General features: G+C 42.5%; 5 protein-coding genes and 1 pseudogene across 7 annotated transcripts in view; 5 read left to right on the top strand and 1 right to left on the bottom strand.

Moving 5' to 3' along the window:
- LOC135706257 (carbonic anhydrase 1-like) overlaps window positions 1–942 on the top strand; it is a gene marked incomplete at its 5' end in the record, with an annotated part of 9,576 nt that extends 8,634 nt beyond the window's left edge. Inside the window, one exon of the mRNA XM_065227827.1 lies at window positions 1–942. This exon is cut by the window's left edge and continues 115 nt beyond it. Within this exon, the coding sequence (XP_065083899.1) occupies window positions 1–538 (538 nt within the window).
- A 15,322-nt stretch (window positions 943–16,264) lies between these two features.
- On the top strand, window positions 16,265–17,574 carry LOC135706266 (putative carbonic anhydrase 3). The gene is made up of 2 exons (XM_065227833.1): window positions 16,265–16,786; window positions 16,849–17,574. The coding sequence occupies exons 1-2, from the start codon at window positions 16,510–16,512 to the stop codon at window positions 17,514–17,516; spliced, it is 945 nt and encodes a 314-aa protein (XP_065083905.1). The 5' UTR covers window positions 16,265–16,509; the 3' UTR covers window positions 17,517–17,574.
- A 13,672-nt stretch (window positions 17,575–31,246) lies between these two features.
- LOC135706252 (small lysine-rich protein 1-like) lies at window positions 31,247–31,716 on the top strand. Its single transcript, XM_065227824.1, has 3 exons — window positions 31,247–31,337; window positions 31,374–31,558; window positions 31,621–31,716. Exons 1-3 carry the CDS (start codon window positions 31,247–31,249, stop codon window positions 31,687–31,689), a joined length of 345 nt encoding a protein of 114 aa, XP_065083896.1. The 3' UTR covers window positions 31,690–31,716.
- Window positions 31,717–32,245: 529 nt separating this feature from the next.
- Hsc70-2 (Heat shock protein 70 cognate 2) lies at window positions 32,246–55,786 on the top strand. Of its 3 annotated transcripts, none has more exons than XM_065227797.1 (4): window positions 32,246–32,274; window positions 32,880–33,069; window positions 53,819–54,214; window positions 54,277–55,786. In XM_065227797.1, exons 2-4 carry the CDS (start codon window positions 32,896–32,898, stop codon window positions 55,618–55,620), a joined length of 1,914 nt encoding a protein of 637 aa, XP_065083869.1. In that variant the 5' UTR covers window positions 32,246–32,274; window positions 32,880–32,895; the 3' UTR covers window positions 55,621–55,786. The 3 variants fall into 3 exon arrangements, with proteins under 3 accessions (XP_065083869.1, XP_065083868.1, XP_065083870.1); XM_065227796.1 differs by having other exon boundaries at window positions 32,262–32,348; XM_065227798.1 differs by having other exon boundaries at window positions 32,274–32,295.
- A 190-nt stretch (window positions 55,787–55,976) lies between these two features.
- On the top strand, window positions 55,977–58,317 carry LOC135706267 (uncharacterized). The gene is made up of 4 exons (XM_065227834.1): window positions 55,977–56,194; window positions 56,324–56,457; window positions 57,278–57,401; window positions 57,464–58,317. The coding sequence occupies exons 1-4, from the start codon at window positions 56,042–56,044 to the stop codon at window positions 58,259–58,261; spliced, it is 1,209 nt and encodes a 402-aa protein (XP_065083906.1). The 5' UTR covers window positions 55,977–56,041; the 3' UTR covers window positions 58,262–58,317.
- Window positions 58,265–59,429, bottom strand: LOC135706268 (3-hydroxyacyl-CoA dehydrogenase type-2-like; annotated as a pseudogene).
- Window positions 59,430–71,683: the final 12,254 nt, after the last annotated feature.

Here is a 71,683-nt window from a genome sequence, read left to right on the forward strand (position 1 = left end):
CCGCTACGGTCTCGAGCTTCACCTGGTTCACCATGACTCCCGGTACGCTAGCCTCACCGAAGCCGCCGCCGTCAAGAATGCAGTATCCGTCATCGGAGTTCTGTTCCACGTATCCAACCAGGACAACACCCACCTGGACGTACTGCTGGAAACCTCGAACGACATCCGGGATGCCGCCGGGAAGAGCGCACCCCTCAAAGGTAAGCTATCTCCCCATAATCTGCTTCCCAAAAACCGCACGTCCTACTTCCGGTACGAGGGATCCCTCACCACGCCAACCTGCGCCGAGTCCGTCATCTGGACCGTGTTCACCGAAAGCCTCCCCGTCTCGTTGGATCAGGTCGAGCTGTTCAAAACTATCCACGACCCGACCGGACACGAACTGGTCATCAACTACCGCTCGCTGCAGCCACTGAACGCCCGCGCTCTGGTCTACACTACCGAAATTGATTACTCGGGAAGCGGTTCTGCCCAGATGCTTCCGGTTACGCTGGTCACCCTGCTCGGTACAGCAATTGCCGCTCTGCTCGCCATGTAAGCAGTCATAAATCATACAAATATGGAACGAAATTGAGTAGGAACCCAACATACGTGAATTAGTCTGTGAATTAGAGGTGCTTCATCAGTGGAACCAACAATTGTTGCCAATTTAGGGAACGGAAGTCCGAGGAAGGAGTTTGTGATAGTCTGTGTTCGGTAGCATAGCTACGAGGAGAATGGGAAAAGCATTTCGACTGTGTGCTTGTTCGCTGTAAACTAGATTTGGTTTTGTGACATTAGCTTTAAGCAACTCAAATCATAGTCCCAAGGATAATAGTTTTTAAGAGTAGAAGATGTAATGAAGATTATAATATATTATTATAATTATTCATAGGAATTTTAACTAGCACTAGCAGTTGTACGAAATGTCGAACAATAAAAGTTTACTTTAGTTGAATGTAATTTTGTATTTTCTTGATAAATCCGAAACGTTGAAAACAATAAATCCCGCTGAAGTTTCTCCAAATATTTTTTTTAGAACGTTGCTTATCATACACGCATACACATACAGTTATTATGACATGTTATAACTCTGTAGTCTGAACTTACTAATAGATTCGAACCAAGCTAATGAAAGACAAATAAAGCAACTGAAATGCATGCCCATCAAAAATCAGACAATGATAAATCTGGCAGAATGATGCCAAGTACACGGCAAATGAGAACAACCCAAATTTGAGTTTACCGGTATTCCCTTTTTGGACCCAAATATTCGTAGAAGTGGAGCATGGTTTGTTTGAAGCCGGAATCTTCTTCCATATACGAACTTGTGGAACTTCGTTAATGCAAACACGATTGCCAGACTTTCGCGATCGGGCAGAGAATAGCGTTGTTCTGCTGCAGTGAGTGCCCGACACGCGTGCTGAATGACCTTGATCTTGCCGTCGGGGAACTTATGGCTAATGGTTGCCCCAACTCCAAACGACGATGCGTCGGCGGACACTATTATTTCCAGCTTCGGATCATAATGCGGATAAACGGATAACGTAGAGTCCTTATGTTTGCGACAAACTTCCCATAGTAATTTATAGCGCCAAGGAATGAGCGAACTCCGGTGATGTCTTTTGGCGGAGGCATGTTTTTGATAGCTGTAATCTTGGTTGGATCCGGACGGAGGCCATGCCGATCCAATAGATGACCCAGGTACCGGATCTGAGGTTTCGCAAAAGAGCACTTTTCCGGACGTATGGTGAAACCGTACTCCTGAATCCGCTGTAGAACTGCGTGCCGATTCTGTTGGTGCTCCTCAGCATCCTTGCCCGATGATGACATCGTCTAGGTAACCAGAAGTTCCCGGAAGTCCCGACAACATGGTATTTATTAGCTGCTGAAACGCACCAGGTGCAGCTTTAACTCCGGGTGGCAACCTGTTGTATTGATACTGGCCCCAGTGTATGTTAATGGTAAGCATATTGCGGCAGCTTTCATCCACTTCCATCTGTAAGAAGGCATCCGACAGGTCAATTTGGCTGAATACCGTACCGTGAATGTCCTGCGGTAGTGAAAGCGGATACTGGTGAGATTGAAGCCGCTCGTTGAGCCCAGTGGAGTAATCTCCACAAATACGGATGCTACCATTTGCCTTCCTGACTACTACTATTGGGGCCGCCCACTCGGAGTAGTCCACCGGAGAGATAATGTTCAAACGTTTCAAACGGTCGAGTTCCTCATCCACCGTGGATAGCATGGCATAGGATACCGGCCTACGAGGACGAAAAATAGGCCGACATGGCTCTTGGAGCACTAGCTTGATTTTGGTTTTCGTACACAACCCTAATGTGCTACTGAACAGTTTTGAATATGCTTTCTGCAGGGAACTGTTGTCGACCGGCACTCCACTGACGTGATTGCAAAAGTTGTCCATCGGTAACGGCCAAAGGTTGAACTTATCGATGAAATCGATACCGAGTAGGTTCAGTGGACGATTTGAGACGAAAATGCGACCCTGATGAGCCGAACCGATGATCGATACTTCACAGGCACACTCGTACTGCAGGTCAAGCTGTTCGCCAGATGCTGATTTGGCGATTTGCGTTGACGGAACCACTGCTGGTTGCCCTATTTGCTTCCATACTTCCTTGGACACAATGGTGATATCCGACGCAGTATCCAATTGTAGACGCACTGGAACACCGTTGATTTCCACCTGCACAAACCGTCGCTTGCTCTGGACGTTGCCAACTGAAAGAGCGATGGTTTTAGTGGAAAACTTACCGCTGCGTTGTTTGACAGGTTTGGATGAACGTTTCGTACTTGAGCAGTAGCCTTCCTTGTGGCCAAACTGCTTATATTCGGCGCATCGGTGGTTCTTAAAACTGCAGAAATGCATCGCACCGCAGTTCCAGCACGGTGTTGCTGGACCGTTCTTCGCCTCTTCCGGTATTTTCGAAACTTTCCGGTGCTCCATCGACCGCTTCCGGAATTTATTCTGATGCTGTGGACCTCTTTGGATTGCTTGCACCTGTCCAGATGGGCCTTCGATCATCGCTGCGTCGCTCTTCAAATTGATTAACCGCTGACATTCCTCTATCAACGCCTCCAGGGTGACGTCATTGCTGTCCTCTATCTTCGTCAGCAACCTGGTACGTACTTCGGCGTCGCACTCGCCCTTCAAGCCGCACACGTACATTAAACATTTGAATTGTTGGCGAGATGGACCGTCACACGGTCTAAGCCAGGGAAAAGAGGAGCAGCAAAAAGAAAAAAACATTTGAATTGTTGTTCGGACATCTTCGGCAACTCAAATTCCACACACATTTTGTTCACCCGACACGCAAAAGAGACATAATCTTCAGTTGAGGCTTTGGTAATGGTGAGCGTACAGTAGCGTTTTTTTTTTACCATTGATTCCGTGGTCCCGAACAGCGATTTAAGCTTCTGGATCGTGATGGCGAACGTGAAATCTTTCGGGGTACTAGGCAGGATATAACTCACAAACCTGTAATGCTCGTTTGTTCCCAGCCGACGAAGAAGCAACCTGACTTTTGCACCATCATTGAGTCTATGCGCATCCTTGGCGAAAAGATCATCATGTCCCGCGTACCAAGCAGCAAAAGTGCAGTGGCTCTCAGGATCAAACTGGAACTCTTTGATATTGCCAGCTAATGAATCTAGAATAGCTTCCGGATTTGGTGGAACACTGACGTTGATTGAAGACAATGCATTTCGAAACGCGTTCTCCTGTTGCTGCAGAAATCCCTGCTGCTGATGGGTAGATTCGCGGTGTTGCTGAAGGAGCTGGTTTGTAACTGCCTGCTGCTGTTGGAGTTGTTGCAGAATGTGGACAATGATGACGTCCGCTGACACAGCTTGGGGCACAGGCTGTGGAGGCTGCTGCTGATACTGTGGATGTCCATTTTGATGTTGTTGTCCGTCCATTGTGCTGAAGGTGTGCCTCCTTTTGTTCGGTGGCAGAGGCGTGGTGTACTTTCGACAAGGCGGTGTTATCGTAATTAATTAAACTACTATACGTTACGATCTAATAAAACTATTCGTCTATTTCACGACACTTTAAAAGAGAGATTGTTCTTCATTCTAACGAGACAATTAATTACAGACTGGTACTCTACAATGACACACAAGTGACGTCCATCCAAGTGACAGCCGACGCTGCCAACGGTGAGCCCTGTGGTAATTCCTGGTTAGGGTTTCTTGTGTCCCCAACAGTTTACTAATAATCACAGAAAGTGCAGGAACTCAATGATGACTAAATTTGCCTAATGCATTTCTGTGGAAGCCCTCAAGAAAAATCTATCGGAAAATGAGGAAAATTGACGAAAATTTTACTCAGTCTAGGAGTAGTACCAATAGAATGAGTGAATCTAATCCTTACTTTTCTCATATTCAAAACAAACAAACAAAACTTGGAAAAACCTCGAAAAACATGAGGCAAAGTTATCCATCCCTGAGTTCCTGCACGTTATGTGATTTATGAGTAAACTAAACTTAAATTTCGGTCGTTCTAATTCACCGTGTATAAGTGTTTCTATTCTCAGTCCATTTAGATTCTTACGTGTACGCACTTAGTTTTGTGTGCTAAATATTGCTAATTTTAACCGAGATTTTCACACAGGAGTTCACGATCTGAGTGAATTAATCAGTCTCGGTAAAAAATCGCTGAATCTCAGCAAGCAACGCTGAATCTCAGCAGGTCATTTTTGCTGAGATCTCAATTGAAATGAAGAAAATTGACATAATCACGCCCTTTAACAAATTGCTGTCATAAATTGGAGGATTTTCTAATGGGTTCTTAAATTTCAAAAAAATATATCGGTTTGCGTTTTCTGAGCACAACGATATTTTTTTTTTGGGACCCATGGACTTTCATCTCGATTCTTAAATCAAGATTTAAAGCAAAATAATAACATTACTGTTTGACACTAAGCTAACAAATTGACAGCTCGCTCCCATACAAAGTCCCAACGAGGGGCGCTAGGATGGTCATTTTTGCTAATGTAGTCGCTCTTATTTAAAATAGTTGCAGTGCACCAAAATCGATGAACTTTTGGACTTCGATTCTATTTTGAATGCAGATTGCGAATAAGCATTTACCCGAAGACTACAAATCAAGAAGACTGGCAACTTTGTCAAAAATCAGGAGACAGTAACGGCAACGCCTCTTCTGAGCAAAAGTGGAACCTGTGTATGATGATGTGTGTTTATTAACGAGTGCATTCACACACATAGGTAGAAATAAATAGCTGGCAATGATGGTGGGACCTTCCTCGATCATTAATTTGCTATCTCAGAATTATCTTCCACTTTTACTAAGCCCTTTAGTGATGCATTTATGGGCATTCGTATGGTGCATTAGTAAAATGCATGCCCGTTCCGCACGGCTTTGGCACCTGGCCACAGCGGGGGAGTTAAGTTGTGATGCTCGGCAAACTTGGCACAAGACTCGCTGATCATTTGAATGTCACTGGCCAATCCGACAATGTTGTTATCATTCTCTGGATGGGGTCGGTCGATTCCAAGAATTGTTAAAGCTTACAGAGGATCACTATCCGGTGGTTTCATGTTCTGACAACATTGGAATTGTAGTCCTTCAACCTTTCATTTTCATTTTCTCCAACATTAGATCCTGCTACGCCTTCCATTGGATCGTGATGTCGGTACCGGATCTTTCTTCTTTTCGAATCCTTGAATTTTCAGCAGCTTCCGAACGACAGTAGTTCACTCAATGGTGGTGGAAGCTTCCAATTCCTTGTTATTGATTGCTTCCAACAGGCAAAATGAACAATATTTCGGTTCCTCGTTGACAAGTAAAGGTTATTTTCGCTAGGTATCGATCCGAGTTTCAATCCTATACTTGATCCACCATGACAAGTTTTTCGGTTTGGAGTTGGAAAACCACCGGGTTGCTGGGATTAGGATACAAATTGCCGTGAAAATTTGTAGAGCAAAACAAAAACAACAACGAGTACCGTGCTATGATTATTCGTTTCGGTGACATTAGGTCACACACACAGTCACTGTTAATGAGCTGTTTCACTAACACTTGTGCTTCAAAGTTCCACCTTTGATTGACAGAGGCGCTATTATCAGTGACGTTTGACATTTGTATGGGAGAAGGGAACAGTTGCCAGTCTTCTTGATTTGTAGTCATCGATTTACCTCAATACCCTTAAAGAACCCAATTGCTTCCGAAGGTTAAAACCAAAAGTCCAGGGCATTTACACATAAAGCTATAAATTATAATCGCTACACAATTTGAAATTTTTGTCATATTCGGTAATGTTTTACCGAACATTCAACAGCTGAACGTTCGGTAAACAAAATGACTACCGAAATTTCAAAACTACCGAACGGTTCGTATTAGCCACGACTTATTATCAGGTATACCGGAAATTCTAGGTTTTCCAAATCGTCCAGGACATCAGTTGATTTGTTCTACTAGATCAATCAAGACTGGAATAATGTCTGTAGTATCGAAATATGTCCATACATATTCATAGTGACTATATGGATCATGCACGACCAATTTCCAAGCATTCCAGATGTTCTACGTTTCCCAAATTTGATCTACTAGATCAACCAAGACTAGAATAATGTCTGTGGTAACGAAATACTTCCAAACAGATTCACAGTGACTATGTGGATCATACATGACCTATTACCATGCATACCAGATGTTCTAGGTTTTCCAAATAGTCCTGGAGATCAGTTGATTTATTCTACTAGATCAACCATGACTGGGATAATGTCTGTAGCATCAAAATATGTCAAAACAGTTTTATAGTCCCCATGTGTATAATGCGTGATCTATTTCCAAGAATACCGGATGTTCTAGGTTCTCCAAATCGTCCTGCAGTTCAGATGATTTGTTTTACTAGATCAACAAAGACTGGGATAATATCTGAAGTATCGAAACATAGATTTAGAAATCCTAGAATATCTGGCATACACGGAAATAGGCTGGACATATTTCGATACTACATATATTGAATTAGTCTTGTGTGATATAGTAGAACAAATAATCTGATCTCCAGAGTGATTTCAGAACCTATTACGTCTTGTATACATAGCAATAGGTCGGTCATGATCCTCATATCTGTTATTACAGCCTTGGATAATCTAGTAGAACAAATCAACTGAACTCCAGGACGATTCCGAGAACCTAGAATATCCGGCATGCATGGCAATTAGTCGCATATGTACGATTCGTTTATGATTTGACAACGAAGAATTTCCGTGTAAATCCGACATGACCAACAAGTGTAACTCGTGAAACTCTGTTAGTTTCCCGATTATTTGTGGGGTGTTTGGTTTGAATCAGTAAAAAATTGAGAAATGTAGATCCAAACAAAATTTATGACAGCAGAAGGACGCAAAGGTTTACATGAATTGCGAGTGATTGGGAATAGGCTGTGCGTGTGTACGGACGTGACGCTCGATTTCTTCGTTGTTTTTTATAAATCTATTCGACTGCTGATCTGTCGAATGTCATCCGTGGATAGCTCAAGAACCAATTTCTCGCTCCTGAATCGCCACTAAAATCGAATTTCAAGAATGGTCAATCAACGAACGTTGAAATTTTATCAGAAGTGAAGTAGGTGTATATCAAATAAATTCTAAAAGAGTCTGGATGAGTTCATGTTGATCCCCGTAACCGTCTACGGCTGGTACTATTACGTCAAGAAGAAGGATGATTTGAGGACAGTATATGAAAACACTACGAGGCAGCTTGTTGCAGTTCTACTTGATCCCTTCCGTAAGATCTTCCCTTTTTATCAATTTATCATCTTCATATCCATTTGTGTTTAAGGTACCGTCAAACGGGGTCACTTGCAACACTTTTCAGGTTTCTCTCTTCACAACTTTTCAAAAACAAGTTTTTTTTTTGTTCTAGTACTATGCGATAGTTTTAATGAGTGTTCATACTCGTTGCAAAAAATATTGCATTTTGTAATTTACTAGAAAATATCAAAACTATGGGTGTTGCAAGTCACTCCTCCTGCGGGGTAATTGCCCAGTAGTTTTAAATGGACCTGAACTGGGGACAATTGGCCGGATTTAGGGATTTCGAAAAAAAAAACCTGGACTCCGTTGTCATTGTACCATTGTTGTACTTTCCGGCTGTAGTGAAAACTCGCAAGATCCGGCCAAAATTTCACTGGACCATCATGTGATTGGATGAACGGCAGAATTCACTTCTAAAGATATTCGCTTGTGTAAACCTCTGAGTTCACCATCTTCCCAGTGACGAAACCGAATTTATCCGCAAAAACAAATTTTAATCTGCCAGGCAGGAACACCTCCTCGAACCTTCGCCTTCTAAAATGTTGGTCCTGGAAGCTGTCCGAAGCCGGCTTTTACATAGGTTTTGTCATCCATAAGTATGTACCCACCCGACTTGGTCAGCAGGTTGTCATACAGCTTTCGAGCACGGGTTCTAGCTGCGGTATTCTGCTTTTCGAGTTACTGGCCTACTGGAGTGGTATGCCTGTCGGTCGCTGCACTGTACTACGGGTGGCATCATACTTTTTACACTTACTTGCTTCTGATGGACCTCACAACCTTTCCAAGGAGCTGGCGGTTGGCAGTTCCCCTCCGGCGTTTACTTTGAGGCTTCCGATTCATTGTTAAGGTTTCCCTGTAGGTTATGAGCACGCGCCATACGGTGTTTTTAGGAAAATTCAACACTTTAGCCAGCTTCGACGCGGACCATGATGGATTTTCCGATTATTTTTTTACGATCCACTTGCATGGTGACTGTCTGCAAAACAAGAACGTTTTATGAACTGAAAAATACACTGTTTTTGTTATTGTTGTTGTCAACAAATAGGCGCCAAAAATGTCCACTAGGAGCGCAGTATTAGGCAAAATAGCAGCCAAGCTTAAAGCAGCATACTTAGCCTCACACGATGATAATGCAATGGTTTGTTGGTTTCGGCTCGCCCAGGACACGGTATTACCAAAAACCTTGAATACTCACGGATTTTCGATCAACAGCATTCGATGCTCAGCGTATCCAATCGTCAGCGTATCCAATCAAAGGTTCGACATCATTGAAACGCTTGTAGTGAAGCTTCAGATTCTTCGTACCCTTCAAATACCTGACAACTCTCTTCAGTGCTTGCCAGTGAATTTCGCCAGGTTGACTTTGGAAGCGCCCTAAGTATCCAACATCGTATCATATACAAGGAATCAAAAATATCTCCAAATGAAAAAATGACAAGCGATCAACGAACCGAATAATAACGCTATGTCAGAAGTTGAAAGCAATAATGATATAATCTTCTTTGTACTTTTTCATGACAAGCAGCTCGTGCGACACAACTCATTCGGGGCGGTAGAAGGAAACGAGCAAATTGTTGGCAAGCTGCTTCACGAAGTAAAACCGAAGATGATACACGTGTGTTAATGGGAATTTTTTTGTTATGTCTTTTCCCGATTCATATCAAGCTATGTCCTCATCCGTGTATATTGCAACAAAGCAGGCAAGCAATATATCATTATCCTTCTACCACTCGGATCGAGCTTTGTTACAGAGCGAGTTTGTCATGGTAGTCGTAGCAACCGTTTTGTCTGTATCGTTGGTTGCTTTAAGTGTTTGGATTCGCTGATCATATATCAGGTTAAACACACACCATTGTGTACATAAGGCTTCGCAGAAATTCACAGATAACAGTAATCTGAGTTTGTACATGGAGAATACAGCCTTTTCCATCGGTGTCTTGACGTGGTTGAAGTCCTGCATTCCGAACTTTTCCAAAACACGATCCACGGCAACTTTTTGATTGACAGTGCCGCAGTCTGTCATCTGCATGTTTCTTCGATAGAGAAAGTTTGATTTGCTTCGCTTGATCCAGCCGACCGTAACGATGAACATAGATGATGATGTATATCCCCCCTCTATCGTCAATCCTGGTGTACAGACAGTAGTCATGACGAGAACGAGTGAAGCCGAAATTCAGGAGAATATCATTCAGTTTGATATTGCAACAACGGGGGCTAGCTTGAGTCCATATAGAGATCTCTCCAGCTTGCAAACACAATTTGATGGTGCGGTTACTCCTTCAGGTATGACCAAGCAAATGTCTTCTTCTAATTCACCTTAGAGGAATGCAGTCTTCACATCTAGTTAGTGTACAATCATCTTTCGATGGACTTCCACAGCTAGAACTGACCGTATGGTCACAAAACTTTGCAACGTGGGAATAGGTTTCACCGAAATTGACTCCGGTATTCTGCAGGAAACCCTTGGCAACCAAACGACCCTTGTATCGCACCTTGTTCATCTTGCTTGATTCGGAACACCCATTTCGACTTTATAGGAACCACACCAGTGGGATGATCTACCAGTCACCATACACGTCTGCTAGTGACTTCAGTTCTTCTTCGATTGCCCTCTTTCAAAGGTTTTCATCAGTACGTCCAGCAATGTCCTTGCTCGGCCTCATCTCGTAACATCGGAGGTTATCATTTCGAGGTTTGAACCACGGTCTATTTGCGAACGGAGTGTTTCGAATTCGTCTGCTTGATCATGCATTGCTTCGTTCAGAGACAATTGTTCAGAAGGTCTCGCTTCTTCATTTTCGTCTTGAGCTTGACAATCAAACGGATTAACAAACGGAGGAGATTCGTCGCAAGCTGCAATGGCTAATAGAAAACTGTTTTCGTCAAATTTAACATCTCTAGCCAGAAGTAACTCCTTCTTTTCTCCGTTCCACAAACGGTAGGCGTTCGGTGAATATCCAACCAAACGAATGCTTTGTAGTCAAACATACGTAGTTTGCTCAAATCTGGTTTGTGATCAGTCCACAACACTGCAGAGGTTCTGACACCCCATTTTGCTGTGGCGTGTACACGCTGCAGTTGGTTCGATCTGAATTCCCTTGAAAACGTAGAATTGTCACTGGTCTTTGGAGCAGTACTCCCGTCCTTGGTCAACGGTCCGCCTTGATATTGAATGGCCCTGTGCCATCACTTCGTATTCTCGAAATTTTTGGAAAACCTCGGACTTATTTTTGAGATGATATACCACTACGAAGTGCGTACAGGATACTTCAATATCTTGAGTTCAGCAAACAACGCTCGAACAACATCCACTTTCAGGTTTCGTTCTGCAAGATTTTCCAGGGCATTAACGAGGGGATCCAACGACTCGGAAAGAGTCACAAAGAGCTGAGATATGACATCATTTTCTTCTAACTTCGCTCCGGCCAACTTTAGTTGTCGTACCAAGTCGTCGTAAGTCTCATTGGCGAACCTTAAACCACAGACAAACAGACATAACTCTTAGAAGAAAATTCTTCAAAAAATATCGTCAAGCGTATTTTGAATGCGCACTACCACAACCTATCATCCACATTCCCAAGCATTGTTTTGCAACCGGAGCATCCCTCGTTCATGCAATTTTTTCACTAGTTGCATTTCCCTCGTTCTGTGTTGAATAAAAACAAAACAGATGGAAGTCAGCGATGTCGGTTCTACTAAATTTTCCGTAGATCTATAGAATTGATTGAATTCTGCAGAAATAAGGATCCGTAGGAAAAATTCACAGAAGCTAAAACTTTTTTTTTAGGGATTTCTTTTGTTTGTTCAGTGGCTTATTCTTTTGCTGGAAACAAGTTTTTAAACGAGGTAATGCATCACTAATTAGTGCCCTTTCTACCACTGCTCATCACTTTAATGCGTGTACAGCAAAAAAAATTAATATGTATCAATCAATGAAATTCATGGTGAAGTATTGAACATCAATAACTGATAAAAGGAGCAAAAGTTGATAGAATATTACAGCCATCAACATGATTTGTTCTCGAATTCTGTGTTAATAGTACAGCGTAATATTAGGAACGGAATGACTAATGTGCAGCACTTTTGATGTAATATTCAGCAACTTTTTTTTCTGTATTCGTCAGATGTGGTATGTGTCTCCAGTGGGATGCCTTGACCACTTATCATTTTCAAGAGCTGACATCTACTAACTAGACGTGAAAAAGAACTGGCATCACTGATAAGTTCGAAATTTGGTGGCTTGCTCAATGCTTCAGTGGCGCCACCATGATAAATGCAAGCACATTCCCAACTAAAACATTATTTGCGATTAATGTGATTGTGAGTGTTATGTCTGTTTGTCTGTGCTTAAACCATCTTCAGCTTCGCAAGTTGCTTCCTGACCAGAGTTTGAGATGAAACGGACTTCTTCGCGTATAAGGTTTCTAAGCTTCTCCAAATCTCCTTCGATGTTTCCTTGTCTGTCCTTCCCCTGGAACTTCGTCAATTCAGCTGCTACCGCCGGTGGATCCTCATTGATAGCATCAAGCAGATGTACAGACTTCATCTTTACCCTAAATCGCCGATTGTCTTATTCGGTGTCCGAGATCAGTGATATCCTGCGGACCGATTCCTTGCGCGAGTCGTGCATAACCTCTTGATATTTGTAGAATGATAATGCAGGGTTTAACGGATATAACAACTATATTCAACTAGCTTGATGGAGAGTTTTCGTTTTTAATACACTACACCGGTGTAGTGTAAGCAGCAATAAGCACGAGTCATTGACAGCTCATCATCATTTGTTTGTAAACAAAGGTGCAACCGATAGCTACACCCTGATTTTTTTCGGTGTACGGCGGTGTACCACCGGTGTAGCTACAATAGTTTGTTTATTTAGGAAAACTTCGGTTGCTACGTTGGTCAGTCGCTTACTGGGATACCGATTATTCCAACAATATGCTTATTTGTGACTCTGAGTTGCAGACGGCTATGCCATGAATGCCGCTGCTTTTCGAGAGTTTTCTGGGCTACGTGGTGTGAAAATCCGCCGATATTAATTGGGCAAATCACCCACGACGCAGCTAATAAATGTTCAACTTACCCGTGCAGCAGCTTGAATCCAAATGACCTTTCACCAACTGTCAGGAAAAGTTCAACTTACCCGTGCAGCAGCTTGAATCCAAATGACCTTTCACCAATTGTCAGGAAAAGTGTATGAAAAGTCATGACCTACCTAGTTATTATCCATCTCATATGTGGCTTCCGGTGAAAGTAGATACTGGTTGGCTGTGTGCAGTGAGCTTGGTCCCTCCTGAATCTGAAACTGCAGGATACGGGTATCGACGCTTGTCATATCTTCGGCCCGTTACTGGTCCATGGCGTGTTTCAGTTGATTGATGTCCGTTGCACTTTGATGGCAGCTTGGCCAGCAATGGCAAAGAAAGTGTTGAAGCCGGAATTGGATTCCACTATGTTAGTTAAGCAAAAGTCCTGCAGTTCTCCCGTTGATTGGGCGTGCGTTCTACAGTAGAACCAACAATTAATACGAAACTAACGATTTTAAATTGGCTCACTACTTGACTAGCCTATTGGTCCCAAGCAAATCGATTACGTACCCCATTCTAGTCAAAATTCTAGTACTACACTATGTTTGTTTTGATTCGCTATGAAAGTTTGACAGATAAAATGAGGGGTTAGTGGATTTTCCTATGTTTCGATGGGTGAATCGATTAGCTTGGGAACGAAGATAGTACCAGAGTTGAGCCAAAAAGTTGAGCACGTTTCTTCGGGACCTACAAGTCTTAGAGTTGCTTCTATGGTAGAACTCGGTCGAGGTGGAATCACCGATTTCGACGAATTGGAGCGCACTTTCCGGTTAGATTTCTCCAGGGATCATCGTGACCTATAAAGGGAGATTTCGGCTTTTTCCAGATCGACATCGCTGGCATTACAAACAAGAACTCTTAAGTGTTCGTTATACTGTTTCTTCTGTTGAGCACATTCCATTCTTCTGTTCCAGTCCCATAGCATCAACTTCGTCGGGTAAAATCTTTACGCCACATATTGCCAGTTCCAGGTTGAGTCCTTTATCGCCCATAAAACTAAATCGCTGACACATCGGTACCCAGAGGATCTCCCTAATTGAAGGAATTAACTGAATTAGCTGCCGATGTTTGCCAACCAAAATAAACTATCAAAATCTGAACCATTGCTACGCACATAACGAATATTTCACCAATAATCAGACTTGGTATAATTTTGGAGAAAATTTTCAATGTATAAATATTACTTAATTTAAAAAAAAATAGAATGAACGTTAACCTTTCTTTGTACAGTAATATTTTTGAGTGTACTAATACTAGCTACTAGCTAATAGAGATTTTCACGTCCGGTTGCATCTCCTAGGAAATCCGAGGAAAATACATAACTGTCAAGCTCATTTTGAAATATCTTATTTCATACATTTTTTAAGGTTAGCTAGACGAAAATAATAAACAACTTTACACGGAGATGCACCCGCTAATGTGCATGCGTTAAACGCCACTAATCCCTATAACCCCAGAGACGATGTTATATAAGAGACGCGCGGAGAGAATAAAAGTAAATCTGGTTGCACGGCCAACTAATTTCTTTTTCTAGAAGGTTTGGCAACCCGCAATTTTGTGTTTACTTCAAGTGACTTTTAATTTGAGTGACTGTCGTCTGCTTCAGTATCCCGGCAAAATGAATACTTTTTTAACTCGGTATTGGTAGTACATATCGCTATTCAATGGAAGTATTTGAAGACTCAATTTTTGACAACTCTGAGTGAAACTAAATAAACCACCATACAAATATACGCACTGTAGAATGTTGCACAAAATTATTCAATCTGCAATTGTAGCTTCCTATCATGTATGAGTGAAATCTCTTTTGAAAATTTACTATCTTGAAAAATTACACCGGAATCGCCTTGATCTTTGTTGCAGAGCCTGTGTAGGTAGATGTATTTTGTTGTGCTGGAGCAAATATTTAGTGAGAACATAACGAGAATACAGCTGGTGAATAACAATATTCCCTGTCTAATTTCACTTTTCATACGCAAACTTAATTATAATTATTTAAATCTCAACAGTTAACTCGCCTTAATAAAGACAACCAACCTTAAAAATTAAATTCAACCCCAATCTCAATACTTCCCATGCTTTTCTTCGTGAAGCGCTCGTGTTTATTTACATTGCTCGATAGGAACCGCGTTTGACGGTTCGATTGGAACTTTTGGCTTCAGTCTTCACGCGTCACTCATTTAACATCGTCTCTGTATAACCAAATATTCAAGAACCGTGGACCCCCGGTAATCTGACCGTTTTTAATCTGAACTCATTTTAGTGTGAACCCCGCTAATCTGCACGCCGTGCCAACTAAAAATTGCTCAAACGTCATTTAGCACATGGAATGGAGTAAAGTGAAATGGAACGATTCGAAAAGAAATGTAGAATCAAAACAAAGCTGCAAATAACATTACCAGAAACTCACTTTTCTGATGCTCATAGGGTTACTAGAAGTTCAAATTAAAAATGAACCCCGTTAATATTCATCAGATTAACGGGGTCCACGGTATTGAAGAAAAATCTTAACAACACTCTCTAACAAGGAAAAATCCCCAAGGCTTGGTAGCTGTCATAATGAAAGTTATGAATTTGATTGTTAGTATAAACCTTGAATCGACCTTATTTTCATCTAAAAAAAAACAACATGATTTCCATATTGTCATGAAAGCATCAGCAAATCTCAATAGGATGACGTCCGTGCAAAATTCTTTTGTCGGTAAAAATTGCGCTGCTTTCGCGCGATAATGTCAACAATTATCTTGACTTACGGCAATCCAATGCCAAACGGATAAACATCAAGATCGAAAAAAAAACAAATCAAATGACTGACTGACGTCGTTTAACTCGAATCAGCTCGATTTCAAACCACGGCAACAATACTGGAGCGTGATACACATTGATTCAATTACTGCCCTCCAAGTATTCCTCTGATATTAGTAATAAAACAATCTTATCGAAATTCCAACGAAAATTTTCCTTCTCTACACAAGTCCTCAAACTGTAATTTATCATCAATGTGAACAGCTCTCGTCATAATTACGTGTTGCAAATAAGGGAACTCTTCCACTTCATTCAAACATGTGTCAACACCGACGTATGCTAATCAATCACAGACACTCGCTATTCGATGTTCAACTCAAGAAGGTCGAAATTATCTCACCGAGTACGAGAAAAAAAAAACAGTACATTCCTCAATTTAAGGGTAGGATTCCCATCAATTATGAGTGAACTGTGAGAAGTGGCACCATCGCGATTTTCTAGAAGTATTTCGACGGAAAACGCGCATTTATAAGTTCTGATGTGACACTCAGGATTCTAGCCAATCAGTTTCTACGGTTTGAGAGTGGTTATTGCAATAGGTTCGACAAGCAGTTAATCGTGTCCCTCTTGTGTAGAGCTTAGTCATACGACTTCATAAAAGCCCGTTCCCGTGTCCCCAGAAGTAGGTACTCCGGTGCGCTTATCTTTGACATCTGTAATCCCTCAACACGGTCACTTTAATTATGATGGATTACTGGTCGAACCTGCGTCAATAAAAATCAAAGACCCAATACGGGTTTAGCTTCAATCGCGAATTGGCACCTGAACTTAGTAGGACATAAATTCTTGGATCGATCGGAACAAGCTGCTCCCTAGTGGACGATAATGATTGATTATGATCGGTAGTAATGTAAACGCAAATGTATTGCTAGTTTTGCTTGGACTGGCGCTAGTCAGGTGTGGGGCTGATACATGGCATTACCCCAAACCGGGCCCGGACGGAACCGTTGGACAGCCGGAACACTGGGGAGGTAACTGCGATACAGGTCGTCGTCAGTCTCCAATAGATGTGAACTACAAGGCAGCCGTTAAGGGTGTCTACCCGAAGTTCGTGTTCGTCAACTACGACCAACCGATGCTAAATGCTTCGTTAGTCAACAATGGTCATACAAGTGAGTTTCACGGTGGGTGAATTGTGAAAAAAAGAACCAGTTCAAAACGTTGCTCGTTTCAGTTCAAGTGAACGTCAATGATGTGTCAGCTTCCGTGTACGGAGGCGGTCTCCGCAGCAAGTACATCCTGGAGCAGTTCCACTTCCACTGGAGTTCGGAACACACGGTGGTCGATCAACGCTACGCACTGGAAGTACACATGGTGCATCGCAATTCCAAATACAGCACATTAGCTGAAGCATCCGCCGAGAAGGCAGGAATCGCCGTGCTAGCCGTGTTGTTTCACGTAGATGAGCAGCCAAACGAAGCGATCAAAACCATCCTGGACGTCACCGCTTCGGTTAAGGATAAGGTCGACGATTATGTGCGCCTGACTGGAAACATCCTCCTGGACAACTTCCTACCAAAGGACCGAACCGAATATTTCCGCTACGAAGGATCGCTTACCACTCCGTTATGCGCCGAAGCGGTCGTGTGGACGGTTTTTCCCGAATCCCTTCCAGTCTCGCTGGCCCAGCTGGAGGAGTTTAAAACCATACGGGATGGGGAAAACGAGGCACTTGTTGTCAACTACCGACCGGTGCAACCGTTGAATGCCCGCGTCCTGATTTGGGTTGCCGATACGGAGCGCACCGTCGACAGCGGTACGGTTCGGGTAAGCTCCATTCATGCACTCACAGCTATCAGCAGCCTGCTGCTGTCAATTGTGATAGGTTATTTTAGGTTGTAGATCGGGACGCTAGGGTTCCTTAAAATAGAGACTGATAAACTGATTGGTTAAGATAAAGATATTCGAAACAGCGTGTTATTTACTTTCATCCGATACCATAGGTTCGCCACGCTTCTCCTGCTGCCGCCATCACAACCGACATGTGAACGTTGGCCGACGGGGCAATTAAGTCATAAACGGCACCAAAGTGTATCGATAGGGGCCTCACATCGTCGTTGACCGTTTGAGGTGGGTTGTAAAGTGGTAGTGATTGCATGCACGCAGTTATGATGACTGTCAGTTTAAGGTAAATTCCACAAGATTTTGAAGACGATGCACAGTTTGTGACGCACTGTCTGCAGTCGATTACCGAATGAGGGAAGTACCTACCTAGTCTACCCATCTTCTGTTTTGAAATTGTGACAGACTCTTATCTTTGGATTATATACGACGAAAGTTTCCAATAACCGGCGCTGATTATAGCAAGTCAGGTAGCTATCAGCTAAATCCTTAATCCTATTATTAGAGCAAAACCTTCTCTTTATGATTGATATGGCAATTGAAAACAATTAAAACGAGTGGCCACTTAATCTCGCACCGATACATGTGATGGATGAATTTTCAGTTTTGGTGCGTTGCAGAAAGTTTCTTCGAGCCAGCTGATAATTCATCCATAATAACAATAGGATCTTGCATTGAATGTTGACGAAGACAACATATCTAAAAGGTTGGCAACTCTACCATTTTCTCATACGACCGGTATAAGACAGGCGCAATTGGGTCATCTGCCGCTCAAAGTAAAATGCTCGCTTTCATCTTTGCTCGAGCTCAGCGCTACTGTATCTGCCGCTTGGATTCTGGCATGTTCTTGATATGTTGTCTTCAATGTTGGCTAAGTTTGGAAATGCAAAGTGCACGTCTCTACTGTTGTGGATTCCTTTGTTAGAAGAAAGATAAGCATAGTGCAGAAAACGTGTTGCTGGAGGGTAAACATCGAGCCTCCTAATCAGAGCTACTGTAGGTCGTTTACATGGTTTTGTCTACAGTTTACAACCTTAGTGCCACTGACCATTGTTGTGGAGCACGTAAAAGAATTATATACCAACAGATAGCAGTGTATAGCGAGGTGTACAGAACGAGTTCATTAATCCAACATTCTCATAAAAAAACCCCATGGCATATGAGCAACAAAAGTTAAATTTAAAATATCATTGAAGAACATTGGGGGGTTGGGTTCTGAACTCATATACCTCTCAGCTAGCCAGCGTTCGCTGATCGTCTTTCCACTAAGACTACAGGCTCTGTCAGTATTTGTATTATAGTCACTCACTCTAGTCTTCAATGCTGGATCACCCGGAGGTTTTTCCGGTTTCGGTAGCAATAGCAATTTCTGTATCTTTCATCTGTGACCTTCATCTAGACCTTTCTGCATCACCTCCCTGAAAAGGTCCGCGAACGCCTGGATCGCTATTTTCAAAGCCACGTTGGAAATTCCATTCGAACCGGGTGCTTTCTTCACCTTCAATCCTTTCGCCACTGCTACGATTTCCTCATTCTTCTTCTTCCTCGCATTTCAAGCTTATCGCTTATTGCGTGCTCTCAACTTAGTGTTCTATAGATGCACTTCTACAGTTATTAATTGAGAGCTTTCGATGACTCTACCATTGTTGCATTAGTATAATTGTGTGGCAAGCAGTGCTGATAAAAATCATTTCTTCTACACTCAACTTCCTCAACATAGCTGAAAATGAAGACAACCTTAACAGATAGACCAACTACTTGCATGAATCTGAATTTTGACATAACCAAAGAGCCTAAATTCTCTTGATCAAGGCAACCTGTGGCTGGATGTTCATTATCGCCTTTGTTGTTGTCAATATTAATATTCATAGTCATCTTGATGGGGATGATTTTGAGGATCAAATGCAAAATGATTATTTTCATTTTACACCAACATAGCGCTGAAGGACGCGTCGTGTAAGTTTTTACACACAAGCCGATGACCAATTATTGCCTCATGCTGAATTGATGGTAAAATCCCGGTTTTAGGTTTTGGAGTCAACAATATTCAAAATATTCATTTTGCCCAATATGAATTTGATTATTTTGCTTTTGAGGATCATTTCTGATTTTGACAATTTTGGGTTGGATAATCAAGCAGTGGAGAATATCAACAAACGCGTATTCGTTGATGTATAATGAACTCATTTGTTCATTTCGCTCGTACCAACTGAGCTAAGGGAGGCCCCCAACGATTTCCTTATTGGAGACGGGAACAGTCGTTCAATATCAGGGTTGCTTCAACTCAGATGTTTTTGGGAATTATGAAATCATGAAATAGTATAATCATAGAGGTAACTCTAAGACCAGAAGGTCCCGAAGAAACGAGCTCAACTTTTTGGCTCAGCTCTGGTACTATCTTCGGTCCCAAGCTAATCGATTCACCCCTCGAAACATAGGAAAATCCACTAACCCCTCGTTTTATCTGTCAAACTTTCATAGCGAATCAAAACAAACATTGTGTAGTAGTAGAATTTCGACTAGAATGGGGTAAGTTAATCGTTTGCTTGGGACCAATAGGCTAGTCAAGTAGTGAGCCAATTTAAAATCGATAGTTTCGTATTGATTGTTGGTATAATGCCCATTAGTACTTGTAAGTTACAAGAAGAGGTCATGAAGTATATGTTTGACGCATAAAATCTGTCAATATTGCTTCCAGTGCGTCACAATCAGCGATTTTACGACTCGTAAGCGCTCACTAAGAGTGAACGCTCACGAATCATAAGATCGCCGATTGTGACGCCCTGGAAGCGAAATTGACAGATTTTATGTGTCTTACACATACTTTACACCCTCTTCCTGTTACTTAAAAGTACAACATACCATTATAACATCTACTGATTGCACAATTCCAAAAAACATCTTTTTATAGCTAGTGAGTGGAAGCAACCCTGCTCAATATTAACCTTTGACTTGTTTGGGCACATTTCAAAGGGTGTCGTTGAGCCAACGATTGGCCACGGAGAGCTCCGATAAAATAAACCTTATCGAAAGCCTTCGTATTCTAATTTCACTCGCTTGTTCTCGTTCTTCACATTGTCACGGGTGCCCATTGACCTATGGATGTACCCCTCGCACACTCTCTACGAGGGGTAGTCTTCAGACAGCACAGTGGCCACCAATTGATGAAAATCTGGGTATAACTAGTTTGGAGTGAATTGTTTACATGTGCAAAATTTCATAACAATCGGTTCAGTGGTTATTGAGATGTCATCGAAACAAGAAAAAAATCGAGAATTTTGCGCGCCGTCATGGAAAATCCGACTGTGACCATGAGATGGATCGGAAGACAACTGGGAATCACCCATACAACCATAGACCAGAAGGTCCCGAAGAAACAAGCTCAACTTTTTGGCTCAGCTCTGGTACTATCTTCGGTCCCAAGCTAATCGATTCACCCCTCGAAAGATAGGAAAATTCACTAACCCCTCATTTTATCTGTCATAGCGAATCAAAATATATAAAATTTCATAGCGAATCAAAACAAACATAGTGTAGTACCAACAATCAATACGAAACTAACGATTTTAAATTGGCTCACCTTGCCTATTGGTCCCAAGCAAACGATTAACGTACCCCATTCTAGTCGAAATTCTAGTACTACGCAATGTTTGTTTTGATTCGCTATGAAAGTTTGATAGATAAAATGAGGGGTTATTGGTTTTTCCTATGTTTCGAGGGGTGAATCGATTAGCTTGGGACCGAAGAGAGTACCAGAGCTGAGCCAAAAAGTTGAGCACGTTATTTCGGGACCTTCTAGTCTTAGAGTTACCTCTATGGTAGTACTGGAATTTATACTATGATGGGGTACGTTAGTCGATTTGCTTGGGACCAATAGGCTAGTCAAGTAGTGAGCCAATTTAAAATCGTTAGTTTCGTCTTGATTGTTGATACAACTGTGTCTCGGGTGGTAAAATCGTTTAAAGAGTCCCAGATGACCGAGCGGCGGGCTGGAAGTGGAAGAAAATTGAGGACAACTGATCCTATGAAGGCCCGGAAGGTATTGGATTATTTCAAGCGTAATCCGAACCTTTCGATTCGCGACGCGACTCTGAAGGCAAAGTGTTCCGCCTGGTTCGTTCAGCAAACCATGAAACGAGCTGGGCTTCGTGTATTCAAGGTCCGGAAGGCACCGAACCGGCGTGATCAACAAAACACGGCGACCAAATCCCGCGCAAGGAAGCTGTATCGAGAGTGGTTAACGAAACCGATGTGTGTGGTTATGGATGACGAAACCTACATCAAGTCAGACGCAAATCAAATACCGGGGCTGGAGTTCTACGTTCCCAAATCACGGTTTGATGTTCCGGAAGACATAAGGAAGAAGAAAGTGGACAAATTCGCCAAAACATACTTGCCCTGGCAGGTCATATGCCAATGCGGTAAACTGAGTAAACCGTACATCACAATGGGTACCATCAACAGCGAAATTTACCGCACCGAGTGCCTCCAGAAGCGTATGTTGCCCTTCCTGCAGTCCCACGGAGGCGAGACATTATTTTGGCCGGACCTGGCATCATGCCATTACGCGCGATCGACATTGGATTGGTACAGAGACAATAACGTTGTTTTTGTACCAAAAACCGCCAACCCCCCAAATTCACCAGAGATTCGTTCGGTGGAAAGATTTTGGGCCATAATAATAAGGCCCAAGCTCGAAAATCGTCCAAGGTGTTTAAGAACGAGCTGGAGTTGAAGAAAGAATGGATGAAAGTGACCAAAAAGGTTTGCTCCACCATTGCACAAAATGTAATGAGGGGTGTTAAGGGAAAGGTGCGGGCTTTCAGTGATGGAAAGGAAATTGAATAAAGTAATTATGCCGAAACATAATCCATATGTATTAGTTCATTCCCTGAAAGTTTCAAGAAAATCCGACTTAAAATAAATTTTTGGCGAACACTTTTGTCTGGTGCATTTTTTTTCGAGTACAGGCCTTATGTATACAGATTTTTATCATAATTTTGATACAAATATCTGTATATATGTACATATTACAGAATTCAAGCTGAACATTGCATTAGGTCGTAAGTAGCATTGATCGATTCTCTTCGTCGACTTTCTCTTTCGTTTATAACTTGAACCAGCGAATCCAAACACATAAAGCAACCAACGATACAGACAAAACGGTTACTACGACTACCATGACAAACTCGCTCTATAACATAGCTCGATCAGAGTGGTAAAAGGATAATGATATATTGCTTGCCTGCTTTGTTGCAATATACACGGATGAGGACATAGCTTGATATGAATCGAGAAAAGACGTAACAAAAAAAATCCCATGAACACACGTGTATCATCTTCGGCTCTACTTCGTGAAGCAGTTTGCCAACAATTTTCTCGTTTCCTTCTACCGCCCCGAGTGAGTTTTGTCGCTTGTCATGAAAAAGAACGAAGAAGATTATATCATTATTGCTTTGCACTTCTGACATAGCGTTATTATTCGGTTCGTTGATCGCTTGTCATTTTGTCATTTGGAGATATTTTTGAATCCTTGACTTGCACACAACCATTTCTTGATCTATTTGATGTATGAGATGCTACATAAAAGCTTCTTTTATCGATCTGTGAACTGAAAATAAAAAGGAAATGTCTTTACATGGCCGTGAGGATGCAAAGAGAGAGTCGACGAAGAGAATCTTTCAATGTTACTTAGGACCTAATGCAATGTTCAGCTTGTTTTTTTTTCAATATACAGATTTTTTCAAATAAGCGGAATATATTTATGGGAAGAACCCGGCAGACACGCACAAACGGATGGAATCGGAATTCGGATTGAAATCAACACGGTACGGACATAACTTGTTCTAATACGTTTGTTTATTCTGATTGTACTTTTGCGAATGCCACAAAAAGTTGAACGAGGGAAAGGTAATAGCAAAATACACTGTAAAGTGAAACAAGGAACTTTTTACTCTAATATATGCAATCAAGCAGTGTTGCTAGTTTCTCAACACTCCTCCCCAACACTGGCTTCCTAATCCTCAAGACCACTCAATCGTCGAAGCTGTTCAACTCGAAGACGTGCAACCGGCTTGGTAAGCAGATCATCTAAAGGGTGATACGGTAAAAATTTGGTCAATATCAACTTGACGTATTTCTTTCAATTTTGCATTTAAAAAACCTGAACACCCCTCATTTTGAAGGTGTGTATGTGTAGAATGTTGCTCCTATTTTGATTTTGGAATTCACTCTTCAGTTGTCAAAATGCCGTCCAAGCAAGAAGAGCAGCGTATCAAAATTTTGCTCGCGCATCGCGAAAATCCGAGCTACTCGCACGCAAAGTTGGCAAAATCGCTAAAAGTTGCCAAATCAACCGTTACAAATGTAATTAAAGTGTTTGGGGAACGTTTGTCGACAGCCAGGTAGTCTGGATCGGGGGGAAATCGAAAACCGGAAGCCGCTGAGACGACAAAGAGAGTTGCCGGTAGTTTTAAGCGAAACCCTAACCTCTCTCTCCGAGATGCCGCAAATAAGCTGGGTGTATCGTCTACAACCGTGCATCGAGCCAAAAAACGAGCCGGACTATCGACTTACAAGAAGGTAGTGACTCCAAATCGCGATGATAAACAAAATACGACGGCCAAAGCGCGATCCCGGAGGCTGTACACGACGATGCTGACGAAGTTTGACTGCGTGGTAATGGACGACGAAACCTACGTCAAAGCCGACTACAAGCAGCTTCCGGGACAGGAGTTTTATACGGCAAAAGGAAGGGGAAAGGTAGCAGATGTTTTCAAGCACATGAAACTGTCAAAGTTCGCAAAGAAATATCTGGTTTGGCAAGCCATCTGTACCTGTGGCTTGAAAAGCAGCATTTTCATAGCTTCCGGGACTGTCAACCAAGAAATTTACGTGAAAGAGTGTTTGAATAAACGTCTGCTGCCTTTCCTGAAGAAACACGGTTGTACCAACAATCAATACGAAACTAACGATTTTTAATTGGCTCATCACTTTAGTAGCCTATTGGTCCCAAGCAAACGATTAACGTACCCTATTCTAGTTGAAATTCTATTACTACACTATGTTTGTTTTGATTCGCTATGAAAGTTTGACAGATAACATCAGGGGTGTGTGGATTCATGCAGAACATGCAGGGGTGAGTGAAATAGCTTGGGACTGCTTGGGACCGTTGTTCTGGTACTGAGTGAGCCAAAAATAATAATGATTTTCTTCGGGACCCAGTGGTCTTAGAGTTACCTCTATGGTTGTACCGTACTGTTTTGGCCGGATTTGGCATCTTGCCATTACGGTAAAAAGGCCATGGAGTGGTACGCCGCCAACAACGTGCAGGTGGTTCCCAAGGACAAGAACCCTCCCAATACGCCAGAGCTCCGCCCAATTGAGAAATACTGGACTATTGTCAAGCGGAACCTAAAGAAGACCAAAAAAAACTGCTAAGGGCGAGCAGCAGTTCAAGGCAAACTGGCTTTCTGCGGCGAAGAAGGTGGACAAGGTGGCTGTACAAAATCTGATGGCAGGGGTCAAGCGTAAGGCCCGGCAATTCGGATTTGGAAAAGCGGAAGCCTAACTGAATATTTTTCCTGAATTTTATACTAATTGAACTTGAAAAAGAAATTTAATTTGATTTTTTAAATAAACGATTTCACCGATTTACAGGCGTTTTCCCTTGACCAAATTTTGACCGTATCACCCTTTATCATTACTTCTGACGGGCAATACACGTACTCGATGACTCCAGTCCGATACAAAGCTTTCACGAAATTGTACTTCGTATCAATATGTTTCGTCCTGATTCTATACTTCTCGGATTGCAGCATCTTCAAGCAAGATTAGTTGTCCTCATTTAGCTGCACTGTTTGAACGTTTTCACCCAGATCATCTAGAAGTCGCTGAAGCCAGATTGCCTCTTGAGAAGCCTCACATAAGGCGACGAACTCGGCCTCCGCAGTTGATAAGGAGGTACACGTTTGTTTGCGGCACACCCAGGATACGAAATCGCCACACAACTTGAACTGTTGGATTTGCGATCCAACCGGCATTCAGCCCAATCGGCATCAGCATGACCTACCAATCCAGATTTATCATCACGGCCGCTTATCCGAAGCTTCAGATTGATTGAACCCTTCAAGTATCGCACAATTCTGCGTAATTCATTCCAGTTACGCTGCGTAGGATTCGTAAGTTTACGACTCAGAATCGAAACAGGAGCTGCAATATCGGGTCGACTATTAACAGCAACGAATGACAGCTTTCCCACTAGCTTTCGATACTCCGAATTATCCGGAAGAGGTTTATCTTCGGTGTCCGGCTTGAAATATCCAACGTCGATGGGAATCGCAGAAGACTTGGCATCCTGTAAACCGGCTGACTTCACGATATCCGCAATGTACTTGCGCTGCGAGATGTGAAAATCGCCAGCACTATCACGTTCCACTTCGATGCCGACATAATTCCGCACTTCTCCTACACTAAAGGCCCACGCACATTAGATCCGGATCGGATGCGTTGCAGCAAAGTGGCAGCTAAATCTATTGTCTAAGTGTCAAATTTACGTCAACGCAACGCAAACGGATCTAATGTGTGTGGCCCTTAACGATTTCAAAGTTACGAGCCAATGTCCGACTGACCGACGTGATGATTCCTTCTTCCTCGATGTTCTCATCACATTCCATAAAAGGGTAGCGTAAAAGAGAAACAGATATTTAAGAAAACAAATCTTCAACTAGATCGACGAGATGTCAGATTGACAAGCAACAAAACCGTGAAAAGAGGAGGAACTTCAGCTGATATACCCTTAATTGTTGCTTTCGTCCATACAGTAGCTGACCGAAGCTCCTCCCATTTGGTGGTGTCGTTAGCATCTAGTTCGATGTGCAGTGCCGTATTATTTATTTAATTGCATCACAGGCTTTCCTTGTAGTAACTTTGCATCTCTCAGGTGAATCACATTTCATCGTCATTATTATCTTCAAAAAAAATGAAGACGACAACTATTACTCGCCGTTCGAGAGGAAGCCGTGCTCCTATCAATTCTAGTTCCTGCATTTCCAGTCATCAAATTGCCGCTCTTATGGAGTCTTTTGTGGACAACCGTTCGAGCCTGTCTGCCATTTCTGGTTCCTGCAATTGCAAGCAACAAATTGCTGCTCTAATAAAGGCTCCTCCTCAAGGTCGCCGTTGAGAAACGCCGTCTTTATGTCAAACTGCCTGACAACCATTCCTCGCTTTGCCGCAATATACATGAGAGTTCTGAATATGGTCTGCCGAACAACGGGTGCAAATACTTCGTCGTACTCACTCCCATACTGCTGGTTGTAGCCCTATGCTACGAGTCTAGCTTTGAACCTAACGACCTTATCATCAGCAGTGCGTTTTAGTTTGAAAATCCATTTACACCCCAACACTCGCTTTCCATCGACCAATTCTCAAGCATCAGTGCTATTGATCGATTCGAGTTCATCCAGCATAGCTTTCCTCCATTTGTTGCTATCCGGACCCGACAGCACCTGTTTCACTGTTTTGGGCTCCTCCTGAACCACGTCTTCCGTCGAGCAAGCATACCGAGCCGGTAATTTTCCCTTCGCTGTCCTGGTTGACCTTCTCAACATTTCTTTGTGGTCAACAGGCGGCGTATCCTCCCAGACGTCTTATTCTTGATCATCTGCGGGTAAATCCTCGGGTAAATCGCATGGCTCAACCACAGCCGGATTCTCGGCCACTGCCTTATTCGATAGAGGTACCACCGACAAACCGACATGAATGATCATACTAAGTATCATTAAATTTCTGATCAAAGCACAAAACTGACATCTGCCGCCGTGTTCGCGAAAAATGTGTATCCTAGCCACGAACACACATACTAAATGTATGAGTTGGTTCGTGTCTCATCTATTCCGGGCAAATTATTTTTATCTAGATAACAAATTTATATGGTTTTGACAGATGGGATCGCTGCACATTTGAATCCGCCGTTATGGATTCTCGATCAAGAGTTAAGTTTAAGTTTCATGTCGGTTTGTCGGTGGAGGTACCACTACTTCGCTACACGGAGATTGACCGACTGCTTTCAACACAGGCTCGAAACTGTTCAATAATTTCACGTTCCGACTAATCGTGATCCTCCCAGTTGCAACGTCGATCAGGCATGGCTTCGACTCCTCGCTATAGCCCATAAACTTCAGCTTTCTCGTCTTTTCGTCAAGCTTGCCCTGCTTTTCACTCGGTATATACCTAACAATACACATCGACACCGAATGGGCGAACATGGTCCAGATTAGGCTTTACTCTGTGCCAACGTTCATACGGTGTTACTGGAACCGTATGAGAAGGGGGACGATTTTGAAGATAAATTGCAGTTGCTATAGCTTCACCCCAGAACCGGTCATCGAGCCCTGCCTGAATCATCATACATCGGACCATTTCCACAAGATACCGGTTTTTGCGCTGTTACGTTTAGTTTCGGTTAAAGTTAATATGTAGATGTAAATAAGCAAAATTAACGGTAAAAAACAAAAACGTAAACGAAAAGTTTCCGTGTCAACGGTGAAACCGTATGCTGCATGGGTGCACTGCTTGACAGCTGACTTCATACAGCGGATTATATTGCAGCCGGTTAGGTGCTGAATGCAACCGAACCCGTCGGCTTCCGCTGAAAACAAAGGAGAAGAGTGCGTAGATAGGCAAATCGTCTTTGTGCTCTGAAAAGTTCTCTTGTGTTCGATCGGAAAAAAAATAGTCATCTGAAAATTGTTGTTTGGCCCGGGTAGAAAATAACAGCTGCCGGTGCGGGAAAAGCGACTCACGTATGGTTATTGATCCAGGAGGAAAAAATAAGCTACCAGTGCAAGAGAAGGCAGCCATTGCTGTTGCATACAACGGATCTGTTCGGCCCTCAATTGGTGTTGGCGAGACGGCTGTGTCCGATTGAGATTCTACGAACGGGTGTAGCGAAAACGCACAGATCACTGGCTGCTCATTGACGTTCGTGAGGCATCCAAGCCACAGAGGTCCATTTTGGAGGAATCAACACCGCAAAAAAGTAACACGCTGTAGAAGCTTTTGCAAACCATAAAGCAAGCATTTTTCTCAACCAGACCGAGGTTTGGTGGGAAAACGGAGCGAAAAGATCCACTATCGACTAGAGCGATCCCCTTGGAAAGAAACCCAGAGCAAATTCGCGTGGTATAGCAAGGTTAGGCTAAATCAACCTCTTCTGCAGGCTGACCTACGTTGCACGCATGACAAACGAACTGGCTTGTTTACACAAGGCGAACCGGTCTACATCCGAACAAGAAAGGCCTTCAAGAGAAGTAGGTCACGTGCTGGTTTGTGAGATGAGTCCAAACCTAACCGCAATTGGCCACAGGACCTTTCTCTTGATTTCATTTTTTCCTCTAGCATTCCGGAGTTCGGTTTGCGACCGCAGCAATAGAAAACGGAGAGTGAGCGTTCACGCACACGAACGAGAACATCGGTGGCCGATCGAGACTCGGGCAGCTACGTGCTGACTAAGACGACAGTGTTGGCAACCGGTGTGGACACGAGTGTCCGCGTGCACGGTCGAAGTGAAGCAACACTCGTTCACTATCCGGGCGGAGAAGCGCTGGCTTGCGTGACAGCGGACGAAGACAGCAGCAGAAGCAGGAAGCGAGGTGAGCCCCAGCGATTACGTTCGCTCGCTATCTAGACGGAAATCAAACGGTGTCGCACCAACACGGAAGTTGGTAGTGTCGTACGAGGGAAGCGGTACACGGTGCGTCCACGGCCGGAACGATGAAGTACATTCACCCAAGCAGTACCGGCGATGCAGCTGCACCCATCAGCAGCAGCCAAAGGTAAAAGAAGGGCCCATCGTGAGTAGTGAAACTTTTATGTGACATAGTAGTAGAGTAGAAAAGAAAATGGCAGGGAGTTCTTGAAGAATCGCACAGTTGAGAAAGGAAAGTAGGAAGGATGTTCAGGAAGATGGTAGCCATAATGCACAGTTGTTAAGATGATTGTCATGCCTTATTTTTGATTTGTTGGTGCACATTGCTTTAAGTGTTTGTGATTAGTCCGCCCTATGGTAGTTTTGCTCTACCGCTACCGGGGAACTTGTAACAGCGCTCCGCCATCACCATAAATTTGACGTAGGATTACGTGCTCGGTATCAATATTCGACGACTGTTTTAGTGAAACCACTTCCCCATCATGGAAACGTCTCGTTTTCTGATGACAAAATTACGCTTTTCCAGCTTAAACCGCACGGAATTTTTGGTTTATTAAACAGTTAGTAAAAAAGCGAAAATTTATTTGAAAACTTTCTTGCTTAAATTTTCCAATCGCGAGATATTCACGATCAATAATATAAATTCGAGATTTTTTTTTGCTTTTTTTTATAGCAGTCATGTGGTATTTAGTCATTCCGAGAATTTGGAGTAATTCTGAGCTATTAGGGTGTTCAACACGGATGAGGCTGGCGAGCTGTATGTTGTTTGGAACGAGGGTGATTCGCTTGGCATAGATGACTCACAGCGACTCACGAAGAACTACTGAATCCATTCAGCAGCGGTGCGGCTTCTTCCTCCTTCTTCGGTGAATGGTCGCTTATGTGGACTGCAGCTAGCTGCTTGCGGACAGCCTTCGTTGTGTACTGGAGAACAATGTTCAACGCCATGCGCCGAAAGCACTGCTGCTGCTGATGGCGACCGTTCAGTGAGACCGGATGGAATTCGATTTTGAAATCTGTGTTAGGAAAAGCGCTTTTTGCAGGCAGTCGGTGATAATTTTGATCACCATTGCAACAGTTGGACATTTGTGTAATTTTCAATAGTGACCTATTGAAAATTAATTAAGTGTTCATTTTAGCAGATTTGTAGAAAAATTTCCAATCGATTGGCTTGTTTAGAATTAAAATCCCTGCGCAATGGACAGAGTTGACCTGACTCAAACCTGACCACTTTTCGTAATGCGGTCGATTTATGTTATTTTTAAATTGCACCCCCAATATTTTGCCGAAAGACGTAATCCTACGTCAAAATATACGTTTTTGGACAGACAGTTCTACAATTCGATTTGCAAGATTCAACTTTTGAATGTAAAAACCGAGCTGCTTTTGAATGACAGTTGGCTGACTCTTTGTTTTGAATGCTAAAGACTTTCGACTACCAATAGGTATTTTTTTTAATTTTATTAACTTTTATATGGTGTATGTGTCATCCTTTGTTTTCATGCAAATGAGGCCCTACAATTACACACTTGTATAGTAGTTCAATATAAAAAGTGCTACAACATGGTTTAATCCAACAGAAAAAAAAACCGAAAACGGCATAAGTGTGGGCACTTAGTGCCAAAAGATAGCCAATAGGTACATCATATCGACTTTCGACTTTGAACCTGAACTATATCAAAATCAAATAGGAGGTATTTCACACGCCAATCACAATCAAAATGTAATCTTTTCTCCTAGGAAAATGCTGCACGGGAGCCCCGATAATGTTATACTGAGCGAACGGTAGCAAAAGAACAAGTGCTTCAACACGGAAAGATACCACACTAGATAAAATCATCAGCAGCGAAAGCTGCTGAACAACAACATAAGATAAGAAAGCGTATTCACCATTGGATATGGGACTCGGATACGCGTGATCGCTACCATAGAAACATACTCGCTTGCCGTGGCGCCAGCTTTCCGTTAGATCAATAATGATTTTCTTGACCAGTGAAAAAGCATCAACTGTGCAACTGAAATGGGCGGTAAAGGTAAGAAAAAGCCCGGAAAGCCTGGAGAGAAAGGATCCGGAGATAAACCGGCAGCCGGAGGAGGAGGAGGAAGCGGTGGTGGCGGCGGAAGTGGAGGAGGATCAGGAGGCGGAGGCGGCAGTGCCAGTGCCGGCGGTGGCGAAGATGACGAAGTTGACGAGGAAGAATCGGAAGCCAAACCGAAGAAAGGCAAGGGCAAAAAGGGGAAAGGCAAAGGGAAAGGTTCGTCCAAGTTTCAGGGCGATCTGTTCAGCGAGGCAGCCATGGAGAATGCCTACTACGTGTGTCATAATATTCAGGTGGGGAATTCGATGTTCTCAGGTTGACATTATTTTCAAACTTTGATGAGTTCCGATTGCAGGATGTGCTGAAGTCGCGTGGCTTTGCCTGGCCAGAGGGACAGAAAAAGAAAAAGAAGGGCAAAAAATAAACGCCACCACGCGTGTCCATGGAAACGGATTTTTTTTAACGAAGACCAATACGATTTGGCGGCGACATCGTCGGGTAGATAGCCTATGGGTAGGCGAATGCAACAATCGAACGAAAAGCAAGAATGGTGAGAATCGTGATAGTATGAGTATGTCAAGCTTTATGGTACCGCATGTGTATGCGCTAATCAATTTGTGTATAGAAGCGAATGTAATGCGGGAATGGTAATAAAACAACCTAATCAGCATGTGTTTTGTTTTGACTGCATTTGGTGACTGTTTGCGCGGCGTAAGCAGATGACACTTCTTGCAGGTGATATGCGTCTAGTTGATCTAGAAAAATTCCAAGTACTTTCCATAGGGTCTCCACATAATCAGATTTTCAAATATTTAGCATCAAAAATGTGGTTGAAATTCAACGGTCACTGAGAGCTGCTCAGCGTGATTTTCCCGAATGTAAGTCGAATGCCCGTCCGTTAGTGCGTGAGCGACGGCAACCGTGAATGAGAGAGCGACTTTAAAAGCAACATGATCACGACTTCGACATCGTAGTCTTCACGTCGCGGTTGTTCGGTGCAGATCTCGTCGTGAGTGTTCGTCGCATTAAGGCAAGCAATCTTCCAGCTGGTTCTTCACTAGCCTCCAGTGTCGTGTAACAAGTGTAAGAGCCCGGGGAAAATATGCACTAATTGTCCAAAAGTGTCTAATTGAATTATTGATCAGTAGGTTGTGGTCGGTGATCGTCATGTTAGTGTCGATCACAGCAGGCGCAACGGACGGCTAATTAAAGGCTAATAGAGTTTTCCCAAATAAGGACATCAAACCATACGTTGTTGGCAAATTGATGATTAATTGTGTGAATGTGTAATTGTGAGAAGATTTTTTTTCCTAATTTTGCATCACCTCAAGAGCGGAGTGGTTGATCTAGAAAGATCTTGTTTTCATTGAATACGGATGAAACGGCAGACGTTGCAATAAAAATAGACAGGAAAAGTTTAAACGTAGGAGGTTAGCCACTCTGCAGATTTCTTGCGTAGGAGGAAATTTTGGAAAGATTTATCATCGCTTTTCCGCCCGACTGGAGAGTACTTTCGGGACGAGCGGTAGTTATTTTTAGAACGTTGCATTCACATCGGGGAGGTGGCAGCAATTGTGAATATTCTCACATCAAGCGTCGTGTTTGTTTCAACAGGTTCGGTTGAGAAAACATGGGTAAGATACCGGCCGTTGGAATCGATCTGGGAACGACCTACAGCTGTGTCGGCGTTTGGCAACATGGCAAGGTGGAGATTATTGCCAACGATCAGGGCAACCGGACTACCCCTTCATACGTTGCCTTCAACGATACCGAACGGCTGATTGGCGATGCTGCCAAGAATCAGGTGAGTTAGGTATATCCTCCCAAAAAGGGAAATCGACAATTTGCAATTCATAAACCGCGCTCAGACACCTCCGACTCCATGCTTGTTTGCTTATCAAGAAACCCGATCGCACACTAATCGAAACGGACAGAAGTAATTCGATGACATATTATTAACACTGCATACGGTTATCCCAATATGGGAATAGGTCGCACCGAACCAACATGGACAACTTACTTAGCGCGCTGTGCAACAGTCTTGCGCACATGCCAGCCGCCGCAAACATCTATCTCCCAATCAATTGTTTCGCCTTAAAAGGACTACTGTGATCGCGCTTGAAGCGAGCAACAAAACACATGTTCCGTGCGGATCAAGTTAGCCAAAAACGAAAACTTTCTCAAGGGCCTACTATGGTTGACAAACATGTTTGTTCAGGTTGGCTGTCCCCACGACGTGGATGGTCGGCTGCTCAACACCTAACTAATTAAGTGTGTGACGTGTCACACCAGCCGTAAATATTTCCCCAATTTCCCACGCATCGTTTTCCAAGTCACAATATAGGACATAATGGATTCCACATGGTGGATGCACGACGACGGTGACCGTTCTGGTTTAAATTCCAAAAATAACGCATCTCCGCAACTACTCTACCGGTTTGACCTTACCCCCCTTTGGTTCGAACTTTTGCTTGTGCGGGTTATTTATTCATTGAATTATTTATGATCCGATTTAGAAACGTCTCATGCAGTAATTATTTGAGTTCTGCGTCAGATATACTAGAATGTTTAGGACTGCAAGGCAATTTATGAACCGATATAGACTAGGTCAAAAAATCTTTAAGGGTAGGTTCCGAAAGCTTCAGTTCAGTTCTATGACATTCAGGAAAATTTTGAGAACTTCCGGTTCGATCGATTAACTTCATAATAATTGCTGGACCTTTACAAATGTTCTAAGAACAAAGGCTAGAAAACTTTAAAAAAAATAAGAAATTAAAGGAAGTTCCGAAAACATCAAGAACGTTCAGAACAACAAGGACGTTTTAAGATCTTTAGGGTTGGTTCAGGGTAAAGATTGTACTCGAAAAAAATGCAACACTTTCTTTTGTGTATAACTTTTTATTACATGAGCATGCAATTGATGAAATTTTGAGTAAAACTAGATTAGAGTGTAATGTTTACATGTGCACTATCTCGTCACGATCTGTCAAGTGCTGTGGTGGTCAAAAAATTATGGGAGCGGTCGTGGAAAATCCAGGCCAGTTCCACAGGTGGATCGCGAAACAGTTTGGAATCGACAATTCGACCGTGTCCCGTGTGGTAAAATCGCAGACCCAGGCGACCCAGCGGCGAGCTGGCAGCGGAAGAAAAGCGAAGACGACCGACCCCGTGAACGCAAGGAAGGTGAGGGATTACTTCAAGTGCAATCCGAACCTTTCGATTCGGGACGTGACCAAGAAGGTCAATTCTTCCATCTGGTTCGTCCAGCAGACAATGAAGCGGGCCGGACTTCATGTCTTCAAGATAAGGAAGGCGCCTAACCGAACCGATAAACAGAATACGGTGGCCAAATCCCCCGCCAGAAAGCTGTACCGCGAGTGGTTGGTGCAGCCGAAATGCATCGTAATGGATGGCGAGACGAACGACGGACGACAAGCAGATCCCCGGCCTGGAGTTTTTTGTCGGCAAGTCCCGGAGAAGTTCCGAAACAAGAAGGTCGACAAATTTGCCAAGAAGTACTTAGTGTAGTAGGCGGTCTGTGGGTGCGACAAAGCAAACTGTACATAACGACCGGCACCATCAACGGCCCAATATATAAAGAAGAATGCCTTCAAAAGCGGTTCAAGGTTATCAGGGAAATACTGCATCATGCACTTATGACATTGTAGCCTGCATGTTTTCCCTAATCTTCGCACCATGCACACCAATGCACAGTGGTCCAGGAGTGCAATCTAGGGGAACTCAAGTAATAACTCCAAAACGAGTTATTTTAGTGATTGTGTTCCTTGAACAATGTTTTTTGAAACGAAAATCACCATCTTTTGGTACAAAAAAGAAATGTACTTAACTTGTACTAAACTACTATGTAACTTTAAAAAAAAATTGTTAGTGAGTTAGTGTATTTGACAAAGTTGTTCTTTAGTCAACAATGTAGTGTTGTCTGGCATTTTTTGTATTTTTAAAGTACCCATTCTTTGCCAGAGATACAATCCTTATTATATGCTTTAAGTTTAAAGTGACGGAAGGTTTCTATTTTGAGAACGAATTGAATGATGCCATGACGCATTATGCTAGCACTCAAACATTTCACGCTATAGTCTAGCTAATAGTCGTGGGAATCTTCCACCCGTTCTTCGTTAATTGGAAGGTGAAAATTAGGAGAGGTATTGACAGTGGCACAGTAACTGGAGTAATTTAGACTGGTCGATGCTGAGCTAGAAGTTATGGAGACTTTTAGCTTTCAGAAAATCATATCTCATAGTCTCCCGCAGAATGTGTTTATCTAAAAGTGAACAATAATTTCTCGTATTTGGAACATTTGCCGCTCTTCTTCTAAACGATCGATTTTCAACCTGGGGTTCGCGCAAACCCCCACTAAACGAAAAGCACATAAAAAGAAGCGATGTAGAGTGAGATTGATCGGTGGGGAAACATTGAGAATCGATGTTCTAAACGATAAGCAAGGCTGGATAAGATCGAAATGGCATATCCCTTTTTTGTTAATGTTGGAACAGTTTAATCACTACAAGCCCCTCAATAAGCCCTAGGTTTTCACCCTAGGAAAAGCACTGTTGTAAGGTATCCGAAACGGTTGTGGTATGTTAAATGAACTGTTCTATTTGCATAGTAAAAACAAGTAATTGATGTTCTTTTTTCCCTCCTGCCAAGCTAGGCCGACTTCTCCGTTATTATATCGTGTTACACGAGTAATCTGGTTGTCTCTAACAGAAAGGTAATGAAGCAAATGAGTTGCAATCGTCAAACATCAGCTTGTCATTGTCGATTCCGAAACCTAAAATCACGAAATATATGTAGTATTAAAAAAAATCATTAACAACCAGCAGGATACTCCCTCAAGTCTCTCGCCAGTACAGCGCAGTCCACCAATGTATGCTCCTCACGATGGTCAGGTCCACAAACCCAGCAGCTGTAGATTCACCCGTGGCTCACTAGCAAAAGAGCAGCGTAGATCCGGTTTCCTATACATAGGATGAATTCCACAGTCCAACGAATATTCTGCCTGCTCCAAATAGTTTGCTGGAAAATTGTTTACTGTACTTTGACTATATGTTTTTAGTATTACTTCTACGTGAAGTCAACGATTTACATAGTTGAAGATGCTCGAGATCGTCAAGTCGACGATGACAGGAGCACATATCGTGGTAGCGGTAAACAATAGTTGCAATTTCCAAACCTACGACTGGATGCCTTCCTTCAAATAACAATTGAAGTGCGGTAAAAATCGGTAGAACTGTTTCAAACACACAGTGGGTACTTGAACGGGTCGGTTTTCATCTCTTTTTGCCAGTGGTGGCGGGGGGGGGGACACCCCTCACCATCCCTCTCCAAAGGGGGAGTTTGGTAAAGAGAGATAAAAAAACCGGTTTGTACCTTCCTTAAAAGTTGTCCTAGTTCGCTATTCTAATATCTATATACAATCTTCACACTGCCGTACTCTAACGGAACTATCAACTCTATGCTTTCATCTACTCCATCTATCGTATAAAAATTACCACTACAGTCTGTTGTTTACTGTGTTATTACTACTATTTCATAAATCAAATTAAAATATTTACCCATTCACATTCTTACACATATCATCTCGCTTCTTCTTCTTATTTGCATTTCAACCTTATTGCTTACTGCATATTAGCTTATTGCGTGCTCTCAACTTAGTGTTCTATAAATGCACTTCCTCAGTTATTAATTGAGAGCTTTCGATGTCAATTACCAATGCACGAGTTTGGCTATGCCCAACCCGAAAGATTTCTTCGACCGGACCGGGAGTCGAACCCATATATCATCTCGCATATCATTTAAATTAAAACAGGGTAAACTGTCCCAGGGTAAAATTAATATAAATTCCACTATGTACGTGTCGTCAAAGTTACAACAACTACACTAGCAACCGGTCACTACGATGAAAATAAGCCAGGATTGAAATTACTTAAAGATACTTAATACCCCGTACAGACTATGGCTTATTTCATGTAATATAGCCTGTCTTGCAATGAGCAGTCATACATCTAGTTTTCACTGGAAATCATATGATGAGTGCTCATTGCAAGATAGCCTATATTACATGATATCAACTATAGTCTGAACGGGGTATAAGAATACTTATGACAGATTTAATAATATTTATGTGATATAAGAACTAAAGTTTATAGTACGTTCAGACTACAGAGTTATAACATGTTATAGCGCTATCTTGATGGTGGTTTCTGTGTTGCAATTAGTTGACAACCGTTATAACATGTTATAACTCTCCAGTGTGGACAGCGTTTTAGAGTGAGATACCCCTACACTGAGAAAAAAAAAAAACCATATAAGGTTTATGGGTGACCTGATATCGATTTTTGCAATACTGCCAGTGGAAGCATAACTGTCTCATATGACATTTTGACTTTTTTGAGGTTATGATGCTTAAGGTTATAAATCAATACATATTTTTAAAATATTATATTAAGACATGCTGTTTATTCTAGAAAAAAAAATGTGAAGTCGTTTTGTCCCATTGCAAAAATGGACGCATATCCGTCCCACTGCTCCAATTTTTAATATGTATAAGAAATTCTTCAAAAGTTATAGTCTGTTACCCAAATAATACATCGTAAACATAAATTACAATCTCCAAGCGATTACCCAAATCAAGACCAACAATTGAAAGGGCTTCAACTTCATATTGTAAACAAACCTTGTAAGACCATTTTGTCGCGAACTGAAACCTACATTCGCAAACCTAGAACACAATCGGGTAGAGAAGAATTTCCTCTACCTGTTCATTTTGTTGGTTTGCGTTGGCGGATTTCGGTTGGCGACAAAATGGCCTTACAAGGTTTGTTTACAAAATAGAGTTGATGTTTCTCAGAGTCTTAAACTATGTTAATCATCGATTGAGTTTCCACTTGCTGCAATTACGGCCTCCACACGCTTCCGGAATGCACGGCAGGTTCTAATAATGTAGTCTGGGTCCATTTCTCTCCAGGTACGGGTCAATGTTTGTCTGAGGCTTGCTGTACTCGGGTGGCGTTTAGAACAGGTCTTGGGCTTCATGACGCGCCATATTGAGTAATCCAGCGGATTAAGACCGGGGCTGGATGGCGGCCACATATCCTTCGCCCAGAACGGAAGATGTTCCTGCAACCACTTCTGAGTGCGGTTCGTGGTGTGGCACATTGAAACACAACATTTGGCTTCGGACCGTACTGTTCTTTGATCCACGGAAGAACATATTTACTTAAAATCCCGATGTAGACCTCCGTGTTGACCTTGTCGCCTTCTGGAATGAACACTGGGTCCATTTTTTTTTGCCATCGGAAGCCACCAATCCAAACACCATAATGCTAGCAGGATGCTAGGTCAGATACACGTTCTTGTGCTCGTCGGCCACGTCTTTTACCGGAAGAGAACTAATATACCGGTCGGTTCTGGAATTTGATACGGGATCGACAGTAAACATGCTCTCGTCGGTGAACAGGATTACCGCATTTTTTCGCTTAAGGAAGTTCAAAATTTTCTTACATCGTTCGACTCGTAGCTCCCGGATACGGTTGATAATCATGTGAGTTTTTTTCCGTGGCCTCGACTTCGCCCCGCAATCTTCCTTTACGATCTTCCGTGCCGTAAAGTCACTGATCCCGTGTTCCTTTGCCATTTTCCTTATTGAACGCACTGGATTCACCCGAATCTTCCTTTTGATAGCAGTGATAACCCTCGGAACCCGAGCTGACCTCGGACGACCTGTGGCCACCTTCGCGGACAGTTGTCCTTTCTTTTCTCGGTCTAAAACCCTTTTGACGGTCCACCGGGACACTCCCACAGCGATTGAAATGTCTTTTTGCGACATTTGCGCGTGGGACAAATCACGAATACGCTGCCACTTCGTCATGGTGCAAATGTCAAACTAAGTAAATCATTTTCTTTTATACACAGCCTACTACGGTATTAGCTATAGGTTACGTGCATGCAAAGAAAACCAAGGCATTGTATGCACAGGTGAAACGGGAACCTTATTTGTACGATGTTGCAAACATTATCACGCATACGGTAATGTTTGTATACGGTCAACTCTCCCTTACTCGATCTCACTCTAAAGCTGGGGTTAGACAGGGCAAGTCAATTAATTATATGATTTGAGTAGTTGCTATACTGAAGATTCGAGAGATGTCGCCCCTTCAGTGGTAGGAAAATCATTTTTGCAGTATGTAGAATATCAGAAAATCCACGATTTGTGATTAAACATGCTTTCACAGAAGGAAACAAATAAACGAGTGTTTACCTTATCACCATAGTAATGTTCTCGTGCAATTTTTGTGCACCTAAATCTGCCCATAAAGACGATAATGAATAAAAACTGAAAATTTTCATGCATTTCCAAATGGTTTCCTACCATTCCCATACATTCGAAGTGACTGACCCTCTGGATGTGGATGATGTCAAAAACAACAAAACATGATTAATTGATCAAGTCAGTTGAATTCAACTGACTTGAACGCGAATTGAACGTGTAAACCATGCCATTCAACTGACTTGATCAACTCACTTGAATTGAAAAAAGTTGAACCAGGCTCAACTTTTCAAGCCAATTGAATTCAACTGAGTTGATCATTTGACTTGCCTAGTCTAAACCAAGCTTAACTCGAGGGGGACGACTCTATCTACGATGCAGAAAAGATTGTGTTTTGTTGTGGCTAGCTGCACGCACGCTGAGTAGATAGAAAGAAAATTGATGATGATTCTGAAGATTTCCTGCAAAAAGATGATGCGCGATGCAAGTAGATGCGATAAATGAAATAAGATTTTTCGAAGATTCATTAGCTAGTGTGAGATTTGTTGAGCATCTAAACTTGAGATTTAGATGTGTCGCCCCCCTCGGCTTAACTCGATATTCTCCCTAACGATGGAAAACCAGGCTATACTTTGACCACGTTCTCCATACATTTCTAAAATTTATCTCCAAAACTCGAAGCTCTACCTGACTCGAAGATCCTTTGCGCACCCAAGCTTTTTCGTCTAAATAATAAGTTTATTATGTCATTGGAAGATTGCCGCAAAAGCTCAACGCAGATGTCGCCACTGCATGATGATGATAATGTGCAGTCTATAAAATTCGTGATAATTAGCATTAAATCATAATTTTCATCAAGCCTGCGTGAAATCCTTCCAATATAACATTCGAATTGACGAAGAAAACGTTTTTACGATCAGACTGATGTGCATCTTTGACTTTTCCAGGTGAACTTTCATAAGATATATTCATTTCATTTCACGGCTCCATCAATGCTGCATCGTAAATATGATGGTGAACAGAAGTAAATTGCTCAATTACTCAAAATAAAGATGATTTGTCATCTTTTTATCACTTTGAAGACCATCTAGCACCATTTCATAGTATGGTGCGTGTTGAGTAAATCAAGTTCCGGTGCGTTTTCCGTCGAAAATTGTGAGTATCAATATGTTTGCTTAAAAATGGCCAAAATGAAAATTTATTGAACAACCAATTCTCTATTACCACCAGCATGATACAACCTTTCCTAAGTAAATTCACTTAATTTTCACTTTCATCTTAGTGAAAATCTCACATAAAGGGTGTCCACGATGAAATTGCCACACACAAAATTGATTCGCAAAATTCGAGTTTTCATCCGATTGCCATCAAATTTTCAGGGATTGAGAAATAAGTATTAAACTTCATTTTACCATTTTACTCGTATTTTATTTACAGTCCATACGCAAATGCCCGCACCTTGGCCTTAACCCCGGCCATAAGATTCTGCACAACCTGTGAATCAACCGTTTTTTGCATGTAAACCCATACTTTCTTCAGTTCCTCGACTGTCTTCACTACCTTAGGTCGTTTAAGAAGGTGCTGCTTCATAATCGCCCAGTACTTCTCGATGGGGCGGAGCTCTGGAGTGTTGGGAGGGTTGAACATTTTCGGCACGAAATTGACCTTATTGTCCGCATACCACTTCAGCACGTCCTTGGAGTAGTGGCATGAGGCCAAATCCGGCCAGAAGATTGTTGGGACGTTGTGGGCCTTCAGGAGAGGAAGCAGCCGCTTCTGGAGGCACTCTTTTATGTACACCAGTCCGTTCATCGTGTCCTGGGTCACTAAAGGTGCACTCCGCTTCCCGCACGTGCAGATGGCTTGCCAAACCAGGAATTTCTTCGCAAATTTGGACATCTTCTGAGTGCGGACATGCTCCGGAACGCTGAACTTATCCTTGGCCGTGAAAAACAGGTTGCCGGGGATCTGTTTGAAGTCGGCCTTCACATATGTTTCGTCGTCCATGATGCAGCATTCAACTTTCGTCAGCATGTTGAGGTACAACTTCCTGGCACGGGTTTTGGCGGACTAAGCCCAGCCTTAGTTTTGGCCTTCTGGACAAAACTTTGGCTTAGGTGCAGCTTCTTAGCCACATCCCTAACGGAGGCGTTCGGATTTCGGTTGAAGGCCTCAACTACGCGGTTGTGATTTTTGGTGTTGTACGGAATACTTTTTCCTTCACTTCTGGGCTTCCGATCGGTGGTCAACCGTTCCTAGAACCGCTTAATCACTCGCGACACCGTGGAATTCGCGATTCCCAACGTTTTAGCGATGGAACGATGCGAGAGATCCTTGTTCTCGTGATGAATGCGCAAGATTTTATCACGCACGAGCTGTTCTTTCGACTCCATTTCCGCGAGTTTTGATCACAGGACTTTAAAACTTGCAGGATGTAAATAATGCACTATGAACTAAATCCACCCAAATTTTCATTAAATTCTACCCAACGGTTAAAAAGTTAGAGCAATTTCATAGTGTGGCAATTTCATCGTGGACACCCTTTATTTACCATTTTCTGAAAAATGCAGCTGCGCAGGAGGTAACCTCTCCCTGTGGGTGCAAACTTGTTATGCATAATTTGCCATGAAAACATCTCCGATCCATACCGAAATAATAACAAATAGTTTTCAAACACGTTTTCTTACACGATTCAAGCAAAAGTTTCCACGGGAAATTATTAGTTTTTCTTTATGGACCGATTAGCCCCAAAAAGCGTCTGTTTTACTTGGAAAATTTGGAAACTATCCTCCTTCTAGTAGTTCTCACTTCGAAATGTAGATGGCGAAAGCTTGGAAAAGTTTCACTGCAAGACGCCAATTGCTTAACCTATTTTGAAAAAAAAACAGCTTTCAATTGACGAATTTAAGTGACGGACAGATGGAAATGATGTGAAAATGATAATCAGGCATAACATTTGATAACGGCACAAAAGCATTTGTAAACAAACTTTCTAAGGCCCTTTACACGCGAACTAAAGTACGCCCACGCAAACCAACAACATCATCGGATAGGGGCAACTCTCATTTTTTCGAAAGTGGTATTGGTTTGCGTGGGTGTACTTTGGTTCGCGTGTAAAGGGCCTTAGAAAGTTTGTTTACATATGCTTTTGTGCCGTTATCAAATGTTATACCTGTAATGACGTTTTGCTACCTGTCAAATCGTTTGGAATATTTTTTGGTACATCATCAGTTTTGTAATTGCAAATCTGAAAACTAGGTGTCGCATGGCCATTTTTACCTTTGCTTAAATTCATCAATGGATCTAAAATTCAAGTTTTAGATTTGTGAAGGTTGTCGATAATTCCGGGAGTGCAGTTTAACAGTTTTCGGCTATATTTGCCGAACTAGCGCTGGCACTCTGCCTCCCGGACGGTTATACGGGTGTGGTTGGTAATTTTCTCGCTTTCCGGGAAGTTTTAAAATCGAGAAAGAAAACATGATTCATCATGTTTGCAAGCATCAGAATAGATGTCGCTATGTCTTTTTCTTCTTCCTCGCATTTCAAGCTTATTGCTTATGGCATATTAGCTTATTGCGTGGTCTCAACTTAGTGTTCTAGATGCACTTCCACAGTTATTAATTGAGAGCTTTCGATGCCTGTACCATTTTTGCGTTAGTATAATTGTGTGGCAAGTACAATCATACTCTATGCCCAGGGAAGTCGAGAAATTTTCCAACCCGAAAAATTCCCAGACCGGACCGGGAATCGAACACAGCCACCTCCAGCATGGTCTTGCTTTGTAGCTGTGCCTTTACCGACTGAGCTAAGGGAGGTCCCTGTCGCTATGTGCGTTGTTTGATTTTTCCTCCCGGAACAGAAATGTGTGGTATCGTGAGTGATAATTTTTAATTTTAGTCTATTTACGCGCTGTAAGGTGCGTGAAAGACGAGGGGGGCGACTCGGTGAAAGAGCTCGGGGTTCGCTTTGAGAATCGTTCGAAAATGGTGCTTGGTGTGCTCTCGCTTCCCTTTGTTGCTGGTGTGACTCGACAGCACTGATCTATTGTTAGGGCTTTTGCGATGTACATTGCTTTTGTGCACAGAGTGATTTGAAAAAGAAAAGTGATATCTAGTTATTGTGTGGTTGGAATCGCTGGAGACGGAATTGTTTATAATGACTAGAGAAAAATATGCGTGGAAGCATCGGGAATGCACTCCCGGATATATTGATTTGGTGAGTGCGTTCCAGTTAAAGATTGTTGTTCTCGATTGATAAAGATTGTTGATCTGGATTGCATTTTCGAGGGGACGTGTCTGCTTTTGTGAGCAGTGCGTTTGATGGTCGGTTTGGTGTGGCTGGTAAATCACATGCGCGTGATGGCGCCGCTATCAGGTAGGGGGAAATTTTCCCTATCTGGTGGTGATGTTGGTATGCGTGGGCGGGATCCCAGTTGCGCCGGATTGGGAATCGGATGCATTGTTTGCGGAAGCGGATGCGGGAGTAATCAAGATTTATTTTCATCGTTTCACATTTGCCAGAGGGATGAGCTCGATCGCATGAGGCATGTTCCTCGGTTTTTACGGTTAGGTTCCTACGAATAATGCATTATGATTTTTTTTCACGTTGAAGCATGATTCGTTAAGAAAATAAATGTGTCGCGGTCGAACATGGAAGCTTGGCACTCGACCGATTAGTTATTGATGTATTGTTAGGTGTGTCCTTAACACGATCATGGTGGTTGAAAACCGACGGTAGTTACGGTGGGTCGTGGTTGATTGTGTGGTTTGGTGGTTTTGATGCGGTCACGCATAATCGGGGTACCAATCTTACCGCACCGTAAATCGATCATAGTTTCACCAACAATCAATACGAAACTAACGATTTTAAATTGGCTCACCACTTTAGTAGCCTATTGGTCCCAAGCAAACGATTAACGATTCTAGTTGAAATTCTATTACTACACTATGTTTGTTTTGATTCGCTATGAAAGTTTGACAGATAACATCAGGGGTGTGTGGATTCATGCAGAACATGCAGGGGTGAGTGAAATAGCTTGGGACTGCTTGGGACCGTTGTTCTGGTACTGAGTGAGCCAAAAATAATAATGATTTTCTTCGGGACCCAGTGGTCTTAGAGTTACCTCTATGGTTTCACTAGTGACCTTCGTTCGTGTTGTACGATTTTGATGGGTTGTTGACAAAAGTTTATAATTATTTCTGAACAGTGTGACCAACAATCAATACGAAACTAACGATTTTAAATTGGCTCACCACTTTAGTAGCCTATTGGTCCCAAGCAAACGATTTACGTACCCTATTCTAGTTGAAATTCTATTACTACACTATGTTTGTTTTGATTCGCTATGAAAGTTTGACAGATAACATCAGGGGTGTGTGGATTCATGCAGAATATGCAGGGGTGAGTGAAATAGCTTGGGACTGCTTGGGACCGTTGTTCTGGTACTGAGTGAGCCAAAAATAATAATGATTTTCTTCGGGACCCAGTGGTCTTAGAGTTACCTCTATGGTGTGACTACAGTGGACGTTCGGATTATTACGCGTATTTCGCTTATTATTTTGATTAATCGGTTTTAGAACTTTTTCGGATCGGTTTCCGTATCGGGCAACAATTGTCGCTGTTTATAATGTGTTGTGATTCAAAAAGTTCAATAAAGGTTTTATGGTGGTGGTTTTTACATTAGGAAAAGTGCCATGTTCCCTGTTTATGTGTTTTATGTGGTGTGTATATTTTTTCCTATTATTACCTTTCGAAATTTTCCAAAATTTGTTTAAACTTGCGTTGGTGCTGCCATGATGATTGTTATTGGTGAGCTTATTCCAGTTAAAACAATCTATTTGTTTCCTGGCAGGATGACCTCGATCGCGCGTGATCGGTTTTTCGGTTTTAGATAGAACATAAGAAAAGCGATACTGTCAGTAAGGTATGCATCCCAGTCCGCATCGTGCTCTCTTGCCGTGCGGATCTATTTGCTTTTTGCTTAAGGAAGTGTTACTACTACCTAAAGCTACAACAAATTTAAACAGCACTTTTCAGTGCTCAACCTGTAAAAATTTTCTACCTTGTTCAACTCCTCTTATTCCTCTTCGATCCTTGTTTGGACCCTACCCGAGGTAATCCTTCTTGGATATCGATTTGGAAAATTCCTCTTCGATCCTTCAGATTCTTATAGTAATCTGCTTGGAAGTCGATTTGGATAAAAAATTTACTGCCGCCATGGCGCCTAAACGCAAAAGAAAGGGGCAAACTCTTGACCCCCCTTCTGAAGAAATTAATTTGAGTAATCAATTTGATTTGCTCACGGATGATGAGAATGATCCATCATCCAAGAAAAATTCTAGTAAACTTTCCCGGCTTAATGCCAAGAAGGAAAAGATTCCCCCTATTGTGATAACCACTTCCGATTTCCATGCTCTTCGCATGGAACTTTTGAATTTCGTGAAAGTTAAGTTTTCACTACAAATTGGACGTCGGGGTGAATGCCGTGTATTGGCTGAAACCTTGGACGGATTTAAATGTCTTCTCAAGTATCTTACTGAGAAGAAGCACAATTTTTTTACTTACGACACCAAAACTGAACGTGTGTTCAAGGTTGTCATGAAAGGACTGCCCAGTGGTGAATCCCTGGATCAGATCAAAGATGAACTGGCAAAATTACTTGGAGTTGTGCCACTCCAAGTAATCAAAATGAAAATGAAATCCCGTCCTGGCGATTCGCGCAACGGGATTTCTAATGATTTTTATTTAGTTCACTTCAAGTCTAGTGAACTAAACAACCTTAAGGCCTTAGAAAAAGCTAGCCTTATGCTCCATGTCCGAGTGAAGTGGGAACACTTCAGGAAGACTGGAAAAATTTCCAAAACCTTACCCAGTGCCGTAAGTGCCAGGGATGGGGTCACGGAACTAAAAATTGCTACATGCCAGCTAAATGCATGAATTGTGGTGATTCCTCTTACGCAAAGGACGACTGTCCTGTGAAGGAAGATCCTAAGAAATTTAAATGTTCAAATTGTGGTGAAAACCACAAATCCAATTTTTGGGAATGTAAGACTCGCAAAGCGATCCTACAATCTCGTTCTAACCGACAGGTAGGAAACGCTCCACGTTTCCGACCAGGTACAAATTCCTCTGCTGTTAACAACGGTCAGCGAGGAACAAATTCTACATTCGTACCCGTAGGTACAAATATCACCCCTGCTTCAAATGTTTCATCTGTACCTACTCCCCTCGCTGCTAACAATGTTCAGCGAGTTAATGGAGCTACCTATGCTGCTATTGCAGCGGGTAGAAATCAAAATACTAACCAACGTTCTAACGGAAATTTTGGCAATTTTGACTTAGGAAGCATTACTGCTCCTAAAATGGAATTTTTATAGAATTCATTAATTGACATGATTTCTGATATGCTTAAATCTAACTCCATGTTTGATGCTATTCAAACTGGAGTAAAATTTGCTAATAATATTGTCATGACTTTAAAATTCAGTAATGGATTTTAAAGCATTAAACATTTTAAATTGGAATGCTCGATCTCTTAAAGATAATGAAGACGAGCTATTTAATTTTTTAAGAGTTCATAACGTGCATATTGCCGTTATAACTGAAACTTTCCTTAAACCTGACCATAAGGTTAAGAAGGACGCAAATTACTTGATTTATAGAAATGATCGTCTTGATGGACCCTGTGGTGGCGTTGCCATCATTATTCATAGACGAATCAAGCATAAAATTCTTTCTTCATTTGAAACCAAAGTTTTTGAAACTTTGGGAGTTTCTGTTGAAACAAAATTTGGACAACTTACGTTTATAGCTGCCTATTTGCCATTCCAATGCGTAGGCCAGCAAAAGAATTTTCTCAAGGGTGACCTCCAGAAACTTACCCGTCATAGGTCTAAATTCTTCATTATTGGTGATTTTAATGCAAAACACCGCTCATGGAATAATGCTCAAAGCAATTCCAATGGTAATATTCTGTTTGATGATTGTTCTGCAGGTTATTACACTATTCAATATCCAAACAGCCCAACATGCTTTTCTTCTGCAAGAAATCCCTCAACTATTGATTTGGTCTTAACTGATTCATGTCATCTTTGTAGCCAATTGGTTACCCATGCTGACTTCGGTTCTGATCACCTTCCAGTAACTTTTGAAATATCCCAAGAAATAATTTCTAATCCCAACAGCTTTACTTTCAATTACCATAGAACTGATCGGGAGCAATATCGAACATTTATGGAATATAACTTCGATCCAAACATTCCTTTGCAAACCAAAGATGAAATTAATTATGCTCTTGAATCTCTGACTACTTCTATAGTTGAAGCAAGAGCTGCCTCAGTACCAAAATGCGAGGTTAAATTCGATTCAATTATAATAGACGATGATCTTCAGCTCTTGATCCGTCTTAAAAATGTCCGTAGGAGACAATTTCAAAGAACACGCGATCCTGCCATGAAAGTTATCTGGCGGGATTTGCAAAAACAAATTAAAAAGCGATTCTCTGCCCTGAGGAACAAAACTTTTGAAAATAATGTTTCTAAATTAGACCCGAGTTCCACAAAATTTTTGAAAAAACCTCAAAAGCCAATTCCAGCGCTTAAAGAAGGTGGTAAAATTTTGATCACAAATTTGGAAAAAGCTCAGAAACTTGCTAAGCAATTCGAGAGTTCCCATAATTTCAGTTTGGGTCTTACTAGTCCTATTGAGAATCAGGTTGCTCGGGATTATCTGAATATTTTCTCTCGGGAAAATATTTTTGATGATTCCTGGGGGACTGATTTGGACGAAGTAAGGTCTATAACTAAAAAGTTTCAAAATATGAAAGCTCCAGGTGATGATGGAATTTTCTATATCCTCATCAAAAAACTCCCAGAGAGTACCTTGTCTTTCCTGGTAAAATTATTTAACAGATGTTTCCATTTGGCATACTTTCCTGATAAATGGAAAAATGCAAAAGTTGTTCCAATTTTGAAGCCGGATAAAAATCCAGCTGAAGCTTCTAGCTACCGTCCAATAAGTTTGCTTTCTTCAATAAGTAAACTTTTTGAAAAAATAATTTTGAATAGAATGATGCTTCACATCAATACGAACTCAATTTTTGCAGATGAGCAGTTTGGATTTCGCCATGGGCATTCAACTACTCATCAACTCTTGAGAGTTACCAATTTAATTCGTTCAAACAAATCTGAAGGCCACTCAACTGGAGTTGCTCTTCTAGACATAGAAAAAGCATTCGACAGTGTTTGGCATGAAGGTTTGATTGCTAAATTGAAAAAGTTTAATTTTCCACTTTACATTATGAAATTAGTTCAAAATTATTTAACTGACAGAACTCTGCAGGTAAATTATCAAAATTCCAAATCTAATCGACTACCTGTTAGAGCAGGAGTTCCTCAGGGTAGCATTCTTGGGCCTATATTGTATAACATTTTCACTTTGGACCTCCCTGATTTGCCTCAGGGTTGCCACAAATCTTTGTTCGCTGATGACACAGGCATTTCCGCTAAAGGAAGAAGTCTTCGTGTTATTTGCAGCAGACTGCAGAAAAGTTTAGATATTTTCTCTTCTTATTTACAAAAATGGAAGATTTCTCCCAACGCTTCCAAAACTCAACTTATAATATTTCCACATAAGCCCAGGGCTTCCTTTTTGAAACCTAGTAGTGTAGTCACATAGTCACTATGAACGGAGTTCCAATTTCCTGGTCAAACCAAGTGAAATATCTTGGATTAATACTTGACCATAAATTAACTTTTAAAGATTACATTGAGGGCATTCAAGCCAAATGTAACAAATATATAAAATGTTTGTATCCTCTTATAAACAGGAAATCCAAACTTTGCCTGACGAATAAACTTCTAATATTTAAACAAGTTTTTAGACCGGCCATGCTTTACGCTGTACCAATATGGTCTAGTTGCTGCACTACCAGGAAAAAAGCACTTCAAAGGATTCAGAACAAAATTCTGAAGATGATTTTGAAGTTGCCTCCCTGGTACAGTACTACCGAAGTACATAGAATTTCGAATGTTGAGACTTTAGCACAAATGTCCAACAAAATAATTAATAATTTCCGGCAAAAATCGTTACAATCCTCAATTGCAACGATTAATTCCCTTTATACTTAGATAAGATTTAGTTTTAGTTATTTAGTTTTAAGCTATCAATTGTTATACTGACATGCAGGTTTAAAAAACCTGTTTAAAATACTGAATTGCCAAGACAGGAACAATGTAAAAACACTTAGATATATATCATAACAATTAAGGCTGGTAAGTTACTGTAGCACCTAGAGCACCTAGGTTAAAAATGAAATGTAATTTATTTTGAATTTAGAACAAATAAAGAGTTAAAAAAAAAAAAAAAAAAAAAAAAAAAAAAAAAAAAAAAAAAAAAAGGTATGCATCCGAGTGCAATAACATAGTTGAGTCTTGTGGGGAAAATACATTACGATTTATCCCAGGCCAATATTGTAGAAAATTGTGCCTGTTAGATCTTGGGCGGCTCGCTTTGGAATATTTAGAAAAATATAGTACACGCGAGGGGGACGACTCTATCTACGATGCAGAAAAGATTGTGTATTGCTGTGGTTAGCTGCGCTCACGCTGAATAGATAGAAAGAAGATTGATGACGATTCTGAAGATTTCCTGCAAAAAGATGATGCGCGATGCAAGTAGATGCGAGAAATGAAAGAAGATTTTGCGAAGTTTGATTCGCTAGTGTGAGATTTGTTGAGCATCTAGACTTGAGATTTAGATGTGTCGCCCCCCTCGAGTACACGCCAGTTTAGGATACATTATTGACTGCTCTCGAGAACGTAATTTCATTTTAATATCTTGTTTAATAAGGGCCTTAACAATCGTTACGTCGGACATAGCTTGTTATGATGTAAGAGGCATGATAACCTACGTAAAGAGCAAATCGAAAAATTGAACGTCGCGTGAAAGCGGAACTCAATGAAGGCCTAAGTGCTTTTTCGTAGCATTTAGTTGAAAGATTGTCGGTTGCAGTAGCTTGCTTACTGAGCAGAAAAACTAGGGCGCAGGTTCTTTTCAAATTAAACAAATTATGGTCAAATCGCTTGGTTATCGTGTATTTTGCGAAACTTGTCCTCGTCGGTGTCGGATTTGAATAGTTACAACTCGAGTAAAGATATTATGTGATATGAGGGGCTCGGTGGCATTAGAGCGATCGTTTTTTCTTACTGAGGAGAACATCATGAGTCTAGTCTCAGGCCCATCCACATTAAAGATTCGCCAATCACTTTATTTGTTAATATGACTACATGGTAATAATAGCAACTCGATGATTGAAAAGGAGCTGGTTTGGCTAGTGGCAAACTTTTTTGCTTACTGAGCAGAAGATCGTGGGTTCAATCCCAAACTCCTTCGCGTTATATGATCGTTAGGACAATAATTCAGCTTATCGTTTACCAAAACGAACCCTGCTACAATCCCAACCCTCTTACCCATTATCCCAGTGATTCCTCGTGGAAGTGCTTCTATCAAAGCGAGTGTAACGTCAACACATTCCTACCCATTCTTGACCTGTGTTCGGGCGCGGCCGGCGGTGGTATTGCCTAGTTTGAAATCACCAGTTTTTACCGGATTTGAGGATGATTACTAGTCGCAAGCATAGTCTTTTGGTTCTCTGTGTAATTACAGCTGATCTGGCAATAACAGAGTAGCAACAGTGGGTAGTCAATCATGCTCATGCTCATGCTCGTGCGAAGGTTGTCGATAATTCCGGTCATATTATGAAATAACTTGGAAATTCAACTATTCTAACTCCAAACTTATTTACATTGTAGTGTTCATGCGAAAAAGGAAGCTGCTTCGTTGAAAAATGAAAAGCATCAAACAATTTCGTACCGATTTCAAGTTGTTTCATAGAAATCGATCAAAAAATGACGAAATGAGAGCAATGTAAAATTTTCAGAGTAAAACGTTTGGGGTTGCAAAGGTTAAAATCGAGGATGTTTTTAAACGTTTACCGTTTATTATTATAATGCATTAAATGCATAATTCGCTCTAAAGTCATACAATGCGTTCCCGTCAGTGCTGTCACTAGTACATGCATAAATTAAATCAGTTTTGAAATGAACTTGAATTTCACAAAACAGTTCACTGATCAAAAGCTACAGGAGTTCCAACCTAGAATTTCTTGTACATACATCTAATATAGAAAGCTATCGGTCCTTAAAGTTCTGGGGTGCGACTTTGTGCGATTAAGTTGATATGATTTTTGAAAGATGTGTCAAAAGTATTGGTTTTTTTGTAAATAACCGATTTTTTTTTCATTTAAACTAAAAAAATCAATAGCTTGAAAACCAAACGCTGCGATTTTGGCGTCTTGGTAAGATTTTTGTATTTTTGACTAATAAACAACTTTTTAGAATGAATTATTAAAAGTTACATTTTGAACATCAGTTTAGTACACGTTTAGTACAATTATGTTTTGATCGAAAGATGACGCCTTTTATTCCTAAAACCATTGCCCAAGACAAAGACTCACTAAAATGATTCATTTTAGAGTAATTAATTTCGTTCCACTAGATTGCATTCCTCAACCACTGTGCAATGTTGCATGCTGAGCATATCAGAAGAATATCAGCTTCCTAGTTAATTAATAACAAATTATCCTGACGTTCAATAAACTTGCTGAAGTTCCGCTGGGAACTTGTTCGGAACTTTGATGTGGTCATGTTTTCAGCTTTGCTGGAAGTTCCTAAGTATTGCTTAGGGAGGCTCTTTGGAACTTTTTTTGAACTTCAAGTTGCTAGGAGTACGCATCGGAACTTTTTGGATCCTGAAATTCCTCGTGTGCTTTCTATAGCTTATAAAGTAGCCAGAATGTTGTGTTGGAACTTTATGGAACTTGAAAGTTTGAGTTTTATCTTTGAATGCGTAACTTTGGTTTCAGAAAAACCAAACAATATCAAAATATATTGATTTTTGGTTCCACGTCATCCCGATTCCAAAAACAGTATTTTCAAGTTTTTTTTTTCAAACCGCAAGCCACCATCTTGGATGCCAAAATGGCATTAAACTCAGGTATGGATTTCCAGTCTACACGTCACCTCGATCCCAAAAATTCCCATACTGTGTATTTGACACTATTGGCCAATTCCCAAGATTCGCAAAAAATTCGTTATTTAGAATTTTCTTCGTAAAAAAAGCCCGGTATTTGGGAATTACTTCATAAGAAAATGTGACATAACTGAATACAGCATAAAAATGACTTTGTAATCGTGACGTTTTCTTATAATTACTTACATAATTACTCACAAGCACAAATGGCCCGAAGCCTTCACAATACCAGGTACAGCAAATAAAACGACTGTTCAACTCGGAAACTGAGCACAAAATTATTGAAATTGGGAATAGGGCACTCCTTCAAGGTCCTCTGGCCTGCATTTGATAAAACTCATTTTCCCGTAGACTCAAGATTCTCACCCCTAAATTCTGTATTCCGTTCGAAATGAATTTCTCACACAAAAAAAACGGAATAGTCAATAGGGGTGTCTATTCGGATTTTTGGTGGAGTTCAAGTTCAATTTAAAACTTCGTCTACCTAGATTATAGTTCATCATGAAGCCTCTAGTCTGACCAAATAAATAACACTCATATGTACTCCAGTGCTGGCAGATTTAACTTAATCAACAAGATATCTGAAATTAACCTTTCAAGACCATTCAAGAAGACTTATAAGGGCTCTAAGCTCAACCCGTAAGACCTCTGGTGTTGATTGATAATCCCGATACAATTGCTCCAAGAGAAATTAGTCTTAACTTAAAAGGATTCATGACTTGAACGGTAAGGCCTTCTGCGGAATGTCTGTCGATGGTATTGAGGCCACTCGATATGATTCTTATGGTCATTAGGCACGGCCCACAAGGCCAGTAAAGTAAACCAAAGGGTCAACCGGGGCTGGCATATAAAAACTCTGAAGTTCAATTACAACCATAACAAATTATATGTTTTGACTAACTATCGTCTATGGATCGTCTATGACCTTGAGATATTCGGAGTTAACCGATGAGACATCTAGAATTGACCTAGACTTATCACGTAAGACTACGACTGTCAATTGACTGTGTATCTCTTAAAGACTTTCGCAAACCTCTATTCCTGCAGTCACTATTCTGTTCGTTGGATCGTTCCATCTATATTGACCCATTATGTTCATCTATTTTAAGGTTATGCCAGAAAGCATGTTTATCAACAACAACAAAACTAACTCCCAAAAAACATCTATTTACAGGTGGCAATGAACCCGAAGAACACCGTTTTCGATGCCAAGCGTCTGATCGGCCGTCGCTTCGACGACCAGAAGATCCAGGAGGACATGAAACACTGGCCGTTCACCGTGATCAACGATGGCGGCAAGCCCAAGATCCAGGTGGAATTCAAGGGCGAAACCAAGCGCTTTGCACCGGAGGAGGTCAGCTCGATGGTGCTGACCAAGATGCGCGAAGTCGCCGAAGTGTACCTGGGCGGAAAGGTAGCCGATGCGGTCATCACCGTGCCGGCGTACTTTAACGACTCGCAGCGTCAGGCCACCAAGGATGCCGGAGCGATCGCCGGGATGAACGTTATGCGGATTATCAACGAACCGACGGCTGCGGCGCTGGCATACGGGCTGGATAAGAATTTGAAGGTTAGTTATCTATCGGAACTTTCGAGTGATCACCTAATGTGCTTTCCATCATATTCCAACAGGGCGAGAAGAACGTGTTGATCTTCGATCTGGGCGGTGGTACTTTTGACGTCTCGATCCTGACCATCGACGAGGGATCGCTGTTTGAGGTAAAGTCTACTGCTGGCGATACCCATCTGGGCGGCGAAGACTTCGATAATCGCATGGTGAACCACTTTACGGAGGAGTTCAAGCGTAAACACAAGAAGGACATGAGCGGTAACATCCGTGCTCTTCGTCGACTCCGTACGGCTTGCGAGCGAGCCAAGCGTACTCTGTCGTCGAGCACGGAAGCATCGCTGGAGATCGATGCCCTGCACGATGGAATCGACTTCTACTCGAAGATTACACGTGCTCGTTTCGAAGAATTGTGCATGGATCTATTCCGCTCGACGCTGGCTCCGGTCGAACGAGCTCTCACCGATGCCAAGATAGACAAAGGAGCCATTCATGACGTTGTTCTGGTTGGAGGCTCCATACGAATTCCCAAGGTCCAGAAAATGCTGCAGGACTTCTTCTGCGGAAAGGCATTGAATTTGTCCATCAACCCGGATGAAGCGGTTGCGTATGGGGCTGCGGTTCAAGCTGCAATCCTCAGCGGTGACGGAAGCTCCCAGATCCAGGATGTCCTTTTGGTGGACGTCACTCCGCTTTCACTGGGAATCGAAACTGCCGGAGGCGTCATGACCAAGATCATCGAACGCAACTCCCGTATACCGTGCAAGCAGCAGCAGACCTTCACGACATACAGTGACAATCAGAATGCGGTAACGATCCAGGTCTTCGAAGGCGAACGTGCCATGACCAAGGACAACAACCTGCTGGGAACGTTTAACCTGACGGGGATCCCACCGTCTCCACGGGGTGTTCCCAAGATCGAAGTTACATTCGACCTGAACGCAGATGGTATTCTGAACGTTTCGGCCAAGGACAACAGTACCGGTAAGTCGGAGAAAATCACCATCAAGAACGACAAGGGTCGCTTGTCCAAGGCCGATATCGACCGAATGCTGTCGGAAGCGGAAAAGTACCGGGAGGCAGATGAACGTCAGCGTGAGAAAATCATCGCCCGAAATCAGCTGGAGAGCTACATCTTCAACTGCAAACAGGCAGTAGAGGACGCTTCAGCCGAGAAGCTTTCCGATTCGGACAAGAAGACGGTTAAGGACAAGTGCGCGTCGGAGATGTCCTGGTTGGATGCGAATACGCTGGCGGAGAAGGACGAGTTTGAGCATCACCTGAAGGAGTGTCAGCGTGTTTGTGGACCGATTATGGCCAAGATGCACCAAGGAGGTGCCGGAGGAGGTGGCGAAAGTGGGGCTTCCTCGGCCGGCGGAAAGGGACCAACCGTTGAGGAGGTGGATTAAGAGGGGACTTACAACGTTCAAACTAACATTAGGTTCAACCCTGGCTGCATCCAGAACACTGCACTAACCATGTTACCGGCGCTTATTTGTTTGGGTATGCTTTAATATTTATGCATTTATAATAAGGTATGGCGAAAATCGAATAATAAACTACATTCTGCATGTATCGGGTTCGAAATTTAATTCGCAGAGAAATGCCCTTAAATCGGAGCAGGCAGGGTTCCATTCGCAGTTCAATTTAAGCATGCCGCGATGTATAATTTGTTTTTTATGTTTGTACAACCCTGTCCTTGTACTCGGTAACGGAACAATCGCTTTCGGAAAAAAGGCGAGGAGCCACATTCAATTTTCGACCGTTGCTGTGTGCAGTGCAGGAGACCTCTGTGACCCGTGTTTTGTGTTGTGATCGTGCGAAGCAGTGATGGGCACCCTGAGCAAGTACTTTTACGAGGCAACTCGAGACAAATCGTGCCGGGATATGCTACATCCCGGTTATACGTGCTACGAAGCGGGAAGAATCTACATCCGGCAGGGCATTGTGGGTGCCATGCGACACTACCTACCGGGAACGGTGGTAATTTGTGAACCATATGCAACAGATACATATATGGATTGACCTTTAACGGGTCGAAGAATTTAATGTGGTGTTCAAATTTCTAATCGAGCTACTGTTCTGTTATCTATTTTGACAACTCAAACATAGACGGCGCTGCTTTTCCGAATGAACCAGTGGGATGATCCGGCGGTGTGGAAGAATTTTGTGACGCAGTATGCTTGGTGTATCATTGCTGGGCTACCGATGACGGGTGGTAGTTTCCACTTCTTTTGTGGATTTTAGTGAGTAGAAAAGTCATTACAATGGATTCACAAATGATATCTTCACACACTTCAGCAAATTACAGAAAAGGCGCTAGTTTCCATCGAATATCGCTCGTTGCGCTATCTTTAAGTGGGCTAAGTTTTAGTTGAAGTCCAGTTAGTTGAGCTGTAGCCCACCTGAATCGAAGTCAAACGTCATTTCTGACAGTGCTGATTCCTTTTCGAGGGACGAACAATTTGGATAGTTGTTAAACGGTTTTGATGATAATAAACCAAATAACGAAAGCCTTTCACTAAGTGGGCTATGGGTTACGCTCTATTGGTTTTTCTCTAACGTCTGTTTATTTTCTTAATAGATTCAACACTGCCGATAAACGCATAACTGTCGAAAACTTTGCATGATTTCCTATTCCAATGGGACTGTTATGCTTTCAAGGGAAGGCAGGTATTTCTAGCCACTCATTCCAATGCCTTCTAATATTGAACGCCTAAAGAGACGAACCAGCTGTCTCTATAATAAAAATAAACATACATACATACACACTTAAAGTTTTTTGGCGAGATTCAAACAACCAAGTAGTTCTACAATTTATTTTGTTAAGATTCAGTAAAACAATTGCCGAGACTCAGCTAGCAAATTTGATTTTTGTTGAGATCGCTGCTTCAAACATATATTTTGCAAAGATATCAGCAAAAATAAATGCCGAGGTAATCGGCTGTTGGAGATTTTCCCGAGCTAGATTGGTTGTGTACATATTAAACGCCTAGCTTATAATGATGTTTCCATTGTCCACTACCAATCGATCAAAAGTCAATAACGCCACCTTTCCCTTTTCAGCAACCTGCTCGGCCGCTTCTCGGCACCGTTCTTCGTCTTCATCCCATCCTTCCTGGGTGCCTGTACATGCAAGTACCTCCCTCGGCCGATAGTCCACGCTCAAGGCATCGGACTCTTCAACATGGTAACGCCTCTCTCTCTCCCTCCCACGTACCAATTTCAACGCTTGCCCTTATTCTTCCACAGTACATCGAATTCCTGATCCGTCGACTGAGGGGAAAGACGACCGAAGTCCTTCGCGCATCCAGACTCGCCGGGACACTTCTCTTCAGCATGTTCAGCGCCGCCATGCTACCGGCTCTCGAGTATCTGCAAATCAACCGCTTCTGGTTCGCCAGCATCTACCGGAAACGCAACGACGACGACGGGACGCGGAACAATCAACTATGTTCGCATCATCCGAACAGAACCTGTTCGGAACACGTCACCATGCAAGTCAAGAAATCCTTCTACTTCGGACTGGCAGTATGCTTGATTAAAAACGCTCTACCCCGGATCACCATGGCATTTAGAAACCCGGTCCAATTCTTCCGGGTGATCGCCACCCGCTTTGATTACGGACTAATCGGATTTTTCACCTGCTACAAAGCGCTGTACGAGTTCTTCAACTGCTATCTGATTCGAAACAGCAAACTTGATCCACTGGCTCGTGCTACCATCACCGGATTCATCAGCGGCACTGCCTACTGCCTCTATCCGAACTATCTACTGTTCACTTACCCCATATCGGAGCTGATCGAAGTGTACTGGTTGGTGTACATGAAGTCCAACCTACCTAAACCCTGGATAGCTAACGCCATCGATCGATTGCCAACGGTTCTTTTCATGTACGCCTTCAGCCTGGGCATGATGTACCACCTGAGGGTAGTCTACCCTTACCACACCAACCAGTACTGCCACAAACTGATGAACATAGGAACTACGGGACGTTCGGAAACGCTAGCACGCGGTTATGCCGAGATCATGATGGGTTACAGGGACTAGGAGTTCTGTTAATCTTTTGTTCGTTTATTGCGTTAATAAATCAAATGTTGACTCTCGCTGCAGCATCCAATCGAATCACTTCTCCATTGAGCATGGGGTTCTCCACAATCGCTTGTACCAGTTGGGCAAACTCCACGGGTTGACCCGGCCGTTTTTGGAAACGGAATGGTACTGATGATACATTTCGTCAACCCTTTCGGCAGCTCGTCGGTCATTTTGGTTTTGAACAAACCGGGAGCGATCGTAACCACTCGGATGCCTTGGCTGCTCAAATCTCGAGCAATCGGTAGGGTCATTCCGATGATGGCTGCATTCGATGCCCCGTAAGCCGTCAGTCCCGTCTGGACATCGAAGCCGTGTTGACGATCACTCCTCGTTGTCCGTTGCCATTAGGGTCATTTTGACCAATGACGCCGGCAGCTAGGCGAATCACGTTGAAAGTTCCGAATGTGTTGAGATTCAAATTTGCTGAAACGAGCTAAGACTATGGTCGTACGCGTCTCGGGGAATCCAATCGCTGCACAGTTAATGACGACGTCTAACCGGTCAAAACGATCCTACACGGATAGAAATTTCCTTATACCTTTTGGCAAATTTCTATTGCTGATTATTCATAAAATGTATAAGTCAACTAATAAGCAGACGCCTTGCAAAAAGTTAATGAAGCTCATGTGTCAAATGAAATGTATAAGCGGCCACACATACCTTTTATGCATTCCTATAGGACCTATGTGGTTGGCCTTATGGAATGTATAAGGCTGATTCTTTGGCAAAAATGTATAAGTGAAACACATGAATAAAATAATTGATTTTCGTTTCGTGTAGGTTAAATCGAGGGCGTTGGTCACATCTTGCTTCGATGAGAGCTAAAAGCATCGCATTGCAGAATTGGTCAGATTATACAGCAGTAATAGCTACTCACATCCGTCGGCACGAGTATCGCATTATTTCCCAGTTCCGCAGTGATCTTCTCATATTGGACGACGGTAGATCTGCTAGGACAACTGGCCCGAACAAGTCGTTCAACGGTGGCAAATCCCAGCCCGAATGCACCACCCGTTATCAGATAAACGGCATTCTGCAGCAGAGATTAGAATTGACCGTTAGATAAAAAATAATTTCGATGAAATAATTGCAACCAAACCTTTAACATGCTTCCAAAGTGACTGCTTGAAAATACTAAGACGTGTTATCGCAGGGCGGCGGCGAGATAACCACAGGTCGAAATAAAATAATTGCGTTACCTTTACGCTTTGCAGCGATACAAAGAGAAGATTATTTTAGTTAGGTAGCCTAGCTGAATTTGAAAAGAAAACATGCATTCAATTGTACTGGGTGTGATGATTACACAGGTTTTCAGAGAAATACAATACTAAAGCGGTCAGATTATGGTATTTGAAATATTTCTATTTCTAGATTGATATAAAACGTCATCATCACATTCATTGTGCCATTTTATGTACGATAACGACGTTCGATAGTATTTCATTCGAAATGATGAGCAGAACAATCTCTTCTTCTTCTTCTTCTTCTGGTTATGGGTGTTGTCAAAACAACCCACTGATAAATGGCACAGCATTTTCGCTATAACGCCAGTCGGTTTTTCATTGGGAGTAGCTTTTTTGTTTGTGTTGTCATTTGAATCAGTGCATTACAATCTTATAGCATTATATGTTTAGACTGATTTCCTTAAGAAACTTACATATATCTTTCAGAGTATCAATGTTTTTGTCATCGTATGCTTCTTGGATTGAGTAATATTTATCAAGGTTGTGTTTATCTCTGGGTATTAGATATTTTATACAGTGGAAAATTATGTGTTCAGAGGTGTTTAAACAGTCGCATAATTGGCAGTACATCTCATCTTTAATTTTCATCCTGCTGAGCCAGAACGGCGAATAATCGTGACCGGATAGCAGCCTGTTGAGTGTTCTTACTTCGGAATTGGTTAGCGGCAGGTTGTGGTACCATGATTTCAAATTTATTCCTGTTTGAAATTTAAAGAACTTCCTTCCTTTGCCATGTTCCTGTGTGTAGTTAACATACCATTGTTGAATATTTTCAGTGATATCGCTTTTAATCCAATTGATGGCATCGTGTGGTAATATCCGATTGTTGGCTATTTCTTTCGTATGGAGTGCAGCTTTCGCCAGTCTATCTGCAATCTCATTTCCTTCCAGGTTCACATGTCCTGGGATCCATTGGATACAGGTGTTACTTATTGATGCTTTTTCAATGATGGTATGTATAACTTCGTCTCTTTCAGTTGATTCAAGTTGACTTTTTATGAATTCGCATCCCGACTTCGAATCGGTGAGAATTACAGCATTTTCGATTTGATTCCTTTCCACGTATTGTAACGCCACTACAATTGCTTCTAGTTCCGCTGACATCGTACATACAGTGTGTTTCAGCTTCAAGCTAATCTTGCATTTGTTACTCTCATCGAAAATACCCACGCCGCAGTGTTCGTCGTCCTTCGACGCGTCCGTATAGATTTTCCGGCAATCCTTATATGGTCCGTGTATTTTCCCCAAAGCTAGTTGTTTTAGTGTTTTTGCGGATGTGTTCCTTTTGGTCCATGGCTTATTGTCCAATTCGGTTTCGACTCGTATGGTTGTTGATATTGGTTGAATCAATACTGTATGCGTGACCTCGTTGAAGACATGTTTGTAATCCTCGAAAATCTCTTCTTGGAAAGTTAACTTATGTGTTGTTGCATCGTTGGATACATTCAACTTTTGTAGTTGTGACCAGACCGGAGTCAGAAATTGTGCGTGTCTCACTATTTCTTTAGCCGTTATCAACTTTCTACGAAATTGTAGGGGAGGTTGGCTAGCTATAGCGCATAAAGTATTAATTGGTGTGGTTTTTGAACATCCTGTAATCTTTCTCAAACACGTGTTGTTGGTTATCGTGAGTTTTTCCAGGCTACATTTCGATGTGTTTGCATACACAGAAGCACCATATTCTAAGTAGCTTCTTACTATTGCATTGTAAAGAAGGCTTAGAGTTTGTGGGTGACCACCACACTTCGTGCTGCTTATTACCTTCAGCATGTTGATTCTGTCAGTAGCGCGACTCTTAACTTCTCTGATATGGGCTCCATATGTTAGCGATCGATCCAGTGTAACTCCTAGATATTTGTAGGTGTTTACTGTTTCCAAGTCCGTGTTTCCTATACTCAACTTTAATGATTTTTTGTTCCGTTGAAATAGCATGACTTTTGTTTTGCTTTTGTTTATTTTCAGGTTCAGTTGTTCCGATTTCTCCTTGAATTCATCTACAAAAGTCTGCGCCCGGTGTTGCACAGTTTCAACGTTTTTACCTTTTACGATTGCCATGAAGTCATCAGCATATTGAACCAAAATCACTCCATCTGTTGTTCCATTGTGTAGTTGTGCCGTGTAGATGTTGAACAATATTGGTGACAAGACATCCCCTTGAGGCAGTCCATCTTTTACTTTCCTTTCTAGATGTTGTGCGCCTACCTGTATTTGAATGGTTCTGTCGAGGAGAAAGTTTACTATCCAGCTTGTTAGTTCCAGTGGAGTACCGTATTCGTAAAGCACTTGTTCAAGTGTCCCTGTTTTAACGGTATTGTATGCATTAGACATATCTATGAAGATCGCCGCTGCAACGCTACCTTCTCTTTTAATAGAGTTTAGGCTGTTGATGACGTAGTTCAGACATGTAGTAGTGGAGTTGTGCCTTCGAAAACCAAAAGATGTTTCTGGTAATATTGCATTACTCTGTATGAATTGATTTAGCTCAACTAAAACTGCCGTATTGATCATTTTCAATGAGCAGTTAAGCATAGAGATCGGCCGTAAGTTGCTGATAATTTCTGGATTTCGTCCCGGTTTTGGAATTGCAATCACTTTAATTCTGTTCATATTTTCATCAGTTCTTCCGCATTTCCACATTCTATTGAGATCCTCGATTACGCTGTCTCGAACATCAGATTTTAAATTTCTCAGCATTTCATAACTGAGACAGTCCGGGCCTGCCGCAGAGTGTTTTTTCTTCTTGTTCAAAATTTCGTACCATTTTTCGACATTCAATATGTCATAGGTTGCCTTCGCGCTGAAGTTTGCATCGTAATTGTCACTAAAAGGGAAGTTATCATTCAGGAATTGAATTGCTGCCTCTTCGTCTTCATGTGCGATCGTGGGCTGATTCCGTTTCTTCTTTTTTCCGGTTAAGTTATTTATTTTCCTCCACAATTCTTGGCTGCTCGTACTTGGATCAATTTCTTTGACATAGTCTTCAAACTTCTCTCGCATGAATTTATTTTTGCTCTTTTTGAAAATTCCTTCACGTCTTTTCATCTCCATTAGATCATCTAGTGTGCCACTACGGTTGAATTTGGTCCTAGCTTCGTTTTTACTTCTCCATGCATCTTCTATTTCCGCGTTCCACCAAAACTTTGGCTCATACCGGTTCTTCTGCTTCGCGTTTATCATAATTCTTCTTGCCTCCTGCTGTAGTGCTGCTAGTCCTTTCACCTGATTCGTGTCCAGCTTCCCTACTTCTTCCATAACTTTCTTCCGGTTGACGAAAAATCTGTTAGGCGATACTTGATCGTTCGAGATTGCTATGTGTATAATTAGATGTCTACTGCCTATTCCGTATTGCAATACTTCCATCTTCGTATCATGAAATAGCCCCGGAGATACCAGAACTAGATCAATTACAGAAGGCTTTTTGTTTAATTCCGCTTGAATAAATGTCGGATCGCCATTGTTCATCAAAATTATGTCCTCGTCATTGATGATGTCGAACAAAACTGCTCCTTTTGCATCCGAATGATGTTGATCCCATAAATGGTGATGTGAATTAAAATCACCTCCGATTAATACCTTTCTGAAACCTTCAACGCATTTGAACAGTTTCGTCAAGAAGTTTTTCAATTCGTACGCCGATGTGCTAGGTGCAACGTATATCGAAATTACCGCTAGATCCATTTTGGTTATATATCTGCCTACACATTGTATATTCTCCGTCGAATCTAATTCAATTTTCCTACTTTTAACTGCTTCATGTACAATAATCATTGCACCTCCATACCCATCTAACCTTGAACAATAGAAATTGTTGTAATACGGAATTTTGTATTTGGTATCTTCGTATTCTATTTTAGTCCAACATTCTGAAATTAATCCTATTGTGTATACTTCCTGTATCATTACTCTGGCTAACTCTGATTTATTTTTATCTAGACTTTGTATATTACACTGTATAATCTTACATGCCATTTCTGTTGTTAATTAGCTTTATTGTAATCAATTCTTTGTTTTATGCTACTCTCAACCGACTGGCTTACCTGTGCTAGTCCTGCGTGGTCTCCGTTGATCTGATCTTCTTCATCATCATCCATACTGAGCACCTCCTGTGACGTGTTAAACTGCTGTACAGCTTCATGTGTCTTCTGTGCTGCTTCTCGCATGTGGTTAAGTTTCCACTGGAATTTTTCGAATTCGTCTGTCTTGTAGCGATTGAACAGTGCCACTCCGTTCGTGGTTTGTTCATGATCCGTTTTTCGCTTCTTGTCGTAGATAATTTTTACCTGGTTTCCGATGTTTTCCGTGTTCGTTGTTTCTCCTGACGATCGCTTCGGTGTGTGCACTTTTCGGTTTCGCTCAATCTGTCTTATCTGGCTTTGGTTGCTTGTGATTTGAGATACCTTCGCATACGATTTAGATAGCGTTGGGAAATCCTCAATGTTTTCCAACAGGCTAAATTGGTTTTGGGTGTAAATTGGATATTGTTCTTGCGCTTCCAGTGTCGTGAGGTTTGTTTTCGCCATTATTACTTTCAGGTTGTTCTGTCGCTCGCGTTCGGGGCAATTAGCATCGCCTGATTTGTGACCTTCCTGTCTACAGTGTAAGCATCTTGCTGGCATGGTGCATTGTCCATATCCTTGTTCATCGTGATTTCTTCCACATGTTTCACATCTCTGTCTAGATCGACAGTTGTTCGTCCGGTGATTATATCGCAGACAGTTTTGACAAAAAACTGCCTTGCTAACAAATGGCTTAACTTGATTTGTACAACAGAACATTCGGACTTCCAATGGCAACTGATTGCATCTGAATGTCACAGCGATCCGTGTGGTTGGGATTTTGTTGTCATTCTCATACTTATGCAGTCGTGTTACACTCAGAATTGGCATATTGCAGGTTATATTTTCAAAGATTTCCTCCGGTGTCATCTCCAATGGAACTCCAGTAACAACTCCTGCTACCGTCATGAAGTGCTTTGGAATGTACGCCTTGTAATTTTGTGCCCGTAGTGTTTTGTCAGCCTGGATTTTGTTTGCCGTTTGTGGAGTTTTTACCAATACCAGCACTTTGTTTTTTCCCATAATTTTGAGGTTCAGTACGTTTACCTTGTATTCCTTAGTCTTCGTTAGAATTTTACCCACTGCTAGCTTGTTAATTTGTGCGTCGTCACGATTTTCGTTCAGCTGAACGATCACCCTGTATGGTCCGGCGTCTGTTTCGTTGTATTCGTATGTCAGCCATTGCTTTCCATTAGAACCACTTGGTATCGTTCCGCCTCCGCCTCCTGGATCCGGATCGCCCGGTCCAGTCATTTCTCCAATCTTTCTACTCACAGGTCTCCTTTCAAAGAATTCGCTCCTTTCAAAATAAAAAACTTTTCTTCAATCGGAATTACAAATTTCCACCTCAGTTCGATCAGCAATTACAAAATGTCCGCTCAACACAACACGTGTAAACTCGCCGATGGCTTAACCGCGAATGAAGAACAATCTCTGGATTTCATTTCTATAAAACGTACCAAAGTGACGCGAGAACTGCTATGTAAACAAATATCGCTCTATTTTTACCACATATTAGGAGGTTCTTATCTAGCGTCATAATCTTCAAATACAACAGGGAAAGGTTTTACAGCTGAGTTATTGGCGTTGACGGCGACTCTGTAGCTCTTTACTCCTATGAGAAAATCCATATAAGCAAACGTCAGACTGTGCGTGAAACATGGCGGACTTTGTACTATCCTTTCACTCCACCGAAAATTCCCATAAGAAACTGTCTAAATTTACTGGAAGAGCAAATTTTTCGACGGTGCCGTCAACGCCAATTAACGAAAGAGAAAGTCTATGAAGAGAATCGATCAATGCAGATAGGACATTTTGAACGGTTTATCTACACTCAAACAATATATCACATATCCAATGGAAAATATTCATTAGATTTTCACATAACTTTCATGTGATATCATAATTGGGAATTGCACCACAAAATCACATGAACCTTATGTGTCAAATGAAATTTAAGTGATTTATCATATAGAACTCATGTGATCACATGAATGTTATTTGAAATTCAGATAAATATCATTGGTTTTGTTAATGGAAAAATATTATGTGCATTCCCAATAGAAACTATACATGAAAACTTTTTTCCGTGTAGAATTATAATTATATCTCTAGCGTTCAGAATCATAAGGTCCTAACTGCGATGGTCGATTCTCTTAATCGATTTCTTCGCATTACCACGGTTCAAGTGAACTAATTTTCCGAAATTATCACAGTGTAGTGAAAGGATTATCATTAGAATTACAAAAATACAGTGTATTGTGGACATACCGAAAATCAAATCGACCACATCTGCATCAGCCGAAAATGGAGACGGAGCCTTCTTGACGTCCGGAATAAACACTGCACCGACATCCCGTCTGACCATCACCTTTTAATCGGTGAGATCCGCCTACGCATTGCACGGATCCAGCGGAGGGAAGAGAGGCTCGGACGGCAATTCAACACACGCCGACTAGAAGATCAAGCTGTGAGAAGATCGTTCGTTGAAGAACTTGAGACCCGAGCAGCGGATGTTCCGGAAGGTGGCAGCGTAGAAAAACAGTGGACGGCCTTGTGCGAGACAAGTGAGAACAATCTGGGTGAGCTGCGCACTCATCGACACTGTTCGATGACAGCTGGTGGAAGATTCAGGAGCGTAGAGAAGCAAAAGCCGCGATACGGTAATCGCCTCTAGAGAAGGAAGTCAAACGCTCTTGCTGACGGGACAAGCGAGCGTGGGTAGATTCCCTGGCCGATGAAAGGGAGAAAGCCACAACAACTGGCGATCCGCCTCCTCTACGATATCTCACGACGCCTGAGTGGAGCAAGGATGCCAGGGAAAGACGCGACTGGACAGTTTCTTACTGACCCCACTGATCAGCTGAAACGTTGGTTTGAGTGCTTCGAACAACTTCTTCAAATCTCGACGTCCAACCAGCCATCAACATCTCGGCATGATCCGCATCACCCGCTTCAACTCCGAGTCCCCATTACTGCAGAAGATTAAAGCAGCCTATCCGAAGCATGAAATCCAACAAGACTCCCAGGGTCGATCGCATATCAGCAGAGATGCTCAAAGCTGACCCAATGCTATGTTGCATAAACTTTTCTGTAATATCTGGGACACCGCGACTTTTCCGGCCGACTGGATGCAGGGCGTCTTAGTGAAGGTCTCTAAGGTGTGGGATCTGACTGATGAGCTTCGCATCATCTTGGTTTGGTATTCATTGACTACGAAAAAGCTTTCGACCGACTCAATCACGAGCATCTGTGAGACGCCCTGAGACGCAAAGGAGTCCCGGATAAAATCGTCAGCCTTGTCGAAGCGCAGTACGAGACTTTCACATGTCACAGAGTCCAGCATAACGAAGTCTTGTCCGACCCTATCCGAGTAGTATCACCGCTACTGTTCCTCATCGTAATATACGAGATCATGGTAGGTGCAATTGACCGTGTACCGAACCGTGTGCTGGTTTGGCAGCCTATCACTATGGAGCACCTCAGCGACTTCGATTTGGCTGATGATGTTGTGCTATTAGCACAACGGCGCTCTGATATGCAGAGTAAGCTCAATGACCTAGCCGAACGCTCCTCTGCGTCGGGTCTCACCATCAACGTCAACAAGACCAAATCGTTGGATGTCAACATGGACAACCCTTCCAACTTTACGGTAGCGGGGCAAGCAGTGGAGAAAGTCGACATTTTCTAATATCTTGGTACCCAGATAGCGACAGACGGTGGGACCAGGTGCATAGGTGCACGAATCAAGAAGGCTAGGGTTGCTTTTGTGAGTTTACGAAATATATGGAGATATAACCAGATAAGTAAATTTACCAAAATTCGAATTTTCAATTCAAACGTGGAATCTGTGTTGTTATACGCCAGCGAGACGAGGTGTGTATCAGCGGAGAACACTCAAAAGCTGCAGGTCTGCATCAACCGATGCCTGCGGTATATAATTCGTGTCTGGTGGCTTCACAACTGGATCTCAAATGCTGAGCTCCATCGTTGATGTCATCAGCAGCCGATATCAACTGAAATTCGAGAACGTAAGTGGAGGTGAGTCAGCCACACACTATCAAGGGACTGAAACGAAATCTGCGAGCAACCGGAACCCGGCAGAACATCGCAGCAGAAGCAGACCCAGGGGCTCAGGAAATAAAGGAAGTCGACAGGAATCTGACCTTGGCCCAGGTCAAGGCAAAAGCAAACAGCCGCCCAGGATGGAAATCTTTCACGTTGACCCTATGCACCACTACGACGAGTGTGCAGGATACATAAGTAATAACCGTTATTCAATCTAAGCAGTCTAGTTTGTAAGGTACTTGTTTTTTGTTCACACGAGACACCACTGTCTCTTAATCGCGAAGAATCTAAGAGGAAGAGGAGACAATAGGGGGGCTTTTTTGAACCAATTTTTTGTCAAACGCGATCCAGCGTCTGATTGGTCGGGTGAACGTATAGAAACGCGAGAATTTTTACAACAGGGAATCTATTTTCTTGTATTTTGACAGTCGACTGCCCATAATTAAATTGTTTTTGCACGGGCGTTTACGCGAGAGAAGAAGAACACGTCCCATATAAAAAGAAGCCAGTTGTCTCCTCTTCCTCTTAAGGCCCACGCACATTAGATCCGGATCGGACGCGTTGCGGCAAAGTGACAGCTAAATCTATTATCTAACTGTCAATTTTACGTCAACGCAACGCAAACGGATCTAATGCGGGTGGCCCTTTAGCGAAGAATGAGCCCGTTATTTCTCTCATACTTGAAACCAAGGGCCTTATTACGGGTGTCATTACACGATGATAAGGAAGTGATACTCAGAATAAGAGCAGTGATTGCCGTTTAAATCAAATGGGAATCACTTCACCGTGATGACAAGTGACAAGTTTTCACCGTGATGTGACATCCGTAAATAAGTTTCCAAGTACCACGGCGAATACTGCTGACGAAATTCCGCAGTTCAAAGGCGGGCCGGATTCCCAGCACTGGAGCTTCAGGGTCAAGATGCACTTGAATTCGGTCGGTATCCTGAATAATCTGACGAAGAACGCACCATAAGCGGCGAAGGCGAAGGTGTTGATCATAAGCTTCCTGACCAACGAATGGTCGGAGGTCATCCGGGAGAAATCGACACCCAAGGAAATGTGGACAGTCCTCGAAGCGACATTCGCTACCAAGTCTATTGGATCGCAGCACCTGATCCGGAAGCTGAAGGAAGGTGATCAGATGAGGCCACATCTACTGCCGGTTTGATGACTTGGTCCGACAGATGAAAACAGCTTGGGCAAAGGTAGACGAAACTGACCTGGTGGTGTTGCTGTTCCACGCTGCCAGATTTCTACGACCCTCTGGTAACCGCTCTGGAAAACGAAGATATGAAAATCGAAGTCATTAAGCAGCGGTTGTTGACTGAAGACATGAAGCGTCAAGAGCAAAATGGAGAAGTTGGCGAGGCTAAAGAGGCCGCTTTTTCCGGTGACAAAACGAAGAAACCCTTCAGAAGGTCGGCGGCCAATCAGCGAAAAGCGGTAAGTTTTGTGGTGAACCGGAGCAACGTCAAGAATAAGAGTGACAAACTCGTGTTCAAGCTCGACGCGGCATCCAGTGAGCACCTCATCAACGATAGCTGTGCTTAAATTTATTAACGTCTCTTTAAACTGTTCCCCTGGTAGAGGAGAATTAAGTTCATTCGAGACGGCATAAGGCATCAACCATTCCGAGCATCAATAACTCCCCGTTATCGCTTACCCTTACACACCATTGTCTTTAGGACTATCAAGACTGCCCTCTTGTCAAAAAGAAGTGAAGTGACTATACAAGTCATTTTCTTTCTAATGCCACTTCAACCTACTTATGCTTATATCATATCGTATAAGTCAACCGCCCGCAAGAAATTGAGTACAGTCTGTTCTGTACTCCTGCCGTTGTACAATACTTCACGGATTGAACCAACGACACCCATTTCTTCCCTCAATTGTGCTCGAGCCGGGCACACCACCAACAGATGATTTACATCTAATCTTCAACGATAGCGGAGCGTTTTCGGTGGTCTGAAGCAGCCGATCGTGATCAACGTGGCAAAGGAAGGATAATCTAATCTTGCAATAGTTCCCGTTCCACATTAAGGGAGTGTAGTACATCCCGGAGTTGAACGAAAATGTGATGTCCGTGAAGAAGCTCGTCACGGCCGGCGTGCAGGTGAACTTCGTCGGCAAGATTGCAATGTTGAAGAAATACGGGGAAATTATCGCCACTCCACAGCTAAGACGTGGCATCTACGAGCTGGAGATTGACCCGCGAACTTGTGCAAGGCGGAGACAGATGAGCTCTGGCACCGGCGGCTCGGAAACTTGAGCGAGCAAGGAATGAAGGCGATGGCATCGAACAACCTGGTAACTGGTGCAAGCTGAGCTTCTGCAACGCTTGTGTGCAAGGGAAGCAATGTCGCGACCCTTTCAGCGGAACTCGTGATCGAGCGACCAGGCCTTTGGAAAGGATCCACTCGGACGTGCGTGGTCCTATCGACCCCCCTGCTTGGGACGGATCCCGATACATAGTGAGCTTCATCGATGACCATACCCACTTTTCGGTGCTGTACATGATGCGGAGGAAGTCCGAGGACTTCAGCATGTTCCAGGAATATGAGGGCATGGCGACGGCGAAGTTTGGCTTGAAGATTTCAAGATTGACGGTGGACCAAGGACGTGAGTATGGTTCAAATGCGCAGATTTCTATTCTAGAAAGGGCATCCATATCGAACCGTCGGTAGCATACACGCCACAGCAGAATGGCGTTGCGGAAAGGTTTAACCGAAAAGGTCCGCACTATGCTGATCGAGTCAAGCGTCCCCAAGGTAATGTGGCCCGAAGTTGTCCTTACCGCCTTGTATCGCATCAATCGGAACCCGATAAGCAGCGCAAGAAGCTTGAAGCGAGGAGCCAGGAGACTGTGATTGTTGGCTATGCTCCAAACTAGAAGATTATCATTGCTTGTGAGGTGAAGTGCTAGTAATCCTGCTTTCGGTACCAGAAGTGTCCCGAGAAGAAGGATTTCCCACCGGTCGTGTATTTTCCTCCAAGGTGATCACGACGCTGAGGTTGGCGCTCCCATCCGTTCTGAGGAAATCGAACCGGATGTTGATCAAGATCACGACGCAACTGACGAGACTGTAGACACCACCAAAAACGGGGGCGCTCCCTTCCAACGAACGAGGCGCAGCGAAAGGGAGCGCAAGCTCCCTGATAAGTTTCTCAATGCTGTTTCTGCCGGTCAGTGCATTACAGATGTCTCCAACTGCTACACCGATATCGAGGACCGAGACGACCGTACGCATCGGTCATGAAGGCCATTCGAGAGTAACTGGATTCGATGGAGACGAACCAAGTATGGAAGCTACAACGTTGCCGCAGTCGAAATGGGTGTTTCGTGTGAAGCAGGACGGCAACGGTGAGGAGGTGCGCTACAAGACTCGTTTGGTGGTGAACGGGTACCTGCAGCGTCAGGGCATCGATGAAGAAACCTACGCTGCCGTCCCGAAGTTGATCAGCATCCGTACTGTTCTAGCTGTCGGAATGCACCATCGATTCCTGTTCCACCAGATGGACGTCAAGACGGCGTTTCTTCATGGTGACCTAAAGGAAGACATCTATATGGCGGTAACGAACGGCGTAGAAGCTGATCAAGGCATGGTGTGCAAGCTACAGAAGTCCCTGTACGGATTAAAGCAGTCTCCCAGCTGCTGGAATGAGCGGCTGAATGGACAGTTGCTCAAGATGCGATTCACCCGGTAATGCCCCGACTACTGCTTGTATACGAGATGCACACCAGCCGCAAGATCGAAGGCAGCTTCCTTCCAAAGATCAATAGGAACTCAAGAAGGAACTCTCTGCCGTGTTCAAGATGACCGACTGCGGCGAGGTAAACTACTTCCTGGGCATGAAGCTGATGTACAACCGAGAGGAAGGAACGCTTCAACTTTCGTAAGAAGCCCAAGTAATGAAGATCCTGCAGCGATTCGGAATAGTCAACTGCAACCCGTGCATAACTCCGATGTAGGGCTCCACCTGAAGCATGACGGACCAGCGACGAAGGA

Source organism: Ochlerotatus camptorhynchus, unplaced genomic scaffold, assembly GCF_037179485.1.
Source record: "Ochlerotatus camptorhynchus isolate MF236.1 unplaced genomic scaffold, CSIRO-AGI_Acam_v1.1 ptg000276l, whole genome shotgun sequence".
In the NCBI taxonomy this organism is placed as follows: Eukaryota; Metazoa; Arthropoda; class Insecta; order Diptera; family Culicidae; genus Ochlerotatus; species Ochlerotatus camptorhynchus.

Coding starts and splice junctions, on each gene's coding strand:
- Hsc70-2 (XM_065227797.1), top strand. CDS start 32,896: ATGGGTAAGATACCGGCCGTTGGAATCGATCTGGGAACGACCTACAGC. Junction 33,070..53,818: donor GCGATGCTGCCAAGAATCAG/GTGAGTTAGGTA, acceptor ATCTATTTACAG/GTGGCAATGAACCCGAAGAA. Junction 54,215..54,276: donor GGCTGGATAAGAATTTGAAG/GTTAGTTATCTA, acceptor ATATTCCAACAG/GGCGAGAAGAACGTGTTGAT.
- LOC135706266 (XM_065227833.1), top strand. CDS start 16,510: ATGATCGGTAGTAATGTAAACGCAAATGTATTGCTAGTTTTGCTTGGA. Junction 16,787..16,848: donor AGTCAACAATGGTCATACAA/GTGAGTTTCACG, acceptor TGCTCGTTTCAG/TTCAAGTGAACGTCAATGAT.
- LOC135706267 (XM_065227834.1), top strand. CDS start 56,042: ATGGGCACCCTGAGCAAGTACTTTTACGAGGCAACTCGAGACAAATCG. Junction 56,195..56,323: donor ACTACCTACCGGGAACGGTG/GTAATTTGTGAA, acceptor ACTCAAACATAG/ACGGCGCTGCTTTTCCGAAT. Junction 57,402..57,463: donor GCATCGGACTCTTCAACATG/GTAACGCCTCTC, acceptor ATTCTTCCACAG/TACATCGAATTCCTGATCCG.
- LOC135706252 (XM_065227824.1), top strand. CDS start 31,247: ATGGGCGGTAAAGGTAAGAAAAAGCCCGGAAAGCCTGGAGAGAAAGGA. Junction 31,338..31,373: donor AGGAGGAGGAGGAAGCGGTG/GTGGCGGCGGAA, acceptor CAGGAGGCGGAG/GCGGCAGTGCCAGTGCCGGC. Junction 31,559..31,620: donor ACGTGTGTCATAATATTCAG/GTGGGGAATTCG, acceptor TTCCGATTGCAG/GATGTGCTGAAGTCGCGTGG.